The sequence below is a fragment of the Rattus norvegicus genome, chromosome 6 (genome assembly GCF_036323735.1).
Source record: "Rattus norvegicus strain BN/NHsdMcwi chromosome 6, GRCr8, whole genome shotgun sequence".
Lineage (NCBI taxonomy): Eukaryota > Metazoa > Chordata > Mammalia > Rodentia > Muridae > Rattus > Rattus norvegicus.
Genome location: NC_086024.1, coordinates 18,924,009 through 18,996,097, shown reverse-complemented (window position 1 = coordinate 18,996,097; position 72,089 = coordinate 18,924,009). Strand labels below are relative to the sequence as shown.

At 39.2% G+C, this 72,089-nt stretch overlaps 1 protein-coding gene and 1 non-coding gene across 18 annotated transcripts in view; one reads left to right on the top strand and one right to left on the bottom strand.

Annotated features, from left to right (window-relative positions):
* Slc8a1 (solute carrier family 8 member A1) overlaps positions 1-20,600 on the bottom strand; it is a 324,207-nt gene extending 303,607 nt beyond the window's left edge. For all 17 annotated transcript variants that reach the window (XR_005505450.2, XM_039111865.2, XM_039111867.2 and 14 more), the window contains exon 1: positions 19,799-20,600. Coding sequence is in view for 16 of the 17 variants with exons in the window: in XM_039111865.2 (XP_038967793.1) it covers positions 19,799-19,821 (23 nt within the window). In the remaining variant the exon portion in view is untranslated. The remainder of the gene's footprint in view (positions 1-19,798) is intronic.
* Positions 20,601-42,098: 21,498 nt separating this feature from the next.
* LOC120093498 (U4 spliceosomal RNA) lies at positions 42,099-42,241 on the top strand. The gene has a single exon (XR_005486529.1). It is a non-coding gene; the product is annotated as a U4 spliceosomal RNA (small nuclear RNA).
* Positions 42,242-72,089: the final 29,848 nt, after the last annotated feature.

The window sequence follows — 72,089 nt, the reverse complement described above, 5'->3', positions numbered from 1 at the left end:
AATGTAAATGGAACATAGGTGGGTAAAATACATACTTATGCCAGTGTCTTACTTCTAAGGCCAACTGACTTGCCATTACTTTAGCAATAGTCTCAACCAGTGAAACCTGAGCAAAGCAGCAGCATTCAATCAAATCATCATCTATCCATCCACAGGAGGTCATTGTTTTGCTAAGAGCTGTCTTAGTTCTTAGATAACAGGATCAAAGGCAAAATCTCTTAATATGATTTTCTATGCTTGTTTTAACATCTCTGGCACGTTTTTAATATGGTACAATCTAAAAAAGCCTATAGCTTCATCATCATGAAACATGTGGTGTTCATATAATGCTGCTTATAAAACTTATTGTAAAATATGTTAATAAATGAAAAGTGCACGTTAGATTTTCACAGGATTGTCCTCTTATTTAAGGTAACCTTTAATTTGTATTTAAATAAGTGTATCCATTAATATTAATCGGTTAAAACTCTCTTTAATGCATTTCTATCAAGTAATTTAAATATGTAAAAGTTTTCTTCGTGCATGTATTAATTACTTTTCTTTGGCTGTGATAAAATATTATGACCAAGGAGACTTAAGAATAAGTTTACTTTGGGTTACAAGGCTGTGGCAGCAGCGAGATATGTCAGCAGGCAGGCACAGTGTCAGGGAAAGGATACATTTATAACCATCAACAGGACGCAGAGAGTGAACAGGAGTATCAAAGGACTTCTAACTAGCAAAGACTTCCAGCGGTGTCTGTGTCATACTTCCTCCAACTCTGAGCATTCTCACTAAGTGGGGATCAAGTGGTCAGAGAGCAGAACCAATAGGGGAGAAGCATTTTCATTTAAACCACTACAGTATATAAACACTGACGTTAAAAATAGTTAAGGAATTTTCCGACAAATTTGGAAGCATTTTTCCTTGTAAGAAAAAAAAAATCTTGTGTTTAAAAAAATCTGAACAGATATGAATTTGCATTTTTTGAAATTAATTTGCATGTGGGGACCGTTGCCTGCTACCTACAGAATCGCAGGTGAACATGGTTATTTCATTTATTCATCTGAGTGACTATTAAGCAAAGCACTGAGTCAGACATCAAAAAAAAACAAAAAACAAAAAACGAAACAAAAAGCAAAACTCATCAGTGAAGCAAGAGGGCTCTCACCTTGGGGAGGGAAAGATAAGTATATTCTACAATTCATGACTTAAAAGAGTACTGTAGTAAGTAGCAATGAAGAGATCCAGAGGGAGTGTTGGGTTTTTCCAAAAGATAAAGCCAGCAAGCCTTGTTAGGGGACTCAGCAAACCTCTGAACACTATCTAAGAATGGTCTAGAAGAGGACAGTGAGCTCCGTGTATCAACTTGGACAGAAGTGCTTTCAGGACAAGGGCCCTGGGATGAGACAATGGTAAAGAAATGAAAAGAAAGGCAGAGTGTGTAAAGCACTCAACAGGAGAGGGCTGTTAGCAGGGGCTCTGTGGGGAAACAGAGCTTTTCTTTCTCCACAGAGCAAGTCGGTCTGACAACACCTAAACTCCCCAGCCTAAACCCCTAAGCTCCTTCCTCACATGCTATGCAGAAGAATCTTTTCTGGAATGAGTGTTAAAGAGAGGTCAGCTATGGTGCCAGTTATCTATAGTCCTACCATTTGGTGGGTGGAGACCTGGAAATACAAGGTCATCCCCAGCTACATAGTAATTCCAATGGCCTTGGGGGCTACAGGAGATCCCATGACTGTGTCTCAAAGCAAACAAACAGAGACACTGACAACTGGAAAACACAAAGTCCATAATTAAAACACACTTTCTCGGCACGGTTTATTTCCTTTGCTATGCTATGTCAGGGGTCTCTGGGTAAGTATCAATAATTAGCGCTCTGGCTAAGATTCTACTCCAGATCACTTTTGCTGGATACTTGGTGGAGTCTTGCCACTGTAAACACATCCCAATATGCTCCTTGAACCATCAGTTAGGGCTTACAGGTCAGGAAGGATGGTGATAGAAAAAGAAAATTAGTAGTCAATGTGAACCAAAATCCAAATAAAAACCACTGGCTTAATGGTGCAATAGACAACACCACCTTCCACAACTTTAAAAGTTCACTGTATTTCCGCCATCCGGGTGCAGTTTAGGTCCCTCAGAATCAGTATAGATGCAGATACAAAGCAGTGATAACCCAGTTTGTTGTCCTCTATGCTGAGGGTGTTAAATGAGCACCAGTAATTATTCCTTCGTGAAGGAGAGATGGTGACTCCAACAAGTTGGTTCTCACTTGTTGAGATACTGACATCTGATGTCCCAGTGTCATCCTTACGCCTCCTCCAGTGTACTAGATGGGGTGAGGAAAAACAGTCACCGAGGAGTAGATGTAGGTGAGATTTGCTATTATGAGAAGTATCTTTAAACGAGAAGAACATCCACAGTAGAGATACGTCACGTGAGCTGTGGATGGATCGAGGGCTACAACATTTAAGTTCCCTCAGTGTCTGAAGGAGGTCCTGAGTTAAGAGGTCTCTGTCCCCTCCCAGGCAGTGGCAGTAGTTTCTGGTTTCCCACTGAGCACAGAGTCAGTTGGCCACCATATGAACTATCCGCAGCCTTCACTGGGCTCTTTTCTGTCAGACGCTGTGGGGGTATGGGAAAGGAGGCTGGATGAGGGTGTAGACGTGATCTCCTTCCTTCCCGAGGCTCTGTTAGCCAAGCTTGTCAATTGGAATGGTGCTACTCTCAAGGGACCATCTGGAAATTCCTGAGGTGCGTCGTTATCACAATGATACAGAAGTTGCTATGGATACTTGGTGCTGCAGCCAGGGAAGCAACACATCTTGCAATGTGTGGGACAAGTTGTGGTCAATAAATAACGGTTCCTCAGTTCCTATATGTTCTAAATGTTCTACAGACCATTAGGTAGAAGAAAGATTTATTATTCTAGTGTTCAGTCTTATCTGCGTTTTTATATAAGAACCAATACTTTAAAAAAGTATGTTTTAATTTATACTGACTTTTTTCCAGGAATGTAATTATTGTATATATTGAAGACAGATTGTACGTTGCTTCAGCTTTTAATTAAACCAGAACTGATCACCAGTTCTATGAGGCCATTTCTGAAACGTATTTCACTGATAGCAATATTGCCTAGGGCACATGTCTTGCCTTTATGTAGTTCTATATAATAGAGAAAATGTTGGACAATGACATTTTATCATCTCCTTTGGCCATATCTGAGTGTTTATACCATAAAAATTAATTTGATAGCAAAATATTGCTATTTCTAGCCTTTTTCATTGTGGTTGTAGTACGATACAGCATTTTAGAATAATGGGATGCAGTATGCTCAGTGGAAGAGGAATGAGATGGAGACTGCCCTTCAATATATGTGCTGGAAACTTAATCCCTGGATAACAGTTGTGAGGCAGGGCCTGGTGAAGGAGGTATGACTCTCAGGAGTTCTGTCCTTACAAATACCCTAATGCCACTATTAAAGGACATGTGGGAGTGGAGGTGATCTCTCTGCTCTTCATGTGAGACAGTCTTTTCTGTCACTTCTCTCTCTGCCTTCCAGCTTCCATCACGAGGTGACATAACAAGAGTGCCTTTAGTAGATGCTGTGATCTGGTCTTGGAGTTCCAGACTCCCGACTGTGAGAAAAAAAAATAAACTTCAAAAACTCCTGGTCTCTGGTATTTTGTTATAATCTGTTACAGTTATGACCTGGCGTTTTCTTATGGTACAAGGGGAAACTAAATCTGAAAGAGTTGGTGACTTCTAGGCTTATAATGTCCCTTCCCTGTGGGTTAAACGAAGGTTGATTCAAAAGAGTAAGTGTTGGGGAATTTTTTTTTAGTTAATTGTCACTTACATTTAAATGTAAATAGAGAAATCCAATCACTGGAATAGCTACAATGAGTGACACTTTTTTATACTGACAAATCCTTCAAAGAACAGCAGGGAAGGAACTCCATTACTATTGTCACTGGATGTTCTCATAGGAAGATATGGAGCCCTTACAGCTATTGTGTCTGATGGCCATCAACCTTCACCCATTAGGAGCAGCAGGAAGGTGGAGTTGCCATTGTGTGGATAACTAGTTGTTGGTAAACCTACAACTGCTTTCCTTGCAAACTGAGGCTGTTAACGACTCTTCTGTCTTTTTCAACGTTATTCTGAGAGTCTTGGGGTACATTAAGCAGAAGTGCTCTGTAGTGACAAGAAATATGGTTATGCATTTTCTTGCCTTCTGCAGTATCCAGGCACATGCTGTGCGTATAATAATAACTCATAATTCATGTAGGTTGGTCGAATGTGTTCCCCCTTTTCCTCTTGTAAAGCATAGACACTAGAGACTTGTGACTTGGATTATATTTCTAATGGATACTGCCTAATTTCTTCGTATTTGTATATGAGGTACCTGAAAACCTATGTATTATTAATCTCCCAAGAACCAATTATTAAAAATGAACTAAAAATAATCCAAGAGAGGCTGAATATGAGTACTAAAAGGCAGATTGATCGAGAGTAGATTTCTAGGTGGGACACACCAGGACGAGGGTTAATTAAAACCCCTGTGGAGAAGTCTGGAGCTAATCTCAAAGGCTGAGAGGAGGTTGGTTAGAACACAATGCACATCATGTCCTTCAGGACATCTTCCTGACCCCGAGTAGGATATTCACCTTCGACTCTTGTCTGTGCAGGGTCTCCACTATTACATTAGTTCTAAAGCTTTCGGTCACAAAATATCAGGCTTTTGCTGAGAGCTAAGAGTGGGGCTCTGAAGTGAGCCCAATTGGCTGGATGGGTGGTTCCAAGCAAAACCATTTACAGGGCAGAACACCAGCCTTTTCCCCATCCTAGAAGACCCTCACAGGGGAAAGGGCATGGTGGTGTTATTAACTGCTGCTAAGTATAGGCAGAGAGGAAACAAAAGCCTGGCGTACTTAATCTGCTTCTCTAAATTATCTTTTTCTCAATTAAAGGCATTGGTGATTGTTGTTATCTCCTTTTACGTTGTTCCTTGTTCCTTCTGCAAACTAAGGGTCTGTCACCCTTTGGTTATCTTGAGAGACTCCCCTCCCCCATAATTAGACGTCATGTGATGTGTCCTTCCATCTGGCTTTCACATAAATGAATTCATAGTGTCTTTTTATTCCCTTCTCTATGCTATCCACCTTCATTAAATCCAATTCAAGTTCCTATATTTCCAAACAAATCGATAGTAATCTTCTGGGACACCTTCGAATTTGCTTGTGAGCCACTATATTTTATTGAGTATTTTATCTGTATAGTAAATCAGTGACCTTGAAGGTCGTCTTTAATCATCGGGAAGCAGTTTGTGGTTGCAAAATTGGATAAAGAACTGTCTGTACACAACTATATACCATTATATATAAGCAAGTCAGACAGTAAGCGCTATTAGTACAACTTTGAACACATCAGTTCAGCTAGATCTGAAGTTGAGTATCTTCCAAATAGCTGAACTGAATCGACTTAGGTCTCTTCCTCAATTAAAAACACTGAGATTTCAGATCATAAAGTCTCAGTGTCCACTCTTTTTAGCATTCAACCTTACTATTTCCCATTTAACATGCATCAAATCCTGTAAGAAAAACCCTGTCAAATTATTAACAGTCATTCGCACTCCTGAGAACGTTTTGACATGTACAAATTGTAGTCACCCGTTTTCTCTTGAAACACAACTTTGAGATAAAATAATTTTACTAGCACTTCCTTAATGCTTCTGTTTGTTTTTTTTTCTTTATTTTATGGCCTTTTCTAGAAGTATACTTTTCTCCAACCAATTTAAAATCTTTCCTGTAACAGTTCTTAGAGCATTTGAAAAGATTACATGTGTTTTTATGGATATATGCATGTGTGTGTTACAAGCTGTTGTGAGCCATTTGTCATGGGTTCTTGGAACCAATCCTGGGTCCTATAAAAGACAGTAAACATTCAATCTTTGAGCCATGTCTTCAGACCCTTAAAGCATTATTATTCTCAAATTATTTTGATATATTTTCACATAATTCTAAACAAAACTCATTAGGTTAAAGTAAGTGCCTAAGTACCTTCTGAGCCAGAAAGGGTTTTACATCATCACAATTTTGCATTTTTAACTTCTTAATTAAAGGTGACTGCTCTCTATATTCTGTGTGATTAGTGTGCACACGTCTTGTTTATTTAGTAATACGTGTTTAAATCTTGAGCAAATTTTAACAGATTAAAAAGTTGAGGGATAGCGCACAAAATCCCAGTTGTCAACTGATGGTCAAGAAACATCAATCATTTCAGTGCCTGTTTTGGATAACTTTTAACTCATTATCTCTCTCTCTCTCTCTCTCTCTCTCTCTCTCTCTCTCTCTCTCTCTCACACACACACACACACACACACACATACTTTCTGTTAATCTTTTCTTAAGACTATGTTTTATAATTGTGACAATATGATCACATTTTGTACTCTTATCAAAGATCCATGATAGTATCATTAAAAAATCTCTCTATGATTGGTTTGAGAAAAAAAGATCCAAGTCAGATTAAAACATTAACTTTTTTTGAGGAAGGACACATAAAGCCATGCAATTCATTTTCTTCTCCCAAGTCTCACACTCTCACTCAACAATTTGCAGAATCCAGGTAGGTCTTGGTGTTTTAAAATAGACTGTTCTGTCCTGGGTATTTCTTTCCTGTGAATGCCAGTGATGTTGACTGTGACTTTTTTATGGGAAGTGTAGTGTTTATATTTTTGCTTTGTTACATAAAGATGTAAATAGAGTCAGGCTACTCTCATGTTGCTGAAGTTATCAGTGTGTTTAGTTTTTGTTAGGTGGTTCCATTATGAAGTTTCCCATACAATATTTTAATGAGCCATTGATCATTTTAGCCTCCATCTCATTCATTGCCAATCTCAAAATGTTAGTATTTAAAAAAATAGAATCCATTTATTAGAATTGTGAAGAGAAGAATTTGTTTCGTCAGTTTCTGATTTATCCCAATGTTCTATTTAAATAATATTTAAATTTTTTTACTAAATCTGATGGGTACATGCCCCTTTTCCATTTTCTCTTCTTCTTGGGACCTATCTAAGAAGAGACTATATTTCTCTCTTTGAAAAAATTTTGATATAAATATATATTGTAAGGACATTGTGTTAGAAGCTTCTTAGAAAATAATATTTGTAGTGAGATCCTGTGTTTCCTAGGAGGATAGTTTTCTATTTATAGGCACAAATATAGCTATATAACATACACCTAGAAATTCTGAAAAGTTTTTCAGTTGTGTAATTATATTTATTAGTTTTAGGTGGTAATATCTGTATAGATTTCTTTTTGTAGATTTTCTCTCTGAATATACTACTGTTTACAAAAACAATAAATTTTATGATTTTATATATATATTATATCAAATATATGATATAATCTATAATCAGAAAAAATACTTATTTAATTGTGGGATAAACCTTGCAAGTCACACACCAGTTTGCATGGGAAGAAGACTCTTCATTGTCATCTAAGTGTAATACAAACTACTGAATTCCCCATATGTTTTTGCACAGATCACACAGAGGTAGGGAACATTTTGTGCATTACTGTGCTCTACAATCCAATGCGTCAATGTTTACTGATTTGTTCACTTATTTATTTATGTTTGTTTGTTTGTTTGTTTGTCTGAGATGGAGTTCAGTCTATAACCCAAGCTGATATGGAACTCCCTAGGGAGTACAGACCAGTCTTGAACTTTCAGCTATCCCTCTGCCTCAGTCTCCCAGATGTTGTGGTTATAGGTATGGGCCACTCTACTCAACTCCAACTTTTGAAGTGTAATATGCAGACCTTATCCTCTATGAAACTGCTGACTGTGCACAGTGGGGTGGTGCAACAACAACAGCAGCAGCAACAACAACAACAAAAAGATTTGCACCAAAGACTCTTATTTTTCATGCATGAACTCCACACATGGTCTATGCTCAGAGGTCCGATAAATATTATGCTATATAATCTTTAGCACTGCCCTCTTTCACGAGTTTAATACACTTATTGTATAGGTGACAGAGATGCATGCAAGCTTCTGAGTGAATCTCACACCTAGGCTTACTTTTATCCTCCTGTTCTCCCTCACCTGTCTGACCACCACAGCTCAGCCTTGATGACTCAGTTTCTACCTTTCATGTCTTACCTGATAAGCTTTAAGGACACTGAGATTATCTTACCTAATACTGTCACCACATGCTGCTCACAACATGAGCTTAGGCTACCAGTGTTTAATTCCCTAAGGAATATGCTTCCCCTTCCTGATACAAAGACAGCAATAAATTTTAAGTTAAACACACTGAATTGTTTTGGTTGCCTAAGCACAATGTCACTCCATGAGTCAGTTATACACAGGAAGCGTCCTTCATTAAATTAAGAAGTAATTGAACTACCCTGAGCATTAGTCTTGAAATACCCATTCATACACCCCAATGTAAAAGGAGGACAGAAAATCTGAAAAGATTGCTGAATTTCAGTGAGTTGAAGCTTAGAAAAAGATTACAAATTCTAGATGAATTGGATACCTTTAGCAAATTATGACAAAGCATATATTTTATTTAATACTTATTAACAAAAATTAATATCCATTTATCTGCATCATGCTAGGAAAGCTTGAAAAATAAGACATTTTGAAAATACTCAACTAACTATAATGTATGTTCTTTTAGATAAAAACTCAGCAGGAAGCATACAAAGACAGAGAACTCTTCAACTAAAGAAGAAATGGACTGGGATTCACTTCAACAGACTGACCTAGTTCTGAGGCAGGGGAGCTGTAAATACAGGGCATGGAAAAAGAATCAGAGTGGCGTGCGGGGCCAAGTGCTGTCCAGGGATCCTCTGCCTTGTCCACGAGAACTCTGTAGTAAACCAATCCTTGCACATTGCAAAGCCAAGTAAATCAGAGCTTTGGTGGAACTCTGTGGACCCAAGCCTGACAACATCTGCCAATCAAATTCTCCTGAAATCCCGGGAGCTTCATCAGACCTTTCTCTTAAACCAGCTAGGAAGAGACAGTCAAACCTCTCTGTTCCACGGAGGTGGAGAGATTGCACAGAAAAGGCACTCTGTAAAAAATACATCACTATGTGAAATAAAGCAGAGTTGGAATGTTAACTGCCGATCGATCTTATGACGCTAATACGTGCTTCCCCCATATCCAACTTGGTTACCTCACAGTGAACATCCCTCCAAACAAACTGTTTTATAGGGCTAATGTGGGTTTCTCTGTTTACGGTTCTTCACTTATAGCAACAAACAATACAGTTTTAATAAAATGTTCTGCCTTCGTGGAGCTTGCATAAATAGACTAAAATTATAGATGGCAAGAGTTGTGTTGTATATCCGCTGGACTTGATGTCCTATGAAAAGCTGCTGTGCATGGAAAACAATGTCGAGACAGTGTTCAGCAGGGGCGTGGTTCTGAAGCTTGTGGCTGATGGTAGACCCAGGAGCTTGCCAAGTTCGAAGTGAATTTATAATTTGGCATAATATAGCGAAGTCAATTGTATAGGAGACACTCAGATGTGGATCTCAGAAAGCAAACAGAAGGAGCTGTTTACATCCGAGAGAAGGTAGGACACAGGGTGAGGTCATTAACATATTTCTCTATTCTGCACTGCATTTCAGTTCTGTTTCTAGCCAGGGTCTGCCCATGGTAGAGACAAGACACAAAGGACCCAGAAACCATAGCACACAATAAAACGTGAGAAGACCTAAGATATTTATCCTGAGAGATTAAAGAGTAAACACATTACAAGTAAATATATTTGATATGGTTCCAGATGGCAAATTTCAATGAATGAGCAAGTATAAACCTTACTAAAATTCTAGCTCCTGTCTCTTTTTTTTTCTTTGAGAAATATCCTTCTCTCTACTGCTGACTGACCCTTACACCAAAGCCAACATTCCTTACCCTGTTCAAATTTTCCCTGTAGCACACAATTTCTGTCAAGTCTATTTTTATTTATTATGTCCTGTTCTGGAATAATATAGCTTGCAAGGGAAGATGTTTAATAGCTTTTATTGTTACAGAATGTTGCAGAAGAGGGTCTGGCTCATGAATTTTTTTTTAAGTAAATAAATCAGAATATTCCAGAATGTGCAATGAACTGTAATATCAAGTGCGTTGTTTCTATCATAATTAATTGATGGATGGAAGACTTGCTTACTGTATCACTAATGCAATGAGTCTCTGTAGAAAATATATTTTTGGTGCTTGGGATTGAATCCAAAGCCTTATACATGTTACACAAGTATCCTACCGTGAGCTGCAACTTAGCTGCAATGGGAAACATGAAGAATTGAGTTGACTTGCATTATTTTTCTTTCTATGAAAATATATAGGTATTTTTTTAATACAGTCATTGTCGGTCAACTCGGTGCCTCAATCCTGGTTAGGCAACTCAAGTCCATCAGAGCTGATTCATATATTGGACCAAGGCTGCTACTGTGGAAAATATATCAAATGATCCAGATATTAATATGAGTTGATGATAGATATAAAGGTAAAAACTGATCAGTTCTAGGTAATTTTTTTTTCCAAAATAAAGTTCCAGTCTTACTAAGATTATGAGAGTAATTTAGGAGTCCTAGAACAGTCCATTTCAGATTATTTCCTATAATTCTCCTTTCTCTGGTACAAACTAGTGGGACCTGCTCTTGCAATAGACCATCTTCCAATGAAGCTGGTTGTCACTGACATTCAGAATGCTGTGTGAGGAAAGTCGTCTTCTAAGCCATGGGATTTTTCACCGGGTACTCAAGAGAAGTGAGAAATGGCACCTGTTGATGACGTGTTTTGGAACAAACAGATTTCCCATTCTGTAACCACTAATCTTCATACTTCGCAACCACCATTTCCTTTGATGGGAGGATGTATGCAATGGCTATGAGAAAGCCTTATCCTGGGCTTTGTTACTGGTTAGTGGGCCAGAAAGGGAAATTTATTGCTGAATGAAAACATAAATGAATTCTCAGAAAAGGAAATGGATACAATGGTGAGATTAAACTTACCATTCAATGTCTAATGCCCCTGAATTCTCAGTACTTCTGAAGGATTTAGTACTGTTTCTTGTGCTTCCTCTAGAGTTTGTAGTGTTTTCTCAAATAAGGACCGTGAGATCCGTCCTCACTAAACTGGCTAACAGTACTAACAGTTAATATTTATTCAATATTATCCACCATTGCTCAAGATATTTACAAATTTGGCATTTAAAAAACTTTCTAAATAGCCTTTTGACTTAGGTACTGATGTCACCTCTCCTCTGGACTTAAGAGAATAGAAGCACCTAGACAGGTTGAATATACCAGGCAATTTTTGTCAGAAGCTCTTGGCTACAATGTTAGACTGTAAAACTTTCTGAATCTTGACAAGCATCCATGTTTGTGAGCCTTTATCAACACTGTGAATAAATACATCCCAATGAGGATCTGGATCTACTGAGGACATTTGTGGAAAGAGGAAGTCATAACAGGGACATAGCACAGCTATTGTCTTGCAGAGAAATAGATATACTGCCCTGAATAAGTGTCCTGTCTTAAATTATCTTAACTTCGACAAAAGTCAATACATATTTTAAAATGTGTGGATCAATGCCTTAGATCAGCAGGAGTCAAGCTTTGAGGACCCCTCTCCTTTTAAAACTTATCCTGAGCTCTAAATAACTGCTATTTATGTGAATTATGTCTATAGATATTAATATTAAAATTAAGTAGAAGCTATAGTACAATCATTCATCTAGAAATAATATTATATTCACGGCATGTTAACGTAAATGACATATTTCTTTTAAAGTCACTGCTTTCTCCAGGGGGAGAGATGTGTGTGCAGTTCAGCAGTAGAACACACGGAACCCTGGCCTTGGTTCCTAATCAGGCAAATCAAAACCAAAGCAAACAGAGGAAAAATAAAACACAAATGTGCACTTTTCAAAACTCAGCCAGTGATAGGTGTCTGTTTACTGTCAGAGAAGGTCTCTGATGCTTGGCCCAGGCAAAGCGAGGCAGACGCTCACTCATAGCTGTCCCTCCACCTTATCTGCTGCAATGCTACAAGGCAGCTGACCTTTGGAAAACTCCAGTGTCCGAGAGTGTGAAAGTGAAAATGAAGAAGTCAAATAAGGTCCCTGTCACACTGTGAAGCTATTTATCATAGCCTTTAAGATTCCCTTGGAAACTCTTCAGGTTTAATGGGGGAGGTCATCAGATCAAAATTTTGAAAAATGGAAAAATGATTGGCCAGAGAAAAACAGCAGCAGCAACAACAAAACAGAAGAAAAGAAAACAAAACATGCCCCACCCCCAAGCCTAACAAAGCAACCAAGAAAAGAGAGACCCAAGGGCTTTCTGTGTAGTTAACAACATCAAGCCCCGGACTTACTTATTGTCAATGGTTTAATCTCCAGAGCTAGGACGCCTCTCAAATTTTAGAGATTTGAGGAAATTTTCCTGCCCTAAACACTTTGAATTGAACAGGGAAATTGTGTAATTATATTATGACCTCAAAAGTGAGAATAAATCCTTTAAAAAGAACTAAAAATAAATTTTAAAAATCCATAACCAAATTATTAGCAAGTTTAGCCTAAGAGCTTTTGTTTTGGCCAAAGCATGAAAATAAACAATGAGAACTGAAAGCACTGTATAGAGGACACTGAAAACATTTTGAGGTAAGTCTGGAAACGTCTGGACTCCTATGGGAAAGTAAGGGGGTCTGTTTCAGGGTCTGTTTCTGACCTTTCCCTGGTCATGTCTTTCTCATATGATTTACCATGACCCATGGTCACTTGCATTCCTCAAAGGACGCCTGATGGTACTAACTCCAAGGCTGAAGGCAGTCATATCTCCCAGGGTCCATCACTCCCTGTGACGGCTGACAGGGGACTTTGTTTCTCTGCATTCACAAGGTTCAATTCTTGGCTCCTGCTGGTGCCAACTCCTTCATTTAGAAATGCAGATACGAAATCTTGTGAGGCTTACCTCAGTTGGGGAAGACTGAAAATAAATGAAAAAGACCCTAGCATTTGATAGTGAGAAGCCTCATTATTATTCTTTTTTTAACGTTTAAACTTTAGGGGAAGGCAGTGACAAAAGCAGGATTTGGGCAAGGTGGTCACTGCACAAAGACTGGTGTTGCCCAGCTTTCTCTTTTCTTCTTATCAAGGAAAACCCATTGGGGTTTTCCAATCCCAGTAGGAGACACATTGCTTTAACTGTTTAGAAAAGTCATAGTATAGATAGCCAAAGACCACAGGCACTCTACCAACTCCATATTGATAAAACAAACTGCCTTTCCATTCTAAATTCCTTCTGTAGATCATACTTTGGTGCTGTCTGACTCCTTCAAGACTGTGAAATTAAGTGTTTGGCCAAGCCTGAGAATTTGTCAGTATTTGTAACCATTAAAGGAGAAAGCTAAGATGTTTAAAAAACAAAACAAAACAAAACAAAACAAAACCCAAAGAAACAAAAAACAAACAAACAAACAAACCCCAAACAAAAACCCACCGGGAGTGCTGATAGGAGTGAGGGAGATTCAAGGATCAGGGGTGGCTGAGTCCCTAGAAAGTATCCATCTTCTCAGGTTGAAATGAGGTTGACTTGGATCCAAATGAAGAGTATAGAAAAGAGAGTTTATGGCCAGGGATTTTATGACAGCCCACCGGAGGCTGTTTCACCTTTTTATAACGGTGTGCAGATCAACCTGGAGCTTATCCCAAGAGAATATGGTCTTGAAAGAGAATCAGAGCGGGTGGAAGCAGAGAGACGCGTGAGCAGAAAGTACTGGTGACTTTAACCAAGGGGCTACCAGTGCTCTAAGTGCGATTTTCCCCCCAAGCACAGATGATTGGACAGACAGCAGAGACTTAGTCCTGTACAGGAGTAAGGGGCAGTGCAGACTTCTCTTCCGGGGGGCTTTGGAATTGCTATAGATTGCCAGTGCCTATAAAAGCAAGAATGAGACTGAGGACCCCATCTATGAGAGGAGGCGGACTCAGCATTGACTGGCTAATTAATGCCTGCCCTAAAGCACGGCCTATCTGCAGAGTTCAGACAGCTCGGGAGACACCGAAGTTAGAAGAGGAGGCATGAGCGATGCGGGCAGTAGATAGATGTTCAGGCTCCATTCACACGGAGCAGCCTCAAGCCAAGCATCCTGGTGGGAAACTAATAGAATGTATATTAAAAATGATAACACAAGAAACGGCTCTGCTAACTGAAAGAGAGCAGCTGTCACACCCCATGAATGCTTTAGTTGCTCCCGCTGTTGCATCGGGACTGGGAACCGACTTCGGCAAATCTGGGAGACAGCAGACAAACTTTACCGAGCTGATATAGACCCAATGGATACCCAGGGTTCTCTGTAGAATGAGAGGGAGACGCAGGGGAATTGTGGATGCTCAGTTGAAGAAGTGGGGATGCTGCCTCTCCTTTATTTCAATTCAATCATTTAGTTAACTGACCCTGCTAGCTGGATCTGCAAAGAGAGGCAGAGATGAACCGGTCAAAATCATTGCCTTTTGAGAATCTCAAGGTCAGCAGGGACTCAGATGCAAAAATGAGCTGTCAAGGAACGATGGTACGGTTAGGTCTCACAAAAAGCAGAGAGGGAGCTGCCGGAAGGCTCCAGCAGAGCTCTTCCGGTCACCTGATGGCAAACAGAGACTCGGGCACAAAGGGACTTTTCAGGAGGCCTATGTCCTTACCAAAAGGAGGTGATGATGTGAGGGGGATAAGGCAGCTCAAGAAATGGACTGATTCCTGACATGTGTTTGTGCTGTGTGGTTAGAACGTTTAATGCATCCAGAAAGCCTGTGGGAAATAAAGCTCGAGAAACAAGGAACTCTAACAACCATCTCAATACAAATGAGGAATTTTAATTAAGGGATTGGAATAGGCAAACAAAACAATCGGGACCATCAAGGATGCCAACTGACTTTTGTGACCGTTTGGGTAAGAGAGACTTTGGTTTCTATATGTATATCGTGAAGCCTAAAGATTGAACATAATACGTTGACTCTGTAAGGAATTCCCAATTACCTCCAAAATGACCTGTAGCAGGCCCACACAGACGACTCCTGTACGTTACGGGACCATCCTTCCACTGAAGTGCACTGATCGCTTCATACGCAAAAGGTTCCATAAGCAGCTATGAAAACACCCAAAACCTTGAAAAGATGCTGTGAGGCAGGCATAAATATTACTTTGTGCTGAAGATGTGGATGTCTTAAAAGGCGGGCTTCTTACAATCTTTCCTCCTCGGTGAAGCTAAACGGCAAAGGATTTCCAAGAGTGAACGCCCATGACAGATTCTGAGACATGGTAACTTTTCAAAGCTTATCTTATTTGTAGCACCAAATTTAATGTATAATGCTTAGTTTTGAAAGGCCGAATGAATCAGTGAATAAAGTTAATCACGTAATAAATTTTAGACCTTCTTTTTACTTTTTCTTTTTAACGTTTGGGACATATGACCATATACTCTACACGCTTATGTTTTTACCTACAGCAAACATACCAATGACCATAACAATGCCATGCAATAATTATAGCACTTCATATTTAAGTATGTTTAATGCTGTTCTCTGAATATAAGATCAGAGAGCTCATGAGTAATGGATTTATAAGGCAAGACCTTTTCAGCCTGTTTAAAGAGGCTGAGCTCCAGTGGTTTGCAAAATGTTAAATGTCTATTCTCCCAAGAAAGCCTTTGTGATACAGCCTTAGAATGGGGCTGAGGTTTCCTGTGCCGGCTGTCAGAACCCTCCAGAGATGTGAGCAAATGGGTTCAGCCTTTGTTTTTGGCTGCTTCTCAATAAAAACATCCACGTGATCCTTCCCCTCTCCCAATTCAGTCTCCACCGCATCATTTAAAGGGAGAGCATTTCTTGTCACGGAAACGATGCCTCAGAATCCATCTCTTTACTTTTCAGACAGTTGGCTGGCAAGAGAAGTTTTTCTCACTCTATTTCGAAGTTGAACTTGACTCCATTTTTCTCTGCTTTGCACACTTTAGCGACATGAGTACTGTGTCCTCTACTTGAACTGTTTGCTGCCTTTAAGGAAAAATGGAATGGGACAGTGGAATGGGACAGAAAAGAAGCACCAATCGAAAGGGGGAGGGGGAGGTGAACGCAAATATGCCGGTCGAAGTTCCCCATAGTCCAGAAAGGAAGCTCAGTAATTTTTTTTTTTTTTTTTTTTTTTGCCGAGTACTTTCCCAAACCCTGGCAATTTTGTATATTTTTTTGGAAGGTGTTAAGTACAGGGACTGGGAGTCAGGGCTGCAATGTATCAAGAACATCTCAGAAAGGTTCTGTGCAAGCACAGTTTCATTAATGTTCTAGTCCCTGTGCCCTCGCACCCATGCTGGCAATCAAATAAGGAAAACCCAGTGATCGACAATTTCTGTTCTCTGTCTTTATCCACCCCTGTCACTTTCTAGTCACTTTCTACACCACACAGACACAGACACACACCACACACACACACACACACACACACACACACACACACACACACACACACACACGTTAAGGACCACTGTATTATAGTAAGCCAGCACCTACTGAAAGAATCAAGGATCTCTGGATTCCTGGCTACGAGCTGCGGAGTCCAGTGAAGGTGATGTGATGTCCACAGATCAAAGGTCCCAACAAATTACAACACTCATTCATTCTTTTTAATCTTCCAGTTTAAACCCTACAAAAGCAGCGTGAGTTTAGGTAATCAAATGTGTGTGTGTGTGTGTGTGTGTGTGTGTGTGTGTTAAGTCTGCGGTTTTGTTTGACTATGGAAATCCTGAGAGGATTTCTTTCTGTGACTAAGTTACTAATACACTTATCTTTTCCTTCTGAAAACCACACTCTGATAAGTTCCAAAGGGGACGAGAAAAATAAGGAGGGGCTTAAAAATATTTTATTTTTATGTCAGTGAGTGTGCGTGTGTGTTGTGTGAGTGTCTGTAATGGATACCCATGTATGGGTAGGTGCAGATGCAGGCCAGAAGGAGTAGTTTCTGGAGCTGGAGTGTGATGAGTTGCCTGTTGTAGTTACCTGGAACTGAACTTGAACCCTTTGGAAGGACAGTAAGCACTCAAACTCTGAGTCCATAAAAAAAAAGTGTCTGGATTTTTGTAAATCATATACCAATGAATTTGATTCTCCAAGAAAACTTCCAAACCCGATCCAGTGCACAAATTTGGAATGCACACATAGTTAAAACATGTGTCTAATGTTGACTACTTACAATATTATTGTTGACTTAACATTTTACTGGGGGTTAATGATAAATTCTGTAACTTGTACGCAATTGCTCGAAAAATTTCAAAGTTAGTATATCTTAGCATATAATCATTTCCAGATTTAAAATTACTTTTTTGAATGGTTCTTTTATGTTTGGCTTTTTACCCATAACTTCAAAGATTTAACTAGGATGATGTTGGATCCTGGACATTAAATTCAGAAATAGTAATTTTTGGTCATTTTTCTCAGATTTAAAGAAATTATAAATGCTTTTATATTTATCCATAATCTATCTATCTATCTATCTATCTATCTATCTATCTATCTATCTACCTACCTATCTATCTATCTATCTATCTATCTATCTATCTATCTACCTACCTATTTCTCTGTAATTTATCTATGTATAATCTATCTATCTATCTATCTATCTATCTATCTATCTATCTATCTATCTACTTACTTACTTATCTTTCTATCATCTCTTTCAGCAGCACCTTTTTATATAAGTTCAGGCTGGCCTGAGCAATCTTCCTAAACTTCAGTACCTACAGTCCTAGAATTACCTGTATGCACCATTATAACTGGCTTCATAAATATGCTTTAAATACTCACAACCCCTGTGGATCATCTGGTTGGATCCCTTATCTCCTGGGACCTTCGATGTAGTGTTGCAGATATTCTACATAAGAGGAAGTACTGGATATTTATTTATTTATTTATTTATTTATTTATTTATTTAGGTCTGGGTTAGGAAGATAAAGTAGTCCAGGGGCATTAAGTAAGATTTTCATACCCCTGTCTCACGTCCTGCAGGCTTTATTTTTATTTAATTGGGGAAGAAAATAAGACGGAGTTGTTATCAATGAACATCGCTGTCTCAGTTTTGATCAGAAGGTGCTTTGACATTCATCAGTGTTCTAGCTTTATAAATAGCCTTACAGAATTACTTTCTGTCTCTTCTTGCCAGCCTGTCTGGTAGCTGTGCAAGTGCTCAGCCTCTGCTCTCGGCCAAGGACTGGTGACTGAGGTGCCGTGGCAGTTTCTTCTTGATGTTACCACCATCTGTTGACACAGCCATAAGAACCGAGACTGGTCCTTGATCAGGCCTCCATAGTGACTTGATCTAACTGCAGGATGGGACAAAGAGGACAGCAAAAGTCCCTGTCTATTCCCTTTAAGATTCTGATTGTCTCTGGTGCCAGGGGAGAAGCCATAGACATATATAGTCTTTAGAACTGAAACAAAATTTATCATGAAACATCAGAAAAGGAAGTCGAAAGTTTCTTCTCTTCCCCAAATGTGAACTACATTGCTTCCAAAGGTCAGGCTGCCTAGTATGGTCTTGATGCCTGCGTCTGTCTAAAATTCTTGAGTTGAAATCCTACTTCACTAGACGATATACAAGAGGCAAGGAAGTACTTAGGTCACAAGATAAAAGTGTTATTGGCGTGGAATGGCTCCAGAATGTACTTTTAAAAGTATGGCTAGTTCTGGATATATCAAGTACTTTGGAAACTTCCTCTTTTCCTATTTTGTGTCCACACGGAAATGAATCCTGAATACAAATGCTTGAAAATACAATCAACCACAGCCACGGCCATTTAGTTACAGTGCCATCCTTTAATGCTGGAGGAAAGAGGAAGTGCTTCCTTCGATCAGGGACAAAGGTTCTAAAAAGAAAAAAAAAGTAGAATTGTGTGTGTGTGTGTGTCAGAGAGAGAGAGAGAGAGAGAGAGAGAGAGAGAGAGAGAGAGAGAGTGTGTGTGTGTGTGAGAGAGAGTCAGAGAGAGAGAGTGAGAGAGTGTGTGTGTGTTAGAGAGAGAGAGTGTGTGTGTGTGAGAGAGAGAGAGTCAGAGACAGAGAGATAGAGTCAGAGACAGAGAGACAGAGATGGAGGGGGGGTAGCGGGGCACAGGGCCAGAGACAGAGACAAAGACAAAGGTGGGGGGGATAGGGAGAAAGGGAGAAAGAGAGAAGAGAAGACAGCTTTTCATACAAACATCAGTCTTTTAAAGAATATGAGTTATGGACTGGAGAGATGACTTAGTTTATCAAGTGCCTGTCCTACAAGCATGAAGACCTAAGATCATATGCACAAAACCCATAGAAGAGCTAATATCATCATACCCACGTGTAACCTTTGCGTTGAGGGAGTAGAGACAGGCAGATCTTGGAGCTTCATGACTGTCTATTTAGCCTAACCCTTTGAGACAGGCACCTTCAGAAAGAGGCTCTGTTTGAAATGAATGATGATAGTGGGAGGCACCAATATCAATCTTTGGTCTTCATGTATGCACATACATAAATGTGTACAAATTTGTGCTACACCAATAAATTAAACATAAGAACACAAGCAGTTTTAAAAAAATACAACTGTGTGTTATTTGGGAGAAATGAATGTAATAAAGAAGAGAATTAATTGGTTCTGATCCATCTTTAAGTCATACTCCTATAAATTTCAGCATTGAATATCATCTCACACACATGTTAATGGCATCATGCAGCACAGAACTAAGGAACATGAAATAAGGAACTCAGCCATACCTGGGTTTAAATCCCCAACACATGTCAGATATGTAGATTCTTTTTTTTTCTTTTCTTTTTTCTTTTACGAAGGTCACTTCTCAGTGGCAAGACTGTTGATGTCAACTGAATTTGTAGAACGTAGAACATGTGGTAGGGAGACTGGGGAAGAGTAACTGCCAGTAACTGTTCCTGCCCTTTCTGTCTCCACAGGAACCACAAGTTGCTGTGGCCCAATAAATCTCAAACCACTGAGAAACCATGGTCTCTGCTCCTAGACTCCCCAGCAGAGGGATGAAGTGGAATGATTTGCTTAATTCTTCAAAAGCCACCAATAGGAAACTAATGGATCACAAATCTGAATCCCTCCAGACAGGTTGTTTTCACTGGCAGATACGAGCTGCCAAGTCTTTATTTCTCTATTCTTTTTCTCTCTCTCTCCATAAAACCTGGGATAGTCCCCACTACAGCACTCATTCTGCAAAGGAAGCCATGTGTCTGATGTCTAATGCTCCCTTGACCTTTGACTGCTAATTTCAGAAACAGAGTCATGTAGTTTAAAATTAGAACTTAGAGCAGGAAGTAACCTTAAACGAGAACAGTTCAAATTGTAAGGCACGTGACAAGCACCTGAGAAGCTCAAAATGGAGACTGCTGAAGGCCCATCCCCAATGAGTGCCTTTATGAAGAAGGGAGAGGCCTGACGTTCTTGCCTTTAGAAACTTAATTCTGTGTAAGCCCCTGGTGTGAAATACCACCTCTTCACATATATTCAATTGTATTTGTTTATTTAGTGTGTGGGGGGTGGGAGGAGGTTATTCACAAGCCACTGTGTATCTGTGAAGGTCAGAGGACAACTTGGGCGTGTGCATCCATTTGCATCCTGGGTCTCTAACCCAGGTCATCATGTTTGTTGGCAAGTGCCTCTACCTTTTACGTACAAGGCCAACTCACCAGCCCACTCAAAACATATTTTTAGCATCTGTTATTACTGGATGTAGATGCACCAAGGTCTTGCACGTTGAAACAAGTGTCCAAGTTTCATTAAAGGTTATCTAATAATTGACTTTCTGCCAATGCAAAGAATGCCCTGCTGCTTCTTCAGTGAAGGGCTGGGCTTGGAGACAGGGTGGCAGGTTTAGTAAAGAATAGCACTTAGCACTTAGCACTGTGAGACCCTCACCAAGAGGTTGTGCTACGAGTGTATTAAGCATGTGCACACACTGTTAGAAGTACTCCCAAGGGTCTTGTGGCATCACCTGTGAGACTAATAGTCCACCAAAGCTTCATTAGTTTTATAGGTCTGTCAGTCCTGGATATGTCTGTCCTAGTTGATATCTCTATTATGTGAGGTGAAGGCATGGAAGAAATGAACATATTAAGAAATGATCTGGATTCATTCATCTCAAAGGGGCAAACCTTGGATTTGGATGTAAGCAGCCCTTTCTCTGTGGATCTTGTTGCTTTTACTAGAGCATTGCCAAGCTCTTTATAGACACTTCCTGTTTTCTGAAAGCCACGAGAGGCACTGCTTGTCCTTACTTCCAGTAACACTGTTCAGTGTTCTTAGTGAACTGAACTACAAGACACAGCAAACAATTCAGTATTCTGTACTGTGAGGTCTATAACTCACTTTATATGTTTAAAATTTTTCAAATTCAATTTGTTATGCACAATCATGGTGTGTGTGTGTGTGTGTGTGTGTGTGTGTGTGTGTGTGTAATAATTGATGGAGTCTCTGGGTGATTAGAAGGAAGGAATAATGTTGATTCTCAGAAGCATATCGTTCAATAAGCCAAGGAGAAGCTAGAACACTAATCAAATTTGGAAACATGTAAAACCTAACATTCAGAATAGAGTTAAATTCTAACCTCCACCACAAAATAGCTCTAGTCAACAAATAAAAAACAAAACAACAGAACAAACAGAAAGGAAACAAAACCAATCTCATGGTTGCTCAGCACTGAGCTGAATAGGGCCCCTGAGTTTCAACTGCTTCGCATTGTGGTGACGTGTGATCACAGGACTACCTTATGGAACAACAAAGAAATGTCACATGAAAGCTTTCGACACATCATCCTGAAAGATATCTCTCTTGCTTATTTTGTTATTTTTTTTCTTTGTGTTGGTGTTCTGGGGAGAATGCAGAGAGAAGACTGGAACTTAAGTAACTGAAATTGTTCCTGAGAGCACTTTAAGGATGAGAAAAGAAGTAGATTAAAGGAATGGTGGTGGTGGCGAACCACTGTACCTGTCTTGAACTGCTTAGATGACAGAGAGAAAGGGAGAGAGGGAGGGAGAAAGGGAGAGAGAGAGAGAGAGAGAGAGAGAGAGAGAGAGAGAGAGAGAGAGAGAGAGTCTTATCCTAGTTTCTGTCATTTGTGGTTTAACTTAATCCTAATAATTCTTTATTGAGAATGTTGGCCTCAGTCATTATTCTGCTAAAAAAGATTCCACTGCAAAGTGTAGATGATTAATGTAATTTGACTAATTTGACTATATATATTTTTTCTTATGATGTATTTAAACAGATGTATCCCTCTAAAAAAGTTCTTCCTTGAGAAAACAGTAGTCTAATCGTAAGTGTACTAATGAGTGGTGCGTTAGCTTCTCCTTTGGACTGTGTAGGTAGTGCTGGGAGAGGCACCAATATTTTGCTTGAGTTCCAGGGGAGATTTCAATGTCAAATGACTTTATACAACGCCAGAGGAGTAGCGGTGTCAGCTTAGCACTCAGGGGTCCATGGGGGAAACAATGATCTTCATGGGTTCATTTGGATGGGATCTAACTTCCAGACCTTCCCCCATCCCCATCCTCCCTCCAGAAGGATGTTGGGCATGGGAGAGCAAGTCATAGAGAACAGCCTTGTTTCTATCTTGGGAGTTAAGTAAATTCTAATGAATCCATGAAGTTCTTGTCAGAGAAAGAATGAGATATCTGGCAATTAGAGAATGGAAGCCCTTTGCCATTTCTGCTTCTTCTCTATAATGTTCAGTTTGAGTTTGGTAAAAGAGAAGAGGCTGGTTGGTAGGAGACACTCAAGGAAAAACAAATTCCGACTCCCGTCTCCTTCATACCTGTTTGCTTCTGTCCTCATTTTTACCCTGCAAATCTTTAGCCCACAGACAACCTCAACTAAGCCCCAGGAAAGGGCTTACTTTTCCATGAAATCAATGAGATTATTATCTGGGATCATGCTTTCTGCATGGGAACTATGTTAAGCCTTAAAGTAATTGCCAACAGCTTTTAACCTCACTGCCAAGGTAAAATAGGAGAACAATTAAATGGAGCTTCTGTGACTATTCTCTGAGTCCCAATTTTTCTACAGTTCTGACTACTCTTTAGTACCAGGGGCACTGAGCAAACAACAGGGCAGTTTCTCACTTTGACTGCCTCCCCTTTTCCTGTGATCCATCTTCGTTTCAGGGATAATTGTCATTTTCTTGCTCTGATTTTATTCATCAGATGAGAAACACATAATAAAAATCAAATGCTCTTAACTGCTTTATTAATGGCGAAAGCCATTGCTCTCTCTCTCTCTCTCTCTCTCTCTCTCTCTCTCTCTCTCTCTCTCCCTCCCTCCCTCCCTCTCTCTCTCTCTCTCTCTCTCTCTCTCTCTCTCTCTCTCTCTCTCTCTCTCTGGGATAATTACCACTTCAAAGAGCTTCTTTGGAAGACAAGTTTAGTAATAAAGTGATTTGCCAGATTTCTAGCAAAAAAACAAGAAGAGATGTCTTGTATATGGTATGTTTCTGGCAGTGATTAAAACTGTGATGCTGACGGTTTCCTAAGTGATCAGAGCATGTTGTGCCCTCAGCACTTGCAAATGCTTTAATTAATAGAGATACTGCCCCTGTGCAAATGGTACAGTTGGTAAATGTGAGGCAAAGGCAAACATCTGAGCCAGGGAGGGCGTGGGTGGAGAGGAAAGCACTTCACACTCACAGGATGAGAAGGAGGATGGGGAAGAGGCAGAAGGAGATGTTTGGCCACAAGAACGCAATTGACCCATTCATTGTCTCCAGCCACATGTCACTCTCAGCACTATGTTGGGGAAGTAAAAATAAATTCATTCAGTGAATGACTCACTCCCTCCAATGTGAGCTGCCATTTCTAACTGTATGGAGTATTAGAATAAGAATCAATTGCTCAACCTTGGCTCGTTAAAGGCCCTGTTAACCTATAAACATTGTGAAAAATGATTTATAACTTAAATGTCTATGTGTCGTGTCTACTGCTTGGGCTCTTTATCTTCATGCTTTGCATGCAAACCTTTCTATCGCTCCCCTAACATCTACACACACAGACGTTGCAGTTCTGAGGATGGAAAGAGTCTTTAAGATTGCTTTATGGGGCCTGCAGAGATGGCTCAGTGATTAACAGCACTGGCTTCTCCTTTAGAGGACTCCTGTTAGATTCCCAGCATGTACATGGTGACTCCCAGCCGTCAACGGCTCCGCTATCAGGGGATCTGGAACCTTCGACTGATTTCCATGGACACCAAGTTTGCACAGACTTACATGCAGGCAAAAATATAACACATAAAATATAACATCAACAATAAAAACAATAGTATTTTAGTGTTTAAAAAGATTCTTTTACCAATATTCAGCTTGTATTTTATGATTATAATTCTTTGTCTTCAGCATATATATATATTTAGCATATTTGCCTTGCTTAATCACTTCCTTAATTGAAAAATAGATTATGTATATGTAATATATACCATCTGCCTCTTATTAACGTTACACAACCATGTGTGTATGTATACTGAATGTACCTTTAGTTGACATCGGATTTGTTGTGACTTCTATTCATGCACATTTAGTTTGTCAAGCCAGAGCTGCTACATTTGTTCTCTCACAAGCATAGCATTACTGGTTATTTCTTCCTCACTCACAAGGGCTCTGCATAAATGGGACTTCCTGGAGGTGACTTCCTCTGATTGTCCAGGTCCATTTAAGCATCCTATCATATAACTGTGCTTCTCGAAATAGCCATCACTATAATTGCAATGAGTTAAAGTTTTCATTGCTCTTCATCGTCTAGCTTTATAATTGTGATATAAGCTCTTCACAGGCATAAAATTTCACTGTGGTGTTTCCAGGACCTATAGTAAAACTTGGTACAAGATGGGTAGACATACCTAGCACACTGTCCACCCAAACGAGGACAACTGGTTGGATAAATAATGATTGAGTATCTCTTTTGTGGTTCCATTAACTGTGTAGATCATCTAATGTTCACATTCCAAATTGCTATTACATTTCATTTGAGACTATTCATGGCACGTTCTAGGTCCCTGAAGAATACTCTCTTTTCATCCAGCAGGCTATATGCTACCACATTCTGAAGCTAAAATTACACTTTGACCTTCCATTCCTTTGAAATCTTTCCATTTCCTAGCTGGTCAGATCATTTTAAATGACTTGAGATGTCATGTGACCTTAGAGATGTCATAGTGTAAAGTATTTTGGATAAAGGCCTTTCTTTTAGTAACACATCTGAAAACTAGGTGTCTGGAACTATTTTAAGACTTCTAATTACCATGGGTTTTACCGGTGAATCTTCCTTTTGCTTTCTCTTGTTCAGAAAACACCACTATATTACATTAGATGGCCACTGTATACTCTGACACCATTTACTGTTAACATTCTAGACATTTATGACACCATATGTCATACTTTGCCCTGGGATTTGGTGAAGCAACATGTGAGTTTGATGGTGACACATTCTAGTTTTAGGACAATAACAAAATAAGTCATTGAAAAGTCATTTTGTGAGGGTCCAGTATATGGAATTCCAAATTCTATTTTCATTATTTTATGACCTGTAATTAGTATGGTAGTTGTTCCAACTAAACTCTTACGTCTAATGGAAGGAGAATATGAAGTTTCCAAACTTTTCTCAAATTATAAATAATATCCATTTATGTTGTACATACCAAATTCCAATAACTAAGTCATTTTGTAAAACGCAATTAAGACTTCTAATTACTGTACCGATACACACGTCTGTACTTTTTTTGTCTGTCAAATTAGTAGAAAATTCTTGTTCTTCTGAACTATTCTATACTCTCAGGTTGGAAGATGGGATTGTCCTTAGGATGAAAACCACGACTTTCTAGTATGAGGCTCTCTGCATTCAATGGGAGGCCCTCGTACTTTTCCAGGGCATTCAGACCTTCAACGTTCCTTCATCCATCACTGACCTGTGCTCTTCCCAGATATTTTGCTTAACTCCCCCCTTTTTACTAACCCTTAAAATGTGACGTACAAAGTCCTCATCATATTCCCCAGGTGGTCAATTTAGTTCTTTGAATGTGGAAAATTTGCCTCCTAAGAACTTTGTAAGGATCTTTGGATTCAATATTAACTCATTGGCAGTTGGTCCTAAAACCACAGGGGATGATAAAAATCAAGATTGTTCTTTATTAGATTGTACCCAATGGCACAGGGAAAAAGGAATATCCCAATAATATTCAGAGGCACACTTACATTTTATCACTTCAAAAAAAAATCAATGGAGATGAGCCCATTAACCATTGCTCTGTATTGATCGGAGGATGCTCTCCACATAGCCTACACCATCTCCACGATGAAAGGCTGATGGTAATAATTAGTTTCACTAAAGGCTTAAGTGATCGATAAATTAAAATAATTTTTGATGAAAATACATTCACTGTGAAAAAGCATTAGTAGCCCAGGTTTCTGTCTGAATGTCAACCCCCTCTGACTGTCCCTAGATCTGTATGCATACTAAGTCAGATCCTGTCTTCTGAAACAGTGTTCTGCCACGAGGTTTGTCGCCTTTTCTAACAAATTATTCTCATATTCCACAATGTCTTTATACCTACACTGCTATATTTTGATTTTTGAAATTGTTCCATTTTCAATAAATTCTCAGGTTAGCATAGATGAGTAGGAAACAAAATAGATCAGAGTCAGGAAAATATGTCCCAAAGCCTCATAAAGGAGATCCTGTGTTAGTATCTTTCTGATCTATTTTATATAACACACCCAATTCAATGGCAGTTGCATGAATCCTTCTCGAGAATTTGTTACAAATAGACCAAATATTCTTAAATACCTACATTCTTTTTCTATGGTATAATTAAGAAGCATTTTGCATAAGAAACATTGCTGGCTATCAAACGTTGCGTGACCTATGACATAAACAAACATATTTTTTTTAGGCTTTTCTGGAGAGCATCCTATTAAAGATTCATTTCTCATCACTTGGAACTTACCCCTTCACATTTGAGAACTAAAGCATTTTAGATGGTTACTGCACATGTTTGTCCTAAGGTGTCCTTGAAATTGTACTATTTATAGAGCGCAGCAGAAGAGGACACAGCCCCCCTCTCCACTTCTCCGTTTGAGTTGAGTCTAGTTTAATTTGCTCCATCATAATTTGTCTCCATGCCGAGTTGCCTTTTAAAAAGATGTTTCCTTCAGACAGCTTTATGAAGCTTAACTCTTCCCACAGCTTTGGAGAAGAAACGTGGGTATGAAGATACAGCAGAAGTACATGGGCTAGCTCTGACTTAAAAGAGGGAAACAGCAGCTATCTGCAAGTGCTTCCTTCAAAGTAAATAAATCCCCCAGCTCTTACTACTGGAATGTCTATTAGGACTCCAGGGAGAGGTGACCGAGGAAAGAAGCACTTTGGAGTATCTGCTGATCTAGACCAGTTTTCCTATTGCTTTTCAGAGCTGGGCCCGTGCCTAAGCACCTTTTCAAGGTCCAGTAAGTAAATTGTTAATGGAGAGATAACACCATCTTAAACTCCTATAGGTCTTTATGGAAAAAAAAAAACAAAACAAAACAACTATTCAGCTTGTCCCAGGGAAAGAGAACTTAGAAAATAACGACAAGCGAGGTCAAAGGGTTTAAAAGCCAGCTGACTGCATATCTCCTGCTAAGTTTAGCATTAACTTTTAGAAAGGAATGAACAATCACATAAAAGTACCTCTTTTAGAAACAAGAGCAGTTAAAGGGTGGAAAACCAGAAAACCAAAGGTCTTTGTTACTGCCCTGTAATGGAGTGCCTGTCCAGCCTTCCTGACTACCACAAGGGGGACACCTTCAGTGGGCAAAATGGAAGAGTGTAAGAGAAAGAGAAGCTTTTTTTTTTTTTTTTTTTAATAATCCACCTCCCACAACTCCATATTGCAAGAGCTGGGGAGGGCAAAAGCCTAAGGAAGTGCCATGGGATGGAATTTTGGACATTCAAGTCCCTTAATACTGTCTCCGGATTGATTCTTCTTGGCCTCTGATTTCCTTGGTGTGAAGGCAGATGTTTGTGGAAGGAGACTGCAAAGCTGGTTCCCAAGATCTCTGGTTGTGGTTGTTTTTCCAGAAAGTGGAATGAGCCTGTTCCCTTTTAGCAGTCAAAAGGGAAGTCACATATGACAAAGCACTTTTGCTTAAAAGTAGCTTGTGTGTGTGTGTGTGTGTGTGTGTGTGTGTGTGTGTGTGTGTGTGTGTGTATTTATGTTCCAAAGTAATATAATCAAAAAAGGTGGCAGAGGAAAAGAGAAGAAGAAAGTTGAGAAAGTTGGGTTGCTTTGAGCTAATAATCTAATTTGTAATTTTGTGCTTCCTACCCCAAAACATCCCTCGTTGAAGGTTCACCCAAGGTCTTTCCTTGTATTACCCAACTATTATGCACAGTTTTCTTTATTTTCCTGCCAGATTTCTCCAAACTATGTTTGTGCTGTAGAAATTTTAAGTCGCTGGGCATCTCCTCATAGTGATATCTTAGTAAGAATCAAGAAAGATATAAAATACTTTGGGACTGATCTGCCTGCCTCCCGTGGGTTTCTACACTGCTATTGAAGATGCTGGGTCTGCCAGGTAGGATAGTATATTGTGTTTGGAAGCCAACTTCAAAGTAATTACTGTGGTTGCACTAATCTGCTATGATCTTAACTGGTGTTTATGAAGTGATAGAAACCGCACTGGTTATGGAGTAGGCATTATCTCAGGAAAGTGTTGCATGGGCCTCTGGAATGTAGAGGAGTCAGTTTGTCATAGACAGGAAATTTGGGCTCAGAGAAGTAATCAAGCCTGTGCAAGTTGACAAGTTGTTGGTAATTTATAAGAGCAACATGATTTCAATGTTTTCTCTCTGCTCACTTTCACTGTCTATACAACCAGGAAATAAGCAAGCGCAAGTGTTGTGTATTTAAAGAAATGGCGTGACCCTTGTAAGTCAAAAGAATAAACACATCTGCTTTAAAGTGAATATGCCACGTAGAGTAGGTAGAGAATGGGAAACTGAGCCCTCCAAGAGCATTGCAGAAGCACAGGACAGTTTTCTTCCTAGGACTGTGTGTTTGTGCCTTATAAACCAACAGAGAGGTTTCTTCTCCCTTTTCTAACATCAGCCATGACTCTGAAGATACCAGACCGTCTATTTCTTATTCCTGAGTACCAGTACTGTGGCATATTGTGTGGATGGGAAACTGGGAATCAAGAAAGATATAAAATGATTTGCGACTGATCCATCTATCTCCACTGGGTACCTACAGCACTATTTAAGATGGCGGGCCTGCAAGAAAGGATGGTATGCTGGGTTTACTTTTGGATTCAGAACACTTCGGTTGGAGAATAATAGGCAGGGGGAAGCACAGAGTTCAAACAACAGATTTCCAATCTCTTCCAGCTCTATCAGGGTCTCTGTGTCTGTGGGCTCTCTTAGAGTTAGCAAGAGGATCCCAAGGCCTGCCAGCTGAATTCTCACATAGCAACAAGCCCTTATGTAGCACCATTAAAGAAGTTTCCTCAATCCCCAAGGGGCCAGCATGTTATTGGACTACTGAAAAGCCATTCTACAGACTTTATATCCTCTGTGAAGAAGAGGAGACAGTCTTTCTCACATCGCACACTCCAAACAGGTTTACATGGTGTCCTAAAGTCTATGCTGAACACAAAAAAGAAATGTATAGTTTGTTCCTTTAACGATCTAGAAATTCTTGTGAGGATTTTGATGAAAACTATGCAGAAGATTTTCTTCCCTCAGGAAACTGGTGAAATTTCATATATGGTGTTTACTTTCAAGGAAAATACGCATTGTCCAATCAATGTCAGTCACTTGAAAGATGCACTACCACGCCTATGAGGATACATGCAGTGTGCTTCACTTGAATCCACAGGGCTCGGTGGAAGTCGCAAGGATGGTTTCTGTTATTGTTTTAACCTTGCGTTGTAGATGGAAAATTTAAATTGAAGTTCTACTATTTCAGATGGTAATAAGCACAGAATAATTTTGTTATACAGTTTTCATATCATTTAATCCTAATTTCATATGCCCTAATTGTTTGTGTAAAGCTGCAATGCATGCACCGTATTTCTCTCTACAAATATAAATACATTAATGTATTCGAGATTGATGGTAACTCGCTGCACAAGCCAGCATTCTAATAAGTTTCAAGTAAGCAAAGATGGATGTCCTGTAGGTGCTTAATGAGTCACATACATTTAAATTGCTGTGCATATTCTGAATATGCAAATTTGAATATAACGGTAGTATTTTGTTATAGGACTGAGAAGGAGCAATGACTTCATAACTATAAATGTAGGTAATCAAAGATGACTAAGAATAAAATTAAAGGGGACAACTTCTGATGTCAGCTTGGCTGACATTTTTCGACATAAGCATTTATTGCTCTAATAAAACCTTGCCAAAATTAAAAAGCACAGTGGAGCTCTAAATGAGGAACTTCTACTTGGGGTGTGTGGAGAAAGATGGCAGCTAAAGTATAAAGAAACACACACACACATATACACCCACAAATTTACATACATACCATATACACACATACACACACATATACACACATACACACACACATATACACACACACATATATACACCCACAAATGTACATACATACCATACACACACACATACACATGTGCACACACACACACTCACACACATACAAACATATATATATACCCACAAATATACATACATACCATATACACACATACACACACATATACACATATACACACACATACACACACACACACACATATATATATACCCACAAATGTACATACATACCACACACACACATACACATGCACACACTCACACACATACACACACATATACACCCACAAATGTACACACATACCATATACACACACACATACACATGCGCACACACACACACATATACACCCACAAATGTACATACATACCATATACACACACACATACACACATACACACACACACACATATATATATATACACGCACAAATGTACATACATACTATATACACACATATACACATACATATATACACATATATACACATACACACTCACTACCATGCAAACATATACACACATGTACACATACATCCACACACATGCATTCTGATGACCGTTCCCCACTCTCCAGCTATCACTGTCAGCTGTGACCTAGTCCTGCCAGCCCCTTTCCCAGATTGGTGACTTTGAGTTATTTTGTTTTGTGACTTATTTATTTAATGTAACCGCTTTTTGTTTTTATGCTTGCCACCAGAAAATTCCTTCTTCAAACATTACTGCATCTGAAACCTCATGGTTGAGGTAATTTCTGATCTCTCTCTCTCTCTCTCTCTCTCTCTCTCTCTCTCTCTCTCTCTCTCTCTCTGTGTTCTCTCCTTTTCAGGACTCTCCAATCACTAAAAAATATAGTAGCATCATTTGATCCCAACTTTAATGACTACCCCTTCCTCCCACCCAAACTGGGTGAGCCTGGTTTTCCCAGTGACGATATAAAGTTTAAGTCAAAAGTTCTGTTAGAGTGGGAGACTTCATTGAAGTCTCTCCATGTACATGTTGATTTTGAACTCACTAAAGATCCATCTGTGATTTCTTCTTACACCCACAACCACCCTTTGTTCCTGATACCATGTTTTTTTGCATAAATTGCCCTACTCACTGTCATCTGATTAGAAAAGAAGGAGGCATAATTGGAGAAGCATTGAGAAAAATATCACTGCAAGTCCACTCCAAGCTTGGGTCCTTCCTTGGTGTTTTGCATGTTCAGTAGAAGTTACTCTGTTCTCAGGGTTACCTTTACTTTTTGTCATGGAGAGAATGAAATCTCTCCATTTACTGACCTTTTATGTACTAGAGCTTGAATACTCATCTTTCTGGTACTACAACTATCCTCTTTCCACAATGTCTTGTGACTCAGATAATAATCATAAAAAGTGACTCTTCTCATAATCATGAAAGCTAGGAACTCCTGTATTTAAACAGCCACAAAAATGGGCTGAATCATGAACTGAATCACCCTAAATGGTTTATTTTTTAATTCTTTTATTTTTAACATTATTATAAATTATATACTTTCCTTCCCTTTCTTCCCTACAATTTCTTGCTCTTTTTCAAATTTATCACCTCTTTTTTATTAATTGTTCTTACATGCATATATGCACATATTCATAAATATATAAATACAATCAGATCAGTATGTATAGTGTTACTCATATATATATATTTTGAAGGCTCACCATTTGGTACTGGATAACTAATTTGTGTGCTTTTCTCTGGAGAAGATTGTTTCTCTCACGCTTGGCATTACTTAGTTGCCTGGATTTCTTTGTGTAAGGCTGTGTGCTTCCCCTACCCCGCTCATTTTATCATGTCTACTTATGTTGCCTTTCATGCTATGGCAGTTGTTTAATGAGACTTTAGCTCTGTAGCTTTGGATGGACAGAGTCAAACAACTGAGCATCAAAAGTTTGAACTTCAGCAATATGACTTTAGTTTTAACCTTTGTCTTCATTTGTGAATTAATAGCAAAAAATTTTCACTGGGTCCAGTGTTGGTAGACAAACAAGAGTGAGCACATGGCACATGGCAATGACTTGTCTCTCAGTTCTTCAGAAACAAGAATAGTATCATTAACAATCAGAAATACCTATTCCCAGCTCTACTAATAGCTGACAAAGGTCATGCCTGTGAATAAATGGTACAGTTTTCTGAGGACCAGCAAAACAAGGTGGTGGTAACCCCATCTCTTAATTTCTCTTGACTTTAAATACACACCATCTACAGGGTCTCAGAAGCTGGTTCTCACACTTGATTTTATTCTTTGCAAAACAAGACTTAATTTTAGTGATTGCACTAAAAATTTCTAAACTATTGAATTTTGATTTTAAAAAGTTCAAGTAGTTGAAAGAACAAACTAGCCTGTTCACAGTAAGACACCCCAATGGCATGAGCCCAGCCCCTACAACCCGAGAAGGAAGCAGATGTTGATTAGTGACTTGTTCACACTTTGCTCTGTGACAAAACTGAAACTTGTGATCAGGATTTAGAATAGAATCTTCAGGGTAGTAGTTATCTTTTCATTCTCTAGTTATTAAATTGTTTCTCTGTAAGAATTAAGTCTCCTGACTGATAGGTGTACCTTTCATCAGAAGTTCATTTCTGAATGAAATGAAAAATCATTTCATTCTCCTGCAATCACTAAGCTGAATGAAGCAGAGTGATTGGCAGCTCTCCATGGAGAACTCTCGGAAAGTCTCTGAACAGTTATGAGGTGCTCACTTTCTTCTCATCCCAATTCTATCCTCGCAGCAGAGGACATCTGGACTGGAAGAGAAGAAGAGCTTAAAGCCCAAACCTTGTCTGAGCATATAACACAGATATATTTGAGATATCACTGTGGCTTGAAATGAACTGATTCATTCACTGAGTTGACTTGTGCTTTTGCTTATGGCCATTAGAGATAAACTTTGGGTAGAAATAGATACAAAAGTCAACTGTACTCTGCTGCTGATTTTCGAAAGACTGTTTGTAGAAATATGACCCCAAAGCATTTCAGAATCTGAAGGGAAATGAGACTACCATATGGCCAGTTCTTCAAAAGGTTAAGTCAAGATCTGGCCAAAGTTGCTAAAAATGGCAATGGACTTTTTGAACCACCTCCATGTATTAATTTACTCTGACTATCAAGGAAACCAAAATAAAGTTTGACTTTTTAAAGTCATTCTCAGACATTTTTGACTATTAAAAGACAAAATCAAGAGGAGAAATATTGCAAAAACTTTTTGAGTCTGTTCATTTTGATAGATTTTAAGAATAGATTCAGAAAATGTGGTTCATTCACACAACGGAATACTACTCAGTTATTAAGAAAGAGGAAATCCTGGGTTTTGCATACAAATGAATGGAACTAGAAAATATCATCCTGAGTGAGGTAACTCAGACCCAAAAGGACATACACAGTATGTCCTCACTAATAAGTGGATGCTAGCCAAAAATAAAAAATAAAACAAAAAGTACAAAATACCCAAGGTACAGTCCACAGAACTCAATAAGGTCAACAAACTGAAGGGCCCAACTGAGCATGCCTCAGTCCCACTTGGGAGGGAGAAGAAAGCAACCACAGGGGTGAGGAGGGAGGGACAGGGGAGGTAAAGGTGATGGATGTGGGGGGAGAAGGGAACATGATCTGGTATTGGGTGGAGAGAAGGACTGAAGCCCTGAGGGCCAGCAGAAAGAATGGAAAGAGGTGAACTTGAAAGGAAGAAGGTTGGGAGGACCCTCTAGAATATATCAGAGACCTGGGGAGTGAGAGACACTCAGGATTCAAAAGGGGGGGTAGGTGAAATGCTCTACAGTGGGGAGAGGGAACATATTGAACCCACCTCCAGCAGAAAGACAGTGCAGCAAGTGAGGGATGGGGTTGCTATCCCACAGTCAAAGTTCTGATCCATATTTTTTCCTGACTGAAAGAAATGCAGGGATGGAAATGGAGAAGAGCCTGAGGAAAAGAACGTCCAGCGACAGGCCCAAAGTGGGATGCAGCGCAAGGGGAGGCCCCAGGACCTGACACCATTACTGAGCTATGGGGTGTCCACAAAAAGGGACCTATCATGGCTTCCCTCCAAAAGATCCAGTCCCTCCTGGTTGCTTTCAGATCAAGATAAAGAACACTCAGTTTCTTCTCCAGCACCATGTCTGCCTGGATGTTGTCATGCTTCCTGTTATGCTGATAATGAATCAAACATCAAAAGCTATAAACCATCCCCAATTAAATGTTTGACTCTATAAGAGTTGCCATGGTCATGGTGTCTTTTCATAGCAATGCAAACCCTAGCTAAGACAATGGGTAAAATAAGTATATGAGCTTGGCATGTAATGAAAAAAGGCAGAAAAATATATGTCGATAAGACTAAGCATAGTTACAGAGATAACTTCAAGATGCAGTGAGGAAAAGGGTGGAATATACACTAGGACTGAACGAGAAGTAGAACATCGTAGAGAAAGTGATTCTTGAATGGAGTCTCAAAGCACATGCAGAAAAGACAAGCAAAATAAACCAGTTAAGAAAAAAAAGATATTGTACATGTAAGAAAATGAATATTTGATCCACTCCCACTAGGTCAATGGCCATTAGTACTTTGTTATAGGTAGTATAAAGAAAGGTTATAGAGATAGAGAGAAACAAACTTAGGCCTGTAACTAGGAATTGATAACGCTTAACATTACTGTATTTTAAGAATTGTAGTGCTAACTCAATTAATTTGTTGGAAATCTTAATCAAAACTGAGTTTCAGCAAGTTCATTTTGGCAGGAATGTGGAGAATGGTTGAGAATAGACAGACTGGATGCAGAGTACCTCTGTGTTCTGTTAATGAAACATTTATTTGCCAGGTATAATTGTTGCCTCAGAGGCTTACTCCCTCTCTGTTGTAGCCTCCATACAATCTTATCTAGCCTAGCATGCTTTAAGTCTCTGAGCGTTATGCAGCACAAACTCACTATTTCTAGTTCCTTTTGAACTTTTGCTGGCTGGCAAACTCAGTTGTTCTGACTCAAAACTCAATTTCATTCTAACTGATTCAATCCGGCTTCTCTCAGCTTCTCCTGAACTTCTCTGCTTGGTGTCCTACTAACTTTGGAAATATGTTCTTATCTTCTGTCTACGTCTCATCTTCTGGCTTGTTCTGTTTTTACTTTTGTTTAGCTTGTTCTCTCTTTGGCCTGCCTCTCTGTAACTGTCCTGATAAAGCTGTCTCCTGTCTGTCTGCCTCTGCTCCTCACGTAGCTCCCTTTTCCTCTCTTTCTTCATGAGTTGGGCATATGCTATTCTGTCAAATTTTTCTCTGATTCACCACTTTGTCACTCAATTAGACATCACTTTCTAAAACTGGTGCTTCTTTCTACAAATTAACTTTACCTTCATTGTTTGGGACTGTAAGAGTGTACTAAGGGCCTTGTCTGTATTCCAGCCAGAGAGATTAAAGGGGCGTGCTAATGCTGAGTCAGGCCACAACCAAACATGGCTTTGCCCAGTAAATAACATAATTCTGGGGTTCATAGTGAGGTCAAATACCCTGAAACTGCATTTTATTAAAATAGCTAGCCTATGTCCTAAAGAGGGAGGCAAATCTGTATTAAAGACATTTTGAACGGATGGAGTTAAGATTTGCTGACTGTGTGGATGTAGGGTGAATAAATTAATCGAGGGAAATGAGTCAAAATTGATTATATTATGATTAATCAATGAATTACATAAACTAGGTCTTAGAAACACCCACAGGGTATTTCTCTATATAGTTATAGCTGCCAACTCCCTCAGTGCACAAACTAAAGAAATGATAAAAGAGAAGATAGAAACACATTTGAAGAAATGTTTGCCAACATCAATATAAACAAAAATTTACATTCATAGAATCTTAAATTTAAAAAATTAAGAAATTTATCATTTATATATTATCAATGTTTCATGCCTCTATGTCTCTCTCTTCCTCTCTGTCTATCTATCTATCTATCTATCTATCTATCTATCTATCTATCTATCTATCTATCTACCTTTCTTCCTTCCTTTCTTTCTTTCTTTCTTTCTTTCTTTCTTTCTTTCTTTCTTTCTTTCTTTCTATCTACCATATATCTACCTATCATCTATCTGTCTTATTATCTGTGTACATGCCTCAAATCATCACAGTATACTCACATTGAGAATTTTGAATATAAAATTTACAATGTTTATCTGTCCATCAATTCTTTAAAAAGTTATAGTTTTGAAGTCTGCAACATCCATGGAAGTTTCTTTTCCAACCTCAAGAGTTATGTTTCTTACCCACCCACTTTCTCATGTGCAATTTCGTGTAAGTCTTAAAAAATAAAAGCTTATGAAAATGACTTGGGGAAAAACTGATTTACAGTGAAGATTATTAAGGCAGGTAATATTAGGGCAAAATCCAGTATTTGGTGGAAGAGTTGGAAGTTATTAACTACAGTTCTTTAATCACCCACTCAGTACAGATTTGTTCTCTTTAGTGAAGGAAAACATATGTTCCTATTTGTCTGGGACATTCCTAGCATGCCGATGTTAACGCATCATGATAAATGTTCCCCCTTTACTCTTAAAAAAAATCTTTATTTTCTTGAGTAATTATATACTGAGCCTGCGATTTATTTATTTATTTATTTTCCTTTTCCCTTTCTGCAGTCTAAAATGTCTATTTTACTCATGACATTTTAAGAATGTGAGTGACATCCTTTCATTTGCCAGCTAATAACCCCCAATAGCCAACCAACATCAGCTTGTACACAGATCTTTTGAAGCCCATGCTGGCCACATCTCTGATGCAAACTTTACAACACTTTTACACTTTATCCAGATTCTGCTGAGCTCCTGGCTGGCCCTCAAGTGGACCACGGGAATGTTCCCACCTCTGCACTTTCACATTCTTTATTTTCTCACGATTCCTGGAACAAACTCAAATATTCATAAGATTTGTTTCCTCATTTAACTTAATTTTCCAATTAAGTTTAACTTCTTCTGACCTATGCATAAGATGAATTCCCACCCATACTTCTGAATCTCCGCATCCTCGATTGTCATTATCTTTGACTTGAATAATGTTTGAATTTTGTCTATCAGGCACCAGTTACATTATTACTCAGATATTTCTGTTAAGATATATTAATAGACTAAGTATAACATTTATACTCTTTGTAGTTCTTCATCACAACTTATGAAGCTAGGCAGAGCCACACACCTCTGCTCAGTTTAGAAGACTGATATTTCAAAATAGCATTTCCAATTTCCAAACGGCATCTCTCTCCTTCTAGATACTTTGATTGGCAAGCACTTGCTTTTGACATATGTGTGCTGTTTTGATGAATATGGATGCAGGGTAGCTACTTCACTTTGGAAAATAAAGCTGTAACTGAATCAGTGATACTTAGAGACTAAGCATTTCTAGAAATCCCCCAGTGTAGCCAGACAGGAAAATGCCTTACGGAATAGAAATAGGAGTGGAGGAACATCGAACGTGCTTCATGCTTCATTGTGCCCTTTGGTGGTTGTCCCTTTCACCTCAAGAAGGAATCTCAATGCCCATCACCTCCTCATCCAACACATTTATGGGGCCTGTGCAGAGGTTAATGGCAAGAATGTGTCACTGTCTTATGCAAAGTGTGCCAGTGTTTCCAACAGTGTTAAAAATAAGCATCTATGAGGTGCCTACTATGTCACTCGACTCTCCCCTGTCCCCTGAAGTAAGATCTTAGTCACCAGCATCGCTTGTGTCATTCCTAAGCATACCCCAAATTTCACTCTCAGAGTAAAGTGCCTCCTTTTCTAGGATCCTTAGCAAGATTCTGGTTTGTTTTCTTGGATTCACCCCAGGCCATTGAATATATAGACAGAGACGCAAAGTGAATAGAATTCTAGAAGTGAACTCTGGCTGACTGAACTTATAGTCATCTTAAAACTTCAATTTGACAGAGTCTATATGGTTTCCGTCCCCAGGGCATTTCCCTTGCACACAACAGTACAACCATTTCAGTGCAGTGTGCATGGCGGAATTCCTCAGGGCTCATAATACAACCGTGCCTATTCTACAGGGATGTAACAGTGTGACTTCTTCATATCTGAAAGGATCCTGACGTTTGTATAATAGTTCGTAGACAGGTTTTCCTCTTACTGCAACCTTATCAATATTACTACATTTAAAGAACTCTTTCTCAGACCACATTTTGGAAAACCTGGTTTGAAGCTTGCAGCCTTGCTCAGTCTTTGAAGACATAGTTAGCAGTCCCTGGCACTAATGTTCAGGATGCATTTCATTGAAAACGAACAATCTGTCAAGTACTTGTGGCATACTTTTTACCTATATTCAAAATGATAATTTGAATGCACCTATTGGTTATACTCATTATTTATGTAGCTTGTGTTTTTCAAAGTGTAGGCCCTTTACTTTGACTTTAAGACACAGTAATTGATCATGTTAAATACATATTAACGGAGTTTTGTTTTTATTTTTATGTCATTTTGAATGTCTATATTTAGTGTATTGGGTGTGGAGACTTTTTTCTCAAAAATTTTTCCTTTTGTTCGTGTGTGTGTGTGTGTGTGTGTGTGTGCATGCTTATGGCATGCATAACTTGTGGAGATCAGAAATGACCTTGAGTGTTGTTCTTCACCTTCTACCTTGCTTAAGACAAGTCTCTGTGCTCACTTATGTGCTCTCCAGATGACTTAGCAGAGGAACTTCGGGGGATTCTGTTGTTTCTGCATCATTCCTATCTCTACCAGGGAACACAGGCATTGCAGGTACACGCTAAGTGCCTGGCTTCTCACTGGTCTGGAGATTTGAAGCCATACCCTTGTGACTGTACAGCAGGCATTTATTACTTACCCAGACCTTCAGTGTTTTTAATTGCTCAGAAAGTTATGCTATATAGTTTATGAATTACTGTGGTGGTTGATTTTGTACTGGTTCCTGATAATGTTTTTAAATGAAGCTTATCCAAGTTTACAGACACCTAGGGGCTGAGAGTACTCTATTATTTGTGCCTCTCATCTTTCTTGTTCCCATTTCTCCTGTCCATTTCATAATACCACCCCCTCTCTCTCTCAAAGCAAAAGAGTACTTATGTTGCAGAGACAGGCAGATAGATCAGTGAAATAAAATAGAAATGAACCCACACACCTATGGTCACTTGATCTTTGACAACGGAGCTAAAATCATCCAATGGAAGAAAGATAGCATTTTCAACAAATGGTGCTGGTTCAACTGGAAGTCAGCACATAGAAGAATGCAAATCAATCCATTCTTATCACCATGTACAAAGCTTAAGTCCAAGTGGATTGAGGACCTCCACATCAAACCAGATACCCTCAAACTAATAGAAGAAAAAGTGGGGAAGAGTCTCAAACACATGGGCACTGGAGAAAATTTCATGAACCAATGGCTTATGCTCTAAGGTCAAGAATAAATAAATGGGACTTCATAAAAGTGCAAAGCTTCTGTAAGGCAAAAGGAACTGTCATTAGGACAAAATGGCAACCAAAAGATTGGGAAAAGATCTTTATCAATCCTACATCTGATAGAGGTCTAATATTAAGTATATGCAAAGAACTCATGAAGTTAGACCCCAGAGAGCTAAACCCTATTACAAATGGGGTATAGAGCTAAACAAAACATTCACAGCTGAGGATTATCAAATGGCCAAAAAGCACCTAAAGAAATGTTCAACATCCTTAGTCATCAGGGAAATGCAAATCAAAACAACCCTGAGATTCTACCTCACACCAGTCAGAATGGCTAAGATCAAAAAGTCCGGTGACAGCAGATGCTGGCAAGGATGTGGAGAAAGAGGAACACTCCTCCATTGTTTGTTGGATTGCAAACTGGTACAACCATACTGGAAATCAGTCTGGAAGTTACTCAGAAAATTCGACATTCCACTACCTGACGACCCAGCTATACCTCTCCTGGCCATATACCCAAAAGATGCTCCAACATACAACAAAGGCACGTGCTCCACTATGTTCATAGCAGCATTATTTACAATAGCCAGAAGCTGGAAAGAACCCAGATGCCCTTCAACAGAGGAATGGATACAGAAAATGTGGTACATCTACACAATGGAATATTACTCAGCTATTTTAAAACAATGAATACATGAAATTCTTAGGCAAATGAATGGAACTAGAAAATACCATCCTGAGTGAGGTAACCCAGTCACAAAAGAACACACATATCCATACTCACTAATAAGTAGATATTAGCCCTAAAGCTCAAAATATCCAAGAAACAATTCACAGACCATAGAAGCTCAAGAAGAAGGAAGACCAAAATGTGGATGCTTCAGTCCTTCTTAGAAGGAAGAGCAAAATACTTACGGAAGGAAATACAGGGACAAAGAGTGGAGCAGGGACTGATGGAAAGGTCATCCAGAGACAGCCCCACCTGGAGATCCATCCCATATGCAGCCACCAAACCTAGTCACTATTGCTAATGCCAAGAAGTGCTTTCTTACAGGAGCCTGATATGGATGTCACCTGAGAGGTTGTGTCAGATATAGAGAAAGATGAGGATGCTTGCAGCTAGCCATTGGACTGAACAGGGGAACTACAATGGAGGAGCCAGAAAAAAGGACTAAAGGAGCCCAAGGGGATTGCAACCCTAGAGGAAGAACAACAATATCAACTAACCAGACACCCCAGATCTCCCAGGGACTAAACCACCAACCAATGAGTACACGTGGAGGGAACATTGACTCCAGCTCCAGACAAGGATGGCATTGTCTGGCATCAGTGGAAGGAGAAGCCTTTGGTCCTGTGAAGGTTTGTTTCCCCAGTGTAGAGGAATGCCAGGGCATTGAGGTGGGATTGGGTGGGCGGAAGTGGGAGCATCTTCATAGAAGCAGGGAGCATATAGGAGAGCGGGGCGGGGGTGAGGGGAAACATTTGAAATAGAAATACATAAAATATCCATTAAAAATAAAATAAAATAAAAAAGCCACCTTTAGGGAAACAATATAATAAGCTATTGTGAATGTGTAGTGAGGAAATACAAAAGCATTAGAAAGTGGATTTGACACAGTCCTATGCATGCTCATGAGGAGAGGAGGAGGAGGAGAAAAGACATGTTTTCACTATATCTTCTTGCAAAATGAAAAGCTGACCAATTTTTATTGCTTTACTTTTAGTTTTTATCATAATTTTTATTTAACTAAGTGCATGACTCAAAATATTTTACATTAAATTTCCAGAGGTCCTGAGCTCATAAATGTAATTTAAAATGTAAGTTGAACATCAAGTGGGTTTTTGTTCTTGGCTTTAGATTTGTGAATTTGAATTTAAATGGGATTTAACACATATGGGAGAATTATAATACTTCCATTTAAAGATTCTTATCTCATTTTTTTATCCAAATTCCCATGCTCTATGACAGTGAAGAGTGCTGGAAAGGGTGATTAGAATTTCTGTACAATTTATTCGAATATGAGCCATATGACAGGCTTGATAAGGATGCAAATATAGTCAATAAGAAATAGCTTTGCGCAGTGGCAGTGTCATAGCCAATGAGGTTTCTCCGAGGCGCGATTATTGCTAATAGAAATGGTTTAGCTTCCATTTCAGAAGAATGCCCGTATGACAATCTGAAAACATTAAATTTCTCAGAGCAATTAATATTGCTTCTTAATTGGCTGACACTCACAAGGAGCATTTCAAATGATTAGTTTATTAAACATTTGAAATTAAATAAATGCAATCCAAAATAGCGTCATTTCGTTCTGTGCGCTTGACAGTACTATACAGACTACTTTTCACATATCAACTTGACTAATTCTTATGTTTAAGAAACCATTATTGGATGGCGTATGGCAGAAGCTAAGCCTGGGCTTCCTATTCTGCCTTGTTGGTTCCCTGTATGACGTTAGACATCACTTGTCTGGGCATTGGCATCACCATCAGTAATGTGGTTGATTACCTCATAAGCTATTCGTCAGGATTAATGAGTGAGTGCATGTTTTTTGCTTAGAAATGTGAGGAGAAGATAGAAAGGATTCAACCTCTATCAAGGTAAATCTTAGTAACTCGCCTTCAATATGCTAGCAAGATATCTCGTTGGCATTTAACCATGAGTTTTTCTGAACTTGAACTGAGACTTTCAGCACATAAAATAATTTCCATCCCACAAAACGTATTTCATACCTATGGATGGCACAGTAGTGAATTTAGTTAAGATTTGCAGATAGTTTGGTAAACTTATATTTACTGACAATAAATTTAATAGCTTGCTATTGAGTGTGTCCCACAATGCCATTTCGTATATGATTGTGTCTTATCTCTCAGAACACAGGCTGCTAGATGGAGAGTGAAGTTACAATATTATGTATTGTCATCGTTCCTCGTAATCTAATAAACTACTCTGAGAAAACCTTCAGTGGATTCCTCTGTCTTATTTTCCTCAAAAACATAAGGCTCAGAAAATAATTTATGATACTGATTGTTTCTTGGTTCCTTGCCATAATGATACAACTTAGAAGCTGTATTATGTTTATGTCTGTTATTTTTCATAAATCTAGAAACTGGAGAGTTGTTACAGCAGGTAGGAACACATATTGCCCTTGCAGGGGACACAGGTTCAGTTCCCAGCACCTGCACAGCAGTTCAACACTTCCTGTAACTCCAATTTTGGGAGATTTGACATGTTCTTTTGACCTCTGCACGGACTTCACACACAGACACAGACACAGACACAGACACAGACACAGACACAGACACAGACACAGACACAGACACAGACACAGACACACACACCCCTGCTCCCCACTACATAATACACACACACACACACACACACACACACACACAAACACACACATATTCCAAAACACATAGGCAAAACTCATATGCACACAAAGTAGAAACTGATAAAGTGAAATATTCATAACTCCATATACATCTGTGTCTGTTTTTGACCGTGGATATGATATTATTCAGGTTCACCTTGGTAGGATTCAGAATAAATCACAAATTCAGTAGCCTTCATCAGCTTGAGTCTTCAGACAATTCATCTCAGAATGGCCGAATCATTCAAGACACTTAAAAGAAGCTATATCTACCCTCCTCGAAATGTGACCACTCTTCCCTCAGTGAGCATATTTAGTGATCAGAAAATGAATTGGACTTGGGGGAAATACAAACTACTTATAAGAATGATACCATCATGAGTTGTCATAGAAACTATTAGTAGGGAATAATAGCGAACCGTGTTCGCTGTATAAATTAAACAGTCAGTAACACACCCAAAGAGCCAGGCTGAAACTCACACTGCATCCGCAAATACCCTTAGCTCTCATCATCGTGACAGCCACCGCTCCTCATAGACTTGCCCAGTGATCTTCCCGCCCTGACTTCCTCAACTCAATTGTAGGCCACCGTGACAGGATGTTTTAAGTAGGTCTTGGAGACTGAACTGGACTCCCGTGCTTGCAAGCAGTTTATCCAGTGGGCTACATCAACAGTCCTAAAGTAAGGTTTATCTCTATACATTTTGATATATTTTTGAGGTGAATTAATATTAACATTCTTTTGCATAAATTTATACACACCCTCTCCTCAGAGTTCTTGGCCCCTACTGGAAAGATAAAAGGGAAGTGGCATAATTTTTTCATTAATTATTGCTACCAGACATAATATGCCCGTTCAAGATGGCTGCGTGATGATTTGTTAAGCAATATGAAATTTCATTTAGCAGTAACAGTTAAGAACCATAATGTTAATATGCATGGTTTATACTTTTTAATAATTGTGGCTAGTGTTCACATAGGATTTGGGTTAAAGAGTATGAAATATATCAAATATCTGTGGCAGTTCCATCTACAGAGAAATTCTATTTACATATGCTGAAGCTTTTAGTCCTCAGCAAATATTACATAGGTTATCCTTTGCGTTCTCTCTCTCTCTCTCTCTCTCTCTCTCTCTCTCTCTCTCTCTCTGTCTCTCCTTCCCTCTCTCCCAGACAGTGTATGACTATAGCCCCAATTGGCTTCAAACTCACACTCCTCCTATCTCTGCCTCACCAGTACTGGCATTTTAAGACATTTCCTGCAAACCCTGGCTTTTATTGTTAGTTTATAATCTTCAGCTCTAGACATTTCATTCCCCTTGTTACAATAAACGAGATAGATTACTATGTTTTTATGTTTTTATTGCAAGCGGCGAGTCTTAGTCTTGGCTGTGTGCTGAAATTTTGTGGGTGCATTCAGAAACTGAGCTACCCTCGTCTGGTCCCCACCAGACTATTCGGTTCATCCGAGGTGCCGCTGAGCCTCAACTTCCCTGAGTGACACAAAGGCACAGGCAGGGTTGAGAACCATGATTCAGCAAGGAAGGAACAGTGATTGGGAGAGAAGGTGACTCCTTTTAAATAATGCTAAATGCTGCCCCCCAAATCGCTCTCCCTTTGATTATGTGTGTAATTTGAAAATACCCGCAATAATGTTTTGATGTACAATTTTTTTTTTAGTACCTTGACATGAGACAATCTGTAACTTTAAGCAGGTGAAAGAGCTGTTTCTTGGGCAGGGCAGCTCGCTTATGACCTGGGAGTCTAGGGAATTTCTACTGTTACTCATTGACCTGCAGAAATCAGTCTCTGTTCTTCAAACTCTTCTCTAGTCGATGGTTCCGCGAGTCGTATGCTGTTTGTAATTTTGTTTTTTAATCCTCCTGAGATTTTGGATGTTCTGCCTGGAACCAATCAATGTCTCATTTTTAAGCACCCAGCAAACAGAGTTGTTTAGGATTTTTTTTCTCCATCTTTATTAACTTGGGTATTTCTTATTTACATTTCAATTGTTATTCCCTTTCCCGGTTTCCAGGCCAACATCCCTCTAACCCCTCCACCTCCCCTTCTCTATGGGTGTTCCCCTCCCCATCCTCTCCCCATTACCGCCCTCCCCCCAACAATCACGTTGACTGGGGGTTCAGTCTTGGCAGGACCAAGGGTTTCCCCTTCCACTGGTGCTCTTACTAGGCTATTCATTGCTACCTATGAGGTTGAAGCCCAGGGTCAGTCCATTTACAGTCTTTGGGGAGTGGCTTAGTCCCTAGAAGCTCTGGTTGCTTGGCCTTGTTGTTCATAGGGGGTCTCGAGCCCCTTCAGTTCTTTCAGTGCTTGTTTAAAAAAAATAACCAATGATATTTTCCCCCTAAAATGTGGTAAGCTTTCATTTGGACCAAATTGCCCATAGTTCCAGAACGGGAAGAACTACCACTTCCTCTCCTATAGACTCGCTCTGTTCCCATCACTCCCCCTCAGACCTCTTCGAGCACGTTCTCCTTGTACCTGTTATGAAATGATACATCGCAAGGAGCGCAAAGTACCGTCTCTGGCTCCACAGTGAAGACCAAAAGCATTGGCTCTGTGTTATGTGCTACTGAGACCCATGCTAGCTTTTGTCACCATGAATAAGCCTCAGACGTCAGGTTCCTCTACCTACAACATTAAATCCATTCCGTTCTCTTATGAAACACTTTAGTCCTCACAGGGTAAGATCTTAGAATCAATTTTCTACAATTCACAGTCGCATCTCAATGGATAGGAAGTCGTGAGTCACTGGGGTTTTTGTCTCCTCTCCGACTTGGGTTTTCTATTGCCGTGATGACGCACCATGATAGAAAAACAAACAAACAAACAAACCCCAAACAAACAAAAAACAATAAATAAAAACTAAAAAAAAACCCAACTTGGGTAATAAAGGGTTTATTTCATCTTTCAAGTCTCAGGTCATAGTTCATCATTGAGGGAAGTCAGAGCAGACAGTTGAGTCAGCAGCCTGGAGTCAGGAACTGATGCAGAAGCCACGTGAAACACCCCTGGCTTGCTCAGCCTGACTTCATATACAGCTCAAAAGCCACCTGTCCAAGGTGGCACTGTCCCCAACCCTATCAATCAGTAATCAAGATCATGCACTACAGAGTTCCTGCAGGCAATTTCAGGGGAGGCATTTCCTCAATTGATGGTCCTCTTTGATAATTGTACCTTGTGTCAAGTTGACAAAACAAAACAAAACAGTCGTAATACTCTGATTTTTTTCCTTGGGTTGGAAATTAACCTTGGAGGGAGATAGTGTGCGTGCTCTGGGTGGAGTTGGAGGGAGGCAGTTAGTGATGGATATGGTCAATATAAATGGTATAAACTTAGGGAACATGGCACAAATCGGAAGCACAAGGAGCTTGACTGTCATGAACGTTAGCCTACCACACATAAAACAGCAGCCAATCACTTCTGTCACATAGAGTGTTTTTTAAACTTGTTTATTAGGGGGAAAACCAGGACCAGACATTTGCCCTGAGTGTGAATTTGCAATGTGCTTGGCAGGATGAGACTGAGAGAAGCGCGACCAGCAACAGGTGGGCATTGCGTCTCTTCAGAATGCTGCTAGCACCAGCAGCCTTCTATGACCCTTCTCTATACCGAGACCTGGGAGGGTTCCCGCCTCGCTGTTTCTCTCTGAAAGCCAGCTGGTATGTGATGTTTAGTTAAGCATTATAGAGCCATTCTTTTGTTCTTTTCCAGGCCTGTTCCACTTTAGCTAAAGTTATGACAGCTTTGCTCTATTAGTAAAGAATGTACAACCTCTTTCTTCTCCTCCCCTCTCCCCTCCCCTCCCCTTTCCTTCACTCTCTTCTTCTCTGCCCTCCTCTCCCCTCCTTTCCTCTCTCCTTTCTTCTTTTCTCCCCTCTCTCCTCTCCACTCCCCTCTCCTCTCAAGTCCTCTCCCCTTCCTTCCCCATCCCTCTCCATTTCTCTTACTATTCTCTTCCCATCTATTTTCTCTTTAGTGCAGTTTAACCTACCTTAGAAAGGAAAAATGCTAAGTGTAAATGTGTTGTAAATTGAATGTATTTACCAATATAAATGGATAGGTAGAATAATAGTTTAATTCAAATCCCATCCTTCAGCTCTGTGAGTCTCATGATAGTGATATTGTATTGGTGAAATAAAACTGTAGCTTCTCTTTTCCTGCCTTGTTTGTTTGTTTAAGTGAAGTGAAACATAGCATAGACCAAAACGCTATGCACACTTCCTCTGTATTTGTCAAACCTTTTCCCAGAAACTATCTATCCAGAGAACATTTCCCTGCTCAGTATTGCAAGCTATACTTATGTATTCATTATTTTCATGTCATATTTGTTACCAGAAAAAAATCACATTAAATATTTCTGTCCCCCCAAACACGTTATGTCACACAATTGAAACCTAAGGTAAACGGGAGTTGGGTCAAATCTGATACAAATCGTACACACATTGTGCTTAACAAGATAGCTCTAGAATCTGAATTTTATCATCCTTTATAAGAATTATTTCAGTATCATCTTGGGGAAAAAACTCATGTATTTTGTAAGCTTAGCTTATGTTTTCCTCCTTAACTCTCATGAGTGGTTGCCAGATATACTTTGCTCACAATATTAATAGAAGTCCTTCATTTAATGACCACAGTGTGGCAACTATCTGGAATGGCATTTCAAACTGCAAGGAACATGATTGTCTGGTTAATCAGTTTTCCAGAAACTACTGTAATCACAGAGATGCTGGTGTTGCTACTCTTGTCTTTATGTACGTACTTTGACCCTGAATTCCTGAGTGGGAGTTTTTCCTATTCTGGTGCAAGCCACTATTATCAAAACATGACTAATGAAAAGAGAACGGTAACATTTAGAAGTATTTTCTTTCAAGTGGTTAAGATTTTGTACCTCTACAATGAAGAAAGAAGTAAAAGAGCCAAAAATACTTAGAAAAAAAGCAGGATGTATAGCTACCTTTAATCATCTTAACCCACATGCAGCACACTTAGGAAAACAAACCCAGAATCTTTGAACAGGATGTGACCAATCTATGAGCTGCTGAGAAAAACTGAAAAACTGACTTCAGTTGCTAAAAATAATAATGCCTTTCACCAATCTCTCCCTGTTTATCCAAGAAGAACTAGCCACACATGTGAGTATTTCCAACGAACATGCAAGAACACACACATTGCCCCCACCTACCCTAAAGCACACAGAGTATAGCAGAGCCTCTCATCTAGCCCATCCCCAAACATGCTGGTAATATCAAGGGAAAACTAGGTTCACACAAATCTGAATGGCGAGTGACTCAGGAAAATGAGATTTAATTTGCTAGCCAGTCTGGGTTATCACTTTCTCTCAGTAGTTAAGCTGTCCTGCTTGGTGAAGGAGTAGGTGTTAAATACCTCAGTCATCCACCTCAACTCAAATCTCAAACTCTAATTTTTTTTTCAAAAATATTTTGGCATCCTCTCTTAAGAACACCAAGGGCTCTGCTGGGAGTAGCGGCGTATCATGTCTTACGTATGTTTTGTAAAAGCTTTGCACCTACCTGTGTCACGCCGTCTCTGTCTGCAGGGGCTGGATGAGAAACCAACTCGCTCCGAAGGCTGCTCCAGATTGACCAGAAAGAAAGGACCCGGGAAGTTTGTCCTGAGCGTCTCTAAGCATGGCTGCATAGCTGGCTCTCAGCTTATCTGTGCCTTTCGGCTTTCGCTTCCATACATGGACCTGTTCCCAACAGTAACGCCAAGCTGTCGAGAAGCTATCTGGCAGCTCTCAGCCTCATCCAACACATGGGTGATAAAAATACACATATAGACATCCTTCCAGCCAGCCCATTTCCCACCCACAATTCTGTCACTACACACTCTTACGAGTGTGCGTTAGAGATTGGCAGCCTTAGTCTCCAGATTTTGGCGTACAATCAATTTCTACCTGATTCACACACAAAGCTTGCAGGGTGTGGGCTTGCTTGAGTCTGGCTCCTTACCAGCCTTTTCACGCGGAGAGACTTAGTAATAAGATGCTAATGGGAACTGAGAGACATTTATTAGATGGACGGACGAACGAATGAATGAATGAACGAATGAATGAATGAAGAATGAACAATAGTTGAATGAACACGCCTCTCTCTCCCGCACTACAGATGAACTACTAGATCTATCTTGAGACATTTATTTAACTGGACATGATTTTTTTGTTGTTGGTGGTGTTTTGCACTATAGTTTATTTTTTGTAGAGTTCTTTGTTCTCAAGTTTTTGATTGAATATTTTATGTATTTGCATTTCAAATGTTATCCCCTTTCCCAGTTCCCTCCTCTCCCATCCTCCCCCTGCTTCCACGAGGGTGCTCCCCACCCACCCACCCACTCCCACCTCCCCGCCTAGGCATTCTCCTACACTGGAGCATCGAGCCTTCACAGGACCAAGGGTTTCTCCTCCCATTGATGCCAGACAATGCCACCCTCTGCTACATATGCGACTGGAGCCATGGGTCTCTCCATGTGTACTCTTTGGTTGGTGGTTTAGTTCTTGGGAGCTCCGGGATATCTGGCTGGCTGATATTGTTGTTCTTCCTATGGGGTTGCAAACCCCTTCAGCTCCCTCTGGATGATTCATCTTAAAGGAAAGACATCATAGAGCCAAAGCTGTCAAAATCTCCCTGACAGGAGAGGCAGGTTTTTATTTAAGCAGCTTTACATTTGGGATACTGCGGCAGGCCCACTAAGCTAGTAAGACTTGGTTGAAAAGTCAGGACTTAGAAGATGTTTTCACTGTTACAGAACACCAGCCTAAGCAAATACGTTATCACTGATAATGGTTTTTGTGGCATGCTACTCGGATTTAATCCTTATTCAGGGAATCATTCTGCCCTGAAGAGTAGAGAAGGGACTCCTTGGCGGCACGTAGACTGGGCCTTTTGTTTTGCTTGCTTGTTTGTTTTTTGTTTCTTTGTAATTTAGACTTTGATTTTTCAGGTTTTGTTTTGAAAGTGGAGCTATCCTCCTTATTCTCGATGTCTCTAATATGTGGCACTAATCCCCGAGTTCATTAGTTTTAATTAAAAATCAATTTCATTGCTTCTCCCTAAGAGTAATTAGTGTAGCTGATACATCCACGGGCGTGTATATAAAAATATTCTTTAAATTTGTATTTGTTTTAAAATTTCTGTTATACATTGAAAAGGACAGTCTGGCAGAGTGAGGCCTTCCTCCAATCCAGCACTAGGGAAATGGAGGTAAGAGCACAGGACTTTAAAGTCATCCTCAACTACACAGCAAGCCTGGGCTGTGCATACAAGACCCCTTCTCAAACAAAGAACTAAACAAGAAAGGAGCACCAAAGGAATTAGAGGAAGAGAGAACTGATAACGTGAAACTATGTAGTAAAAAAATAAGTACAAAAAAGAAGCATTGGTGGAAATCTTAAGGAATCTCACTGGTAAGTACACTACAGAAAAGCAAGAGGTTCAGAACAATGGCATGTAATAGGTAATAGTATATATATTTATTTTATACTATGTAATATATTTTATAATATTTAATACATATTAAATTGATGACTTTTTATTTCTAATGTAAACTATATCTAGTCCATTTAAAATGATAATTTTAATTTACGACAAAAACTAAACCAGGGCGTATTTAAAAAACCAAGTACTGGGCCTGGCTGATGACCACCTAATTCAGGAGCTGTTTTTACGGTCACCTCCCATAGGAGCTGTTAATACCTAATCTTCTTTTGTCTTTTTCTACTTCTTAAGTCCTAAACAAAGCACATTATTTTCTTGTTGCCCGTAACTAAGAATGACCAAGTAACAGTGTTTCAGGTCAAAAGGTTCTGTCAGACCCGCAGGTGACTTCACTGAAGTGATTCATTTACCTGTTAGCGAAGGACCCAGGATTTATCTCTCCAACTTCCTCCTTGAAGAACAAAGTTGAAATGTCCAATTACGCCAAAGTGAGATAGACTTTAGGACAAACGTTACAAGGGGACACAAATAGAGTAGAAGCCAGAATTAAACAAGTACCCTTCAGTTCCTCCTACTACCACCGAGTAGCTGTAGCAAGCAGAACCAGACTTAGTGTTAAGCCTGCATTCCCGATAATAAACTCAGATGCAAGCTATGCTCGGGTCATCGCTCCACTAGCTGAACCCTTCTGACTTCTTGCATGGTACTGTTTACTTCATATAATTCTACTCCCTCTTCTGTCAAGACAGCAGCCATTTTCCTTAGGACAGACTTTATTCCACAGACTAATGTGATGTAGTATCTTAGCACATTGGAAGATGCTAGGTATTTATTCTACAAGGTGATTGATACACAGGCCCCACGGTGACGCTGCAGCTAAATATAACAGGGATGGGGTGTCTGCTTTCTGTCGAGAGGATTTGCAGACATTTGCTTTGACTGGCTGAACTTCAAAACTCTTGGGAATTCTGCTCTGATGTTAGGAGCATCCAAGGTATGGAGTGCTTGTGTATTCCAAATAGTGTTTGCCATGTTGAGCTTGCCAAATTGAATTGGCATGTTTTTGTCGAGGTTGCAGCAAAATGGGCCAGTTTCCTGATTTGCCTTGGATAGGCAGTACTCTAGGGAAAGGGAACTCTCAGGAGACTCATGTTTATTCTATTTTTTTCCTACTCTTAGGGATGATTTATAGGTCACTTCAATATCTCATGAGAAAGATAAAGAGTTCTTTCCAGGGAAAAAGAGCGAAAGGATTCATGCGAACTTTGTGGGGGTTATGACTTTATGTATCAACATGTATTTGCCTTACTCTGAGAATAAGAAGTGAGAACAGTTATCTGGGTATACTGTTTCTTTTGGGGTACTTTGCAGCAACTGTTCATTCAATAAAGTGGATTGCATTTTTGTCAAAACTACATACATATACACACACTTGCAAACACACACACACACACACACACACATATCTGCACTCCAGTTTCACATGAATGTGACTCAGCTCAATGTCTCTTTTGAAGTTTTACTTCTATCATATACTCTTTAAGACTCATAATAAGTCCCACATCAACTTTTCTGCTTTACTTATTAAATTTTAGCTCCTATAGGACAGGAACTTTGTATTATGTATTGGTGTATCTTCAGCACCCAGAAACATCTGTATTATACAAATCAAACCTTAACATTTATTTATCAAAGAGTCCAATGCACTGCTAAATGAAAAAAAAGGATAATTGATAGTTAACTATCAACTATTGATCATTCACTTGGCAGCTCTCTGGCTGTATAAGAAGATATAAACCAGAGATAGCCTGCTGTACATGTGGATAAACATTGTGAATAGATGTACGAAAAACACAATTTTAAAATAACAACATTGACTTAAGCAGATAACCGGGGATTTTCAGGTTTTACTTGAGAACACTGGTCATTATTTTGTGCTTGTCATTCTCATATTGTTTGCCAATTATAGATACAAAACATGGGATCTGATACTAATAAGAATCACGACACTTAAAAACATTACTGATACTCAGTTATTTGTCAATCCATTATTTTTGTCTGAGAATGAAAAGATGTAATGCATGATATGATAAGATTTGAAAGAATTTTGAGGCAGATGAATAGTGAAATGCCTAGTTTCTTTCAAGATTAAAAACAGTTGTAATTAACAACTACAAAGCAGAAATTTAAGTAATATATTCATCTATGTGCATTTCTGTTTACATTTAGTTCATATCAATATCTTGAATCACTGACTTAATCCGGGACTAAATAAATCATCAGGACTCAAGTCTTGACTGTATGCAAAAACAGCAAAAATATAATATGTAAGGCTTTATACAAGTGGGAAGAGTTCAAGAAAGGCTCTTGCTCCCTCTTGAAGAGTTGCCTCAGAATTCACCTTCTCTGAGGTTTTCATGACCTGTCCTTGGCAGCACAGTCGATAAGATGACTGAGTTTTATCATCCTTGAGTTCAAACAGCGCACATCTAGAATTCTGTTGTAGAGAGCAGCTTTATTGACACATAATCCACATACCATGCAATTACTAGGTTAAAGTGTATAATTCAATGGTATATAGTTTACATCCTCTCAAAAATGTGTGAGGGTTTAGCTTCTCCATGTATAATTCGTTTTGGAGTTTGAGTCTCATATATCCCAGTCTGACCATAACCGTCAGTTTCTACTCTTTCTCCTTGGACATATAATCATCAACATAGTTATTTCTAGAAATTTTTATCACTTCCCAATTTTTCCATCTTAGCCAGCCCCAAGTCATCATTATTTAATTTTTTGTAGATTTTCTTTCACAGATATAAGTGCATGTGCACACATGTATGCATACACACAGACAGACAGAAACACACAGACTTATAGACACACACAGACACACAGACACACACATGGACACATATAGACATACACACAAATACACACACAGACACACACACGGAGACACACACACACACAGACACACACACGGAGACACACACACACAGACACACACACAGAGACACACACACATACAATGGGGATTCTGAGATATTTCTTTTCTCCTTTTTTTCATTTTTTCTTTATTAACTTGAGTATTTCTTATTTACATTTCGAATGTTATTCCCTTTCCCGGTTTCCGGGCAAACATCCCCCTAACCCCTCCCCCTCCACTTCTATATGGGTGTTCCCCTCTCCACCCTCCCCCCAATACCGCCCTCCCCTCAACAGTCTAGTTCAGTGGGGGTTCAGTCTTAGCAGGACCAAGGGCTTCCCCTTCCACTGGTGCTCTTATTAGGATATTCATTGCTACCTATGAGGTCAGAGTCCAGGGTCAGTCCATGTATAGTCTTTAGGTAGTGGCTTAGTCCCTGGAAGCTCTGGTTGGTTGGCATTGTTGTTCATATGGGGTCTCAAGCCCCTTCAAGTTCTTCCAGTCCTTTCTCTGATTCCTTCAACGGGGTCCCATTCTCAGTTCAGTGGTTTGCTGCTGGCATTCGCCTCTGTATTTGCTGTATTCTGGCTGTGTCTCTCAGGAGAGATCTACATCCGGTTCCTGTCGGCCTGCACTTCTGAGATATTTCTTAAAGCAAAAGTCTATGTTTAGTAATTTGAGGATCTGTCACATTGTTCACCAAAGCAGACTCATGAGTTTACATCCTCTCAAAAATGTGTGAGGGTTTAGCTTCTCCATGTACAATTTGTTTTGGAGTTTAGGTTTCATATATCCCAGTCTGACCATAACCTTCAGTTCTACTCCTTCTTCTGGGATCTCCTGTGTGCTGGGAACTGACTCACAGCTCTGTGGATCCTAGGCAAGAATTCCACCAGCTCTACCAGCTCACTGGCAGTTCTTACAGTGTAACTTTCTGATTTTAGCTCTCCAAGGACACATAAAAGGGTCACCATCATTTCTATCTTCAATTCACTTATGACTGATAGCGTCAAGCAACTTCTTATATATGAATTGTCTGTACATCTTCCTCAGAGAAGGTTTACTAAGATGCTGATATCATTTTAAAGTTAATTTTTCATCATTCCAGAGCTGAATGTGTTCATACAATTCAGATGTAAGACTTTTATCAAATAAATGCATGGTTGGGAACGTGATCCCCATCTGGTGTGTAGTTCTTAACTTTCTTCACAGTGTCTTTAGAAGAACAAAAGGTTTTCAATTTTTGTGATGTTCAGTTTATTATTTTCTTCCTTTGCTCATTCTTTTATAACTGTATCTAAATACCTCTTTGCCAAATTCAAGGTCATGAATATTTTTCTTCTTTGTTTTATTGAAAGAATTGTAAGGTTTTAGCTCTTAAATTTCCATCTTTGATCCATGTTAGTTACTTTGTTTTTAGTTGAGCTTTGATGTGAGGCTGAGTTCAATTTCATTCTTTTGCCTTGGATAACTAGTTATTCCAGCACTGTCAGTCGAGGCTAATTCTTCTCACTTCCTGAATGGGTTGACTATCCTTGTTGAAGATCGATTGGCTGTAATCATATGAGTTTATGTAAAGTTCTTCTATCCTGCTCCTGGTGCCACCCTGTGTGGAACACTATAGCTTTGGAATAAGACTTGAAATAAGGAAATATGGTCTTTGTGTTTCTTTTCAACTCACTGTGAACTTCAGAACCTGGTTTTGAATTCTGCAGTAAAGTCAACTGTGGTTCTAACACTGTGCTAGATACACAGGCTTAGAGAGTGCTGGCATCTTACCAATGCTAAGCTGTCTGGTCTGTGATAGTGGGATGTTTTCTCTCTTCTGTAGGCCTTTAGTTTCTTTGAATAATGATTTATCACCAACAGAATATTGATTCATAATTCTTTTGTATTTATGCATGCATATTTCATTATTTTTGAACAATCACAATTTGTGCAATTATGAGTAGAATCTTCTCTTTAATTTCTAGATTGTTCTTTGTAAGTGTATATACAATATAAATAGTTTCTGGTATACTGGTTTTGGGTTCTGCAACCTCAATGGAAGTAATTTATTGGTACATATAGTTCTAATGGATCCCTTTGGTTTTTCTATGCATGCTCTCTCAATGTTGTCAAATACTTGTAATTTCTACTTTCTTTATGTCTGATCATGGTTCACTTTATTGACTTTTTAAGTTTACTCGTATATAACATGTAGTCAAATATTAACAAGGGAGACATGCATGTGTCTTTTCCTTGATTTTATGGGACAGAACATTGAGCTTTTCACCACTCACCATGCTACTGTAAGGATTTCTTAGATGATTTCTTCCAACAGACAGTTCTCTGTTTTCAGAGCTTTGAGATATTTTTCATTTTCTTTTCTTTTAAATCATGGAAAGATGCTGGGTTAAAAAATAGTAGTTGTGTTAACAACTATTGAGGCAATCATGTGATTTTCATTTTAGTGATATTGATATTATATATTAATTTAATTTATACTAAGTCATACTTTTATTTCTGGAGTGTAACTTCAAGATCAGTCTGAGTCTTTTCATTTAGAGCTGGATTTCACTTGTGATTTCTTTGCTGAAGACTTTTTGTCCATGTTCATGTTCTCAAGCATAATTAGTTTATATTTTTCTGGTTATTTCACTCTCTACTTTTGGTGTTGAAGTAACAGTGGTGTCATGAAATGCACTGGGAAGTTTATTTACTGGAAGAGCAAATGAAGAATTGTCTCTTCTTACGAGCTGATAAATTGGTAAGTTTTTGAAGACCAACTCAATCTCTTTACCAATACAGGTCTACTTGTATGATTTGTTCTTGAGCCAACTCAGGTACATTAAAACTTGCTAGGAATTTGTTTATATTTTCTAAGTCACCTATTTTTTTAAAGCATTCATTTAAGAAATTCTCAAAAAGAGACTTAAATTAGAGGAGGAATAAATTGTGTACCATTGGATTAATTTAAATGTGTTAATTTATATGTGAGGCCAATTTTGTTATTTCTTTATTTTGGTCTTTCTTTCCATGAGATACTGTCTTCTCATTCATTCTGGTTTTGAACTCCCTGTGTCACCTAGGCTGGCCTTTAAATTCTCCTGCTTCAACCTCCTCAATGGAGGGGTTATGTTTTTCATGCGAGTCCCAAGACTGACTTATTTACCTCCTCCTCCTTCCTTTGCTTTTTCCTGCTGCAAACAAGGATCTGGAGAAAGAGTTGCCTCCAAAATGTCCATGTGAAATAAGTGTCAGTACAACTGCTAAGAATTAACACGTTTTTCCTGCAGGGAGGTCAGTGACCATGTCCTCTGTTACTTTTTTTAAAAACCTTGTACCTTAGGCCTTCTCGTTGTTTCTCTTGGTGAATCTAGACACCTCATTTTGATTCTTACCGTGTCACAGAGCGTTCCTCTTTAGAGCTGTGTCATGCCCTTTTGTGGTAAAGTCTACCCTGTCCAAATTACTGCAGCCACCTCAGCTTTTGTCTGGTTGCTACTCACATGCTTGGATGCTCACATTGTTTTAAGTGTGTCTTCTGTAAGCAGCATACTTGGATCTTGATTTTCTTTGTATAAATCCAGTCTGACAACCATTGCCTTTTGATTGGATTATTGAATTTGCTGCATGATGATCCAGCTTTCTGTCCCTGTCATAAATCCCATGAGACAAAGCACTTAAAGGTCGAACTATTTATTTAGGTTCATGATTTCAAAGTTTTAGTTCATGTTCTTTATATCTTTTTACCACTTTCTTCTGTTTTAGGTAAATAATTCTTTTCCAGGAAGTTAATTTATTTAATTATTTTTTCTACCATACTTTTGCTAGGATTCATCACGTACATATTGGGTTATAAAAACCAAAACCAAAGCAAAAACCAAATCCGAAATAAACAAAACAACAAAGTAGCCTGAGGTTTAAGCAATCTGATCTGAAGTCTGATTTAATTCCGGTGATCTGGAGTTCTATTCTTTCTTCTTTGTTTTAGTTATTCTTCTCTCAAATATTACCTCATGACTGTAGTTTCCCCTCCCTCCTCTCCTGTCAGTCTCCCTCTTCCCTCACATCCACTGTTATTTTCCCATTTCTCTTCAGAAAACGGTGGGTCTCCTATGGATGTCAACCAAACATTTGGAGCATTACTCTTAACTACTGAACATACATTAATCCTAATGAGGCAATAAATAAAAAAATACAGTGTTAAAATGACTTTACACTTTCTGTTGATACTCTCAGGTTCTTCTAGCATTTTTTCTCCTTACTGCCTTTGAGATGTTGTTAAGAGATATAGTCCACACATTATATTTACTATATCATGCTATATATTTTTTTAGTTATAGAATAAATAATATATTACATAGATAAGTTATAGTCAAAGTTGTAAATAACTGCCATTTAAATGGCTAATGGAGGGAGAACATATGCATTTCTAGTACCTCTAAAGTTTATTATTACATTTATTTATGTTGTATCTTCATGTGTACATGTGCCAGAGTGTGCCTATGTGAAGTCAGAAGAAATTTATACTTAGTGTCTTCTCTGTCAACTCCTTGGGTCAAGGCCATCAAATTCAGGTCAAATTCAGGCTTGGAGACAAAATCCTTTATCCACTGAGTCAGCTTCCCATCCATATGTCTTTTAGCACTATATAGTTACACTTATAGTTAGCCACTGGCTGGCTTCATGTAACCCGATGTTACTGTGTTCAGTCTAATGTATTTATAAGGGGATTATTCTAGACAGAAATTGTCTCAGCTGGTGCTTATCAGTTAGGTCTTTTCCTTGCCTTCTTGAAAGTGTTTCTTTCTGGTCAGAGGACTCGTAGTAGATATTTCTTTTTTGAATACAGTGTATGATGCCCCACAGATAGCTAAGTCTGCTTTTCCATGACAATCTGTTCATCTTACTCTTTTTTTCCTTTTTTATTGAATATTTTTTAATTTAGATTTCAAACTTTATCCCTTTCATGGTTTCCCTCCATAAATCTCCTATCCCATTGCTAATCCTTCTCCTTCTATGGCGGTGTTAACCCACCCATCCACCCACCCTTTCCCGCCTCCCCGCCTGTACATTCCCCCCTCACTGGGGCATCAAGCCTTGACAAGACCAAGGGCTTCTCCTCCCACTGGCCCAAAAGGCCCAAAAGGCCATCTCTGCTACATATGCAGCTGGAGCCATGGGTCTGTCCATGTGTAATCTTTGGATAGTGGTTTAGTCCCTGGGAGCTCTAGTCGGTTGGTAGTGTTGTTCTTATCGGGTTTCAAACCCCTTTAGCTCCTTCAATCCGTTCTCTAATTCCTCCAATGGGGACCCCTTCTCACTTTAATAGTTGGCTGATAGTGTCCACTTCTGTGTTTGTCATGCTCTGGCAAAGCATCTCATGACACAGCTATATCAGGCTCCTGTCAGCATGCACTTCTTGGTATCAGCAATATCGTCTGGGTTTGGTGGCTGTATGTGTATGGGCTGGATGCCCAGGTGGGGCAGGCTCTGAATGGCCATTCCTTCAGTCTCTGCTCCAAACTTTGTCTCCGAATTTCCTCCTGTGAATATTTTTGTTCCCCCTTTTAAGAAGGTCTGAAGCATCTGCACTTTGGTCATCCTTCTTCTTGAGCTTCATGTGGTCTGTGGATTATATCTTGGTTAATTCCAGCTTTTGGGCTAATATCCACTTAATAGTGAATGCATAACAAGTGTGTTTTTCTGTGATTGGACTGCCTCACTCAGGATGATATTTTCTAATTCAAACCATTTGCTTATGAATTTCATGAAGTCATTGTTTTTAATAGCAGAGTAGAACTCCATGTGTAAATGTACCACATTTTCTGTATCCATTCCTCTATTGAGGGACATTTGAGTGCTTTCCAGCTTCTGGCTATTATGAATAAGGCTGCTATGAACATAGTGGATCATGTGTCTTTGTTGTATGTTGGGGCATATTTGGGTATATTCTCAAGAGAGGTATAGCTGGGTCCTCAGATAGTGCAATGTCCAATTTTCTGAGGAACCTCCAGACTGATTTCCAGAGTGGCTGTGACAGTTTGCAATCCCACCAACAATGGAGGAATGTTCCTCTCTCTCTACATCCTCACCAGCATCTGTTGTCACCTGAGTTTCTATCTCAGCCATTATGACTGGTGTGAGGTGAAATCTCAGGTTGTTTTGATTTGCATTTCCCTGATGACCAAGGATGTTGAACATTTCTTTAGGTGCTTCTCAGCCATTCAATATTCCTCAGTTGAGAATTCTTTGATTAGCTCTGTACCCCATTTTTAATAGGGTTATTTGATTCCTGGAGTCTAACTTATTGAGTTCTTTGTATATACTGGATATTAGCCCTCTATCGGAGGTAAGATTGGTAAAGCTCTTTCCCAATCTGTTGGGCTGCCATTATGTCCTAATGACAGTGTCCTTTGCCTTACAGACGCTGTGTAGTTTTATGAGGTCCATTTGTTGATTCTTGATCTTAGAGCATAAGTCATTGGTGTTCTGTTCAGGAAATTTTCCCCAGTGCCCATGTAATCGAGACTCCTCCACACTTTTTCTTCTATGAGTTTGAGAGTATCTGGTTTGATGTGGAGGTCCTTGATCCACTTGGACTTAAGCTTTGTACATGGCTATAAGAATGGATTGATTTTCATTCTTCTATATGCGGACCTCCAGTTGAACCAGCACCATTTGTTGAAAATGTTATCTTTTTTCTATTGGATGGTTTTAGCTCCTTTGTCAAAGATCAAGTGACCATATGTGTGTGGTTCATTTCTGGGTCTTCAAGTCTATCCCACTGATCTACCTGCCTGTCTCTGTACCAGTTCCACACAGTTTTTATCACTATTGCTCTGCAATACAGCTTGATATCAGGAATGGTGATTCTCCCAGAAATTCTTTTGTTATTTAGAATAGTTTTTGCTACCCTTGTTTTTTTGTTATTCCAAATGAATTTGCAGATTATTCTTCCTAACTCTCTGAAGAATTGAGTTAGAATTTTGAGGGGGATTGCATTGAATCTGTAGAATGCCTTTGGAAAGATGATCATTTTTACAATATCAATCCTGCCAATCCATCAGCATGGGAGATCTTTTTATCTTCTGAGATTTTCAATTTCTTTCTTCAGAATCTTGAAATTCTTGTCATACAGATCTTTCACTTGCTTGGTTAGAGTCACACTGAGGTATTTTATATTATTTGTGACTATTGTGAAGGGTGTCCTTCCCCTTTCCTGTTGGGTAGCCATTGTGTCCTAATGACAGTGTCCTTTGCCTTACAGAAGCTTTGTAGTTTTATGAAATCCCATTCACTGATTCTTGATCTTAGAGCATAAGCCACTGGTGTTCTGTTCAAGACATTTTCTTTCTCATCCTGTTTATCTTTTGAGTAGAGGAAGGCTACTGGTTTGTCTGAGTTAATTTTATATCCTGTCACTTTTCTAGAGGTGTTTATCAGCTGTATGAATTCTCTGGAGGAAATTTTAGGGTCACTTAATACTATCCTATAATCTGCAAACAGCGATATTTTGACTTCTTCCTTTCCAATTCGTATCCCTTTGACCTCTTTTTTTGTGCCTAAATGCTGTGGCTAAGACTCTCATGTCCTGAGGGCTCCAGGCTGCTCCAGTCTCTTGGAGCAGAAAAGTTGGTCTTACCTCTGCTCTCAGGTATGTCAGCACTCCTGGAGCCTGGCTTTCTCCTAGCAGGATCTGGGTACCTTTTTATCTTACTCTTATCCCCTTATAAATGGCAAATTGTTTTCTCTTGCCATTTGTTAAGATTTCCCCACATATTTGACTTTTAGTTTTTTAATGCTTTACATGCTTGTTGTTCTCTTTGATGTAAAACTCGGTTAGATTATTTTTGGTCAAATATTTGAGAGTTTCAACCTTTATTTCTCCACTTTTCCCCCTTTTCTTTCTTCCATGGGTCTCTGAAAATATCTGTACGTGTTTGGTATACTTAATGTATCCTACATTTTCCCAAGGCTCTATAATTTCTTTCTTTCATCAATACATTAATTTTTAAGTGTGTGTGTGTGTGTGTGTGTGTGTGTGCATGCACGCGTGTGTGTCCATGCACCCATACATATAAGTAAGTGTGCATATGTGGAATAAGAAACAATGTGTGGGATATTTTCTCTTCTTCAGAGATCATGGGTCTTGGGGCTAGTGTTGGCATTTCGCCTAGGCTCTGTCCCACAGTTATCTGGCAATAGTCAGGTGTGCCTGACATAGTATAAAAGGGGCTGCTTGCACTATCCAATCACCTAGCCTTGCTCCCTTAGCCTCATCCCCCTCTCTCCTCATTCCTCTCCCCCTCTCTCTCAGTGTGCTCATGATCAGTTTCTACTCCCCCCCTCTCTCTTTCTCTCTCTGCCTTTCTCTTAACTCCCCTCCCTACACCCTGAATAAACTCTGTTTTATATTATACCATCCTGGGGCTGGTACCTTAGAGGGGGAAGGGACACCTCAGCATGGGCCTTCTTTCTCCATGTATTTATAAAACACAACAGCTAGAGCTCTGGTCTTCATGCTTGGCAGGAAACAACTTTGCCCTCTGAGCATCTCATCAATCATATTCAATTTTCATTCTTTTCCTCCTTTCTTTTTGCAAAATGTTTTTCCATTTATTTTCAAGTCCCTTGACTCTCTTCTTTCAGTTCAAGTCTATTGTGATGTTCCTTTAGTGAACTTTTACTTTTAATTAATAATTTTTTTGTTCCAGGTCTCCATTTATCTGCCCTAAATAATTTGTTTGCTGTCTTTTTTCTGACCTCAGGTGTTCTCGTGCTGGTTGTCTTAGACCCCATCTCCCCACTGGCCTGCAGTCTACATGAAATCTTTTCTTGACCTTGAATCCTGGTACCTCTTTTGACAAGCCCCAGTGTTCTCCAAAATATCCTTGGGCTTGAGATGACACCGTTCTCAGTTGAAGACAACATGTCTGTTCCTTTCTTTGCAAAGAACTTAGAGCCAACTCTTCCAAAATCTTAGGCAAAATCCATGACCTGAGCTATGGTTCAAAGCTTCCTGCCAGAACACTGGTGGGTAGGGGAATGGTAAGGTTCTTTTAGACAATCTTATAGCAGTGGAGAGGTTGGTAGAGAAACTGATAGACTCCAGCCTGATGTCATGGGGCTCCCAAGCCACAGCTTCCTGACCTGAGATAAGGGATGCACGAGAGTCTGTATTTCTCACTGTCTGAGGCAGGGTTGGATGGGTAGTGGGGCAGTGGCAGCAGAGGTATCTACCTGCTCTTGATCATTTTTTCCCCGAACAACCTTCCTCAGCAGGAAGTGGAGGAACAATATGATGAAGAAAGCCTTCTAGATGAGGCATGGGAGGACTAGGCACCCAAAATTTCTTGGCACTGATTATTTTGGGGTGAAACTTCTGTTGCCTTGGTAAGTTGGAGTCCAAGGAAGTGGAAGTGTTCTTGCTTTGGATTCCAAAGACTCTTGCCTGTCTCACTGGATTTTCAGGAGCTGATATTTCTACATTTGTTGTCTACTCTTAGGAACAATTTCAAGGACTGAGTTATTAAAACACAGTTCCTATGAGTTTCACTAGGAGAGCATTAGAGATTCATCCTATGCACTTCTGGCAGAAACTGACCATGCCCAGACTCCAATCTCGGGCTATGATATGGTGTGCGAGCCTCATATGCAAAACACACTTCATCATCAGATCTTGGAGCATAGAACAGTCTCTAGCAGGCATTAGATACCCAACTAAATCCCCTTGCCTTGAATTTTGAAAAAGCTCAGATTTATATTTGTTTTTGCTTTGAAGCATTTCCATTTGCGCGTATTTCCAAATGAGCATATAGAACTGGAGAAACGAAATTGTTTGCTTACAATGCTTAGAAAACCAATGATTTATCCAAAAGACATCCCTGACTCATTGCTTCTTTGAATGTTGTCAGCTTCCCCATTTATCCTTAAGATAAATCACCAGTCAGATGGATTTGTCTCATAAACAGCAGGAATACCAATAATTGCTGTGGTCTCAGGGCTGGATTTCCATCTCTACCATTCCTAAGGCTGCATGAAAGAGATACTTTGATACTTCTTACTGCTCTCAATGCAGCTGCTCTTTTAGTGAAACGCAGACCACCCCGCACTTGAAAGGAGACAGCTTTGCCTTAAAGAGTCTGCTAATCCAAGATGATCTTTTTCTACCTGGCTGACAATTTGCATTTGCTTCAAAATTGGATAAGGAACTTAATCACCAGGGGTTATAAGCATAATTCTCATTCAGTGAAGGTAAGAACAAAGCATTAGTTGGCAAAAACAATCTAAGTGATGGGTTATTTCAACCCAAACTTAACATTTTTCCACTTTACAAGTGAAGAGGAATGGCATATGGGTGTTGACATGTGGAAAAATAAAGTACAGCTGTTCAGCCCCCACAGCTGTCCTTGGGACCACAGGAGGGAACCAAGGAAGAAGGATCATTATCACCCCAGCTTCATGCTTACAATGGACAATTGACTGTCTGGAGTGACCGTGTTTCTGAATGCATCCCTAAAACTCTTTAAGCCCCAAGTCTTGAGTTTCATGACTCTCTTAGATTTCTTGCCTACTTATCTAGATTTTTTTCTCCTCTGATGTTTTGTTTAAATTCTTATTTTTGCAAGTGATACATAATGGTGTGTTACTTCTTAAAATTAATTTTGTTTCTTTTGAGTTTTCGGCAGACAAAGTCCATCCCCGCCTTAGCACTTTGACATATTTGTCCTGACATTTTTCTATTATGGTGATAGGTATATAGTAAATACTGAGGTTATATTTTGAGTTCATATAATGATAACATAAAATAAATATAATGAAATGTGTTAATCTGATGTGACAGACAGACTAGCACAGAGACAGTTCTATTTTAATTACCATGTTGGGGTTCAGTTGTCTCTGATATTATACATATTAGTCTATATACAGTATTAGTCTTTAATACTACCATATATGTGTTTTAGACTCATATAGTATAACCTATATAAAAGGGAAACAACATCAATGAGTTTATTTGTTTTTAAGAAGAAAAATGGAATTCTATACTTTGTGAGTGACATAACTCTCTCATTTATATAGTATAAACAATTACACACTCTGTTAAAAAAAACACGGCTATATCCCAGCATCATGTGATTTAAAAAACAAAATCACTGAAAGCTGGCCACCTACTTACAATCATGTCAGTGCCATTATTGATTTACGTAACCAATCAGAGAATTCCATCCTCTGATCGCATATACTCTTTCTAGGAATTAGTTTACACCAAATTATTTGGGACTTGAAGCTAAATTAAGGTCATGGTTGATTTGCCTTGGCACAGTTTTCAGGGAATATGTCCTTGAAATAAATTCATCTAATAGAAGAAATCTTGAAGGGGGCAAACAAAGGCTTTCAATGTACAGAACGGATTGAAGAAAATCATTCTGGAAGACTCTGGGCATGTTTACATCTGTTTTCAGTCACGACTTTAACAGCTACAGAATGCTCTTTGTAAAAATTAAGGACACCCTTTTGAGGAATGATTTGCACAAGATCTGGATCTTTCCTTCTCGCAGACATAAAGCCCTTCCTTGGGATTTAAAGACATTGAATGTTTTACATTCTCAAGGCTGATAGGGAACTAGCCTAATATATTTCCCAGAAGGGTTACTAGTTCGATTGTATTTAACGAATCTGGCACTTAAATGAGCAGTTATCACACTCACAGAACATAAGAGAAGAACCTATGCTGTCTAAGGCTGTTAGCCCACCCATTGTCTATTCTATTTCAGCTTTCCTTCTTGCAGTAACTGTGGACACCTTTATATTGTTTACTTTGGTTTTCTGTTTACCTTTTAAATATGAGTTGTGACCATTTTCATGTCAAGTGTTGCCTGGGCAATTAGCTACAACTCTTTTGCCCATCATATTATAATTAGAGAGGACAAATTCAACCCGCAGTGAATCTGGAATGTTCTTTTCACCATCTTGATGCAAACTGCAGGGTTCTGACAGCTTTCACAGCCCTCCTTACCAGCTTTCTCCCCTGTCCCTTAATTATGCTTTAGCATATATCAAGCCAGGATACATGATAAAATTAAGAATGAGAGTGCAATGGGGACAGGGCTGTGCCAAGGACTTTGAAAGATCTCAGAGTTTGTACTACCTGCAAATTAATGAGTTTGCCTGCCATAGTTTCACGAGTGCCTGAAGAAGTCATAGGAACCCCTATGTCAGGGTTCATGGCCCAGCAGGAAACACTGCCATTGGTACTATTGTATTCAGTTCTTCTGGGACTGAAGTTTTGCAGGAATGTTAATGCTGACACTCAAATAAATGCTTTCACACAGAAGGAACTATGTTACAGGGGAAAAAAACCAAAGCTTGGAGATCTGATTCTTTTATAATGATTAATGAAATATGGCTGCTCTCTGTCCTAGAAGAAGTAATTTTGGGTGTGGAGAGCTTTTTGAGGGCTTTAATGCAGGTTGACCTCAGATGCCAAATGCTGGCATTACAGGAACGTACCGCTATGCTTGACTGGAAGATCGTATTTGTACTGTGTGCACCATAGCTACTCTTACACTGCAGAAAGAGATCCCATCTTTGTATTCCAAGGTGCACTTTATACAAATACACTCGATCAGAGTCCAAAACAAAGAGCTGTTTCTGCTTCCATTTCCCAGATGTGTAGAACATGGGAGACACATGGAGAACTTCTGCTCAACAAATAATAGCACCCACTGCATAATAATAATGATAACTTAGCTTTTGCTTAAAATGATGATTTTACTGCCTCCATATTTAGTTGCAGTTATAAAACATAGGCCATTGGAATAGCTGGGTACAATAAGACTCAGAAATTGGGGTGCAGACCGTCTGACATTAACAGCTTTTCTTGCTGCTCATTCTAAAGGACTGAGGTTGGGTATGGGGAAGCAGATACTTATCGTTGATATTATCACTTCTCTTATCACTTGTGAGTTATGTATTAGATTTGGTATATGAAGAGAAATCAGATTTTTATATACCTATTTCTTCTATCTTTGCTTGCATCTTAATTATCTAAACATGATACTTTATTTTCAAGATTAATGAAATAAAAATCTAGGCATGGAAGAGAATTCACTCAGAAGGACAAAAGATTTTATAAAGTTAGGAAAGCCAATGTCTGTGTTAAATGATTTACGGTTCCCTTCTCTGCTACCAGCATGTTCAAAAACTTTCAGATTTACCATTTTTAAATGGCAGCAGCTTCAAAATCTATAGTAGCTCAATATCATACCTGGCAACTGAAATTAGCATAGTGAAGATATAAAATAGTTTCATCGACATGAGGATGCATCATGCTGCCTCTTTCCAACCCAAACACTGCTCTCCCTTTCACATTAACCAGTGCCAAGGACCAATTCACCCACCCCGTATAATGTAACATCAAAGGAATTATATAGATGTGCTAATATTTAACTTTGGACTTTCCATTAGAAGATGGGACACTGGGAACCATATACTGGTTGTTGTGGCTAATATTCTATGGTAGAAATATACTGTAATCTTTCTGCTCCTTAATCAATGGACAGTCATCTGAGCTATTTATAGGAAATAACTATTAAAAGTAAAGTTTCTGTGAATATCTGTATATAGGTTTTGGTGTGAGCGTTAACAATTCATTTCTCTAAGATTAATATCCAGAAACATAATGATATGATCATGGTGTGGACAGCATAGTTAGTATTTTGAGAAACTATCTCTCTTCCAGAATGGCTATAAAATTTTATATTTCTAAAAGCAATGTATGTGTGTCTGAGTGATTCTGTCTTTCTTCGTCATTATAACCAAATGGTATGACCAAGTGGTAGCAAAATAATATTATAAAGAGATAGTGATATTTTATTGATATCCTCTTTGATTAAATGTCTATGTTTTGGCTCTATTTGACTTTGATTTTAAGCAATTTTATATTGATTTTGAGATTCCTTAGATTATTAATCATTTGTAGAACAATTTCCAAAAAATTTCTGTGTCTATTAATCATTGTTCCATCCATTTAATGCTTTTGAAATAGATAATACTCAAGCTATTGATTGTATAGATCACTAGTTGAGCTTTGATATCAAACCTAACAACTCTTTTACTAGATTAAGACAAAGATTAATTGTATTTTTCTCTAAAAGTCTTGAATTTAAATCCAATGCTCCCTTGTGTTTAATTTCCATAGAAGTTAAGACAAGGTAAATTAGCTTCCTACCGTTATGGAAAGTGATCCGTGGTCTTCTGTGTTCTGGAAGGAAAAAATACATACTGTTGGTGTCAACATTTCTTTAAACATTTGGGAGAATTTTCTGTTGAAACCTCTCTCCCTAGAGACGCTATATGTGAATCTTAAAATTGTATGTGCCACTTCATTGGTAGCTCCTTGGCTATTAGGATGAATTGGGGTAATTTGTGTTTTTCAAAGGATGATCTTGCATTAGGATGGCATACTTACCTGCTGATTGCTCCTTGGTTTTGTTTTATTGACCAGCTGCCCATCAGTTTCAGAGAGGTTTTGAGTCTTTGACTGTAGCTTTTGATCCACCTCTTGCTCTTTTCAATCCTGCGAATAACCAAGTCGCTTATTTTGCTGTCTGTTATTCTTGTGCATATTAAGATTGTAATATTGTCTTAGTTGATTGGTTCATCAGTCCCTTTATGTATATGTAGGCATTTCCAGCCTCCTCAAGACCCATCAAAGACACATGCTTACCCTCTCCCCCTGTACAATTCTATAGTGTGTGTTATACTCTCACAGTTTCTATGTGTCCTTACATTTCAGTGACGCTGTTTTTCAATACAGGATTTAGTTTGTTATGTAGCTCTCTAGGACTATCCCAACTCCATATAATCTCACTAAACTATGGTACAATTTTCGATAAACTTAATGAAGACTAAATTCTTTCTTCTGAACTTCTCTCCCTTCTACTGTTCTTTTCTTTCAGTCCTCCTTGTTTATATTGGATATATCATTCATTGATCACATTAAATTCCTTGGTTTGGATAATTTTAATTTCCCTTTCTTCTCCAACACTGATTCTTTTTTCCTTTCTGCTACTCAGCTTCTTTGTGAACTATGCATTTTTAATTTTGTCTTCCAGCTCTAACATCTGTGGAGCTATCTCATAGATTTCCTATGTTTTACAATGTTTTGTCTACTTTATGTATCTCTAGTATACTTAGGATTGTTTACTGATCATTTTATCATGCCTACTTTATTTCATATTTTAAGGTTATTCTAATGGGTCTGTCTTTTCATCATTTGTATGTATTTGTTGTCATTTCTTCATTAAATTCTATATTTTTCCTGATTATTATTATGAAAAATGACTTTTGGTAGAAATTATTTCTATGAGGCTCTGAATTTAACTTGAGCGTCAGTTTTAGCTTATGTTCTGGGATGAGGGAAGCAGCATAAGTGAGGTTGCTAGCTCACTATGGCCAACTAGGTGAAATTCTAGGTCCCTCACTGAGATGCCACTTACATCAGAAGGTGGGATTTCATGGCTGTTGACTACAGGTGGGAGCCTGCCTCCCACTGAGCTAATCCTACCTCCATGGATGGGAAGGATTATGATTTATTTCTTCTCTTTGTATGGCAGCTATGGACTCATATGAGAAAAGTGGAATCACCCTGGACAAAGCTCAAGTCCGGGTGGATCAAGGACCTCCACATAAAACCAGATACACTCAAACTAATAGAAGAAAAAGTGGGGATGAGCCTTGAACACGTGGGCACTGGCGAAAATTTCCTGAATAGAACTTCAAAGATCAAGAATCAATAAATAGGACTTCATAAAATTGTAAAGTTTCTGTAAGGCAAAGGACACTGTCATTAGGACAAAATGGAACCAACAGATTGAGAAAAATCTTTACCAATCATACGTCGATAGAGGTCTAATATTCAGTATATGCAAAGAACTCATGAAGTTAGACTTCAGAGAATCAAGTAACCCTATTAAAAATGGGGTACAGAGCTAAACAAATAATTCTTAGCTGAGGAATATTGAATGGCTGAGAAGCACCTAAAGAAATGTTCAATATCCTTAGTCATCAGGGAAATGCAAATCAAAACAACCCTGAGATTCCACCTCACACCAGTCAGAATGGCTAAGATCAAAAATCCAGGTGACAAGAGATGCTGGCAAGGATGTGGAGAAAGAGAAACACTCCTGCATTGTTGGTGGGATTGCAAGCTGGTACAGTCACTCTGGAAATCAGTCTGAGGTTTCTCAGAAAATTGAACATAGTACTACCTGAGGACCCAGCTGTACCATTCCTGGACATATACCCAAAAGGTACTCCAACATGTAACAAAGACACATGACCCACTATGTTCATAGCAGCCTTATTTATAATTGCCAGAAGTTGGAAACAACCCAGATGCTCTTTGTCAGAGGATAGAAAATGTGGTACATTTACACAATGGAGTACTACTCAGCTATTAAAAACAATGACTTCATGAAATTCATAGGCAAATGGATGGAACTGGAAAATAACATCCTGAATGAGGTAACCCAAACACAAAAACACACACATGATATGCACTCACTGTTAAGTTCATATTATCCCAAAAGCTCAGATTCCACAGACCACATGAACCTCAAGAAGGTCAATCAACGTGCAAATGCTTCAGGCCGTCTTTGTTATTGTAAAAATATAAAAAATTAAAAAGGTATTGGTTATCTCTTATCCTGCTAGGTCTGCACCATGATGCCCCAAGATATCTGCTAGATATCTTGGTAGAAACACACCCCAACCTCGCCGCGGCGGCCAGTGCCTCCAGCCGCTGCCCACTTTCTTACACTCAAACCCTCACATAGAAGAACACACAACACAATAATCTTAGATCCAATTGAAAAGATATAATTGCCCACTTAAACATATGAAGCCCGGTACCATCCATCCCTTGAGAACATTATTAACAACCTGTAAATACACAGAGCAGAATCTTTACATCGGCCTCCATCAGTCCTGCCATGGCTTCTTGGCCTCTCCTCCTCCTTTCTTCCTCTCTCTTCATTCCAGTCTCCTCCTCTTCCTTCAAACTTTTCTCCCACCCATCCTTCCTTCTCATCCAATGACAGGCCTCCTTCTATCTTGTAGCTGCCTCACCTGTGACATCATCCCACACTTCTTAGAAGGGGGAACAAAAATATTCACAGGAAGAAATACGGAGACAAAGTTTGGAGCAGAGACTGAAGGAATGGGCCATTCAGAGATTGCCCCACCTGGGAATCCAGCCCATATATATACAGTGACCAAACCCAGGCAATATTGCTGATGCCATGAATTGCATGCTGACAGATATAGCTGTCTCCTAAGATGCTCTGCCAGAGCATGACAAATACAGAGGTGAATGCAAACAGCCAACATTGAACTGAGAATGGAGTCCCTGTTGGAGGGCTTAGAGAAAGGATTGAAGATGCTGAAGGGGCTTGCAACCCCATAAGAACAACAATAGCAACCAACCAGGGCTCCCAGGGACTAAACCACCATCCAAAGAGTACACATGGGCAGACCCATGGCTCCAGTTGCATATGTAGCAGAGGATGGCCTTGATTGGCACCAATGGGAGGACAAGCTTTGGTTCTGCCAAGGCTCATCCCCCAGTGCAGGGGAATGTCAGGCTGGGTAGATGGGAGCAGGTGGGTAGTTTGGTAGGAGAATACCCTAATAGAAGAAGGGGGAGGAGGGATGGGAAACTGGGAAAGGGGATAACATTTGAAATGTAAATTAAAAATATCCAATAAAAAAAGAAGTGGAATTGTCCCCATTGGGAAATTTCTGATACTCATGTTCTGCTGACAGCATCCTTATGGGGAGGAGGGCATGCTTTCCTCTTACAAATGGAGGGATTTCCCAGCTCTCTAGGGTTTTTTCTCCATTAGTACTTTGCCAGGCAGGATGGTTGCTAGTGGTGAAGATGAATATCCCAATTCCTGCTCATTTTTCTTCTAGCATTTCAGTGTCAGAGGTAGAGGGCTATTGATGACAGATAGGGAAGACAAACTGAGGATCTAAGCTTCCTACCTGGCCCCCTGGTCATAGGCTGTTGCTGCTTGACTAGAGTAATTCATTATTACTCAGTCTCTCCAGCTGTTTTCCTAGACAGCTTATTTCTTGCTCTTTTGGATAGAAAGAGTAGCCTTTTGTCATGATTTTTTAAAAATATTAATAGAACGCAAGTTTCTTCTCTGGTTTGCCCAGGCCTACTCCCAAATGAACCAATTGTTCTAAGAGTGAGAAATTGTGGTAATATGTGTAATTAATTTTTAAGT